The 63,669-nt window shown below is 35.9% G+C and overlaps 4 protein-coding genes across 7 annotated transcripts; 2 read left to right on the top strand and 2 right to left on the bottom strand.

The window, feature by feature from the left end:
• The first annotated feature begins 18,277 nt into the window (after positions 1–18,277).
• On the top strand, positions 18,278–22,645 carry LOC106086849 (dehydrodolichyl diphosphate synthase complex subunit nus1). 2 transcript variants are annotated; one of them, XM_013251660.2, is made up of 3 exons: positions 18,278–18,421; positions 18,488–19,182; positions 21,772–22,645. In XM_013251660.2, the coding sequence occupies exons 2-3, from the start codon at positions 18,625–18,627 to the stop codon at positions 22,108–22,110; spliced, it is 897 nt and encodes a 298-aa protein (XP_013107114.1). In that variant the 5' UTR covers positions 18,278–18,421; positions 18,488–18,624; the 3' UTR covers positions 22,111–22,645. The 2 variants fall into 2 exon arrangements, with proteins under 2 accessions (XP_013107114.1, XP_013107122.1); XM_013251668.2 differs by having other exon boundaries at positions 18,484–19,182.
• Positions 22,646–25,496: 2,851 nt separating this feature from the next.
• LOC106087475 (uncharacterized) lies at positions 25,497–46,223 on the bottom strand. Its single transcript, XM_013252530.2, has 5 exons — positions 45,961–46,223; positions 33,789–33,978; positions 28,515–28,734; positions 26,850–27,441; positions 25,497–26,784 (listed from the first exon to the last, which is right to left on the bottom strand). Exons 2-5 carry the CDS (start codon positions 33,869–33,871, stop codon positions 26,006–26,008), a joined length of 1,674 nt encoding a protein of 557 aa, XP_013107984.1. The 5' UTR covers positions 33,872–33,978; positions 45,961–46,223; the 3' UTR covers positions 25,497–26,005.
• Positions 46,224–52,868: 6,645 nt separating this feature from the next.
• LOC106087447 (DNA-directed RNA polymerase, mitochondrial) lies at positions 52,869–58,705 on the top strand. The gene is made up of 12 exons (XM_013252494.2): positions 52,869–53,253; positions 53,332–53,466; positions 54,097–54,508; positions 54,563–54,700; positions 54,778–55,534; positions 55,610–55,872; positions 55,934–56,308; positions 56,372–56,513; positions 56,574–56,681; positions 56,762–56,992; positions 57,053–58,272; positions 58,344–58,705. The coding sequence occupies exons 1-12, from the start codon at positions 52,995–52,997 to the stop codon at positions 58,471–58,473; spliced, it is 4,170 nt and encodes a 1,389-aa protein (XP_013107948.1). The 5' UTR covers positions 52,869–52,994; the 3' UTR covers positions 58,474–58,705.
• A 2,668-nt stretch (positions 58,706–61,373) lies between these two features.
• On the bottom strand, positions 61,374–62,848 carry LOC106086940 (brachyurin). 3 transcript variants are annotated; one of them, XM_013251767.2, is made up of 3 exons: positions 62,759–62,848; positions 62,311–62,717; positions 61,374–62,104 (listed from the first exon to the last, which is right to left on the bottom strand). In XM_013251767.2, the coding sequence occupies exons 2-3, from the start codon at positions 62,691–62,693 to the stop codon at positions 61,495–61,497; spliced, it is 993 nt and encodes a 330-aa protein (XP_013107221.1). In that variant the 5' UTR covers positions 62,694–62,717; positions 62,759–62,848; the 3' UTR covers positions 61,374–61,494. The 3 variants fall into 3 exon arrangements, with proteins under 3 accessions (XP_013107221.1, XP_013107247.1, XP_013107238.1); XM_013251793.2 differs by having other exon boundaries at positions 62,311–62,694; positions 62,759–62,843; XM_013251784.2 differs by having other exon boundaries at positions 62,311–62,707; positions 62,759–62,842.
• Between the last annotated feature and the right edge of the window lie 821 nt (positions 62,849–63,669).

Raw genomic sequence — 63,669 nt, 5'->3', positions numbered from 1 at the left:
CCCGTTCAAGAACTTAACCAGCGTGCCTCAAAAAGACGTATCTGTGCCAAATTTTAGCTCAATATCTCAATTTTTGAAGGCTTTAGAGTGATTATAACAGACGGACGGACATACACACGGACATCGTTAAATCGTCTTAGAATTTAACGACGATCCGAAATATATATACTTTGTAGGGTCCGAAATTGATATTTCGATGTGTTGCAAACGGAATGACTAAATGAATATACCCCCTATGCTACGGTGGTGGGTTTAAAAAAAAACAGATTTTTTTAATTAAGATTTAAGATCCAATTTGATATTATTGTATATAATTGGATCTTTTTATATCTGGGACAATTTCGAGATCCAATTGCGTCTAATTATATCCAATTAGATCTAATTTGATACAAGTAGATCTAATTTTATATAACCATTTTGCTGATCCAATTATTGCATCTGACCATACAAACTTTTTTTACTCAGGTATGCAAAATGTCATCAAAATCGGAAACGAATTGCCCCCCCCCCCCCCCCCCCCCCCCCAGAAGCTTAAGAACTCAAGATCCGAGATCGGCTTATATAGCAGCCATATCAAAAGATGGACCTATATGGTCCAATCGCAATCCCAACCGACCTACACTAAAATAAAGTATTTATGCAAAATTTCAAGCGCCTAGTTTTAATCCTTTGAATGTTAGCCTGCTTTCAACAGACAGTCAGACTTACATTGCTAAAACGACTTTGACAGTCAAGAATATATATTTTTTGTTGGGTCTCAGATAAGTATTACGATGTCCTATGGTGGATGGTACAACAAAAATTAAAAAATACGAAGATATAAAAAATACAAAGATAAAAAATTTAAAATAACACAAATTCCAAAAAATTAAAATAATTTTAAACAAAAACTTTATTTAATACTTTTAAGAAATATAAAAAAGAATAAAAAAATATAAAAAAAATATAAAAAATATAAAAAAAATATAAAAAAATAAAAATCAATAAAAAAATATAAAAACATAAAACAATGAAAAAAAAATCGTTTGCCTTAATCAACCTAAATACCAGAAAAGTCCCTGAAGTTGCGCTGCTTAAGACATGTGGTTAACGTAAGCTAGAGTAGTCCTGACAAGTAAAAATTTTGTTTTACTTTTTTGTTTAGAGCTTTAGTTGAAAAGTTTTAATTTATTCGGCTTTTACAAACAGTAATTGCCCCTACCGAACTGTAAACCAACCACACTTGCCCTTTTTTATAATCGAGTTCATTTTCTTTCTAAGCATGTATGAATGCATTGCAATGGGGTCAAAAGGCTCGGTTCGATGGTTCGCTTACAACTAGACATACATTCACCGACAGTTCATTCACACTCACATAAACACAAAAGGACAAGAACCCTCTCTTATACTCGGATCTCAAATACTGCCAAACACCTTGCTTGACAAGAGGAGTTAGTTATATGCTTTTAATACCCATAGACTTCTTGTGAAATGAATCCAAGTGTTGTTCTTGGCTACGAAAGTAGGTCAAGCCAGGCCAACAGTGCGAAAAGAAAAGTAAAACACCGGGTAGAAGAAGAAAAAACTTTCCAAGGCATAAACAAAAAAAAATTTTCTGTTATCAATGTAACATCTTTTTCACGTGGTTGGCTACACGCCCAATTATAAAATGGGAAACTGTTGGCTGTATGGAAGAGGAATAAAAAAAACACATTTTCAATTTCTTGTGGCTTTGTGCAACCTCGCCCAGAAAACTAATATCCAGCAATTGAATGCGTGGAGTGATATCATTTGGGTTTGCGATATCGTATTAGAAGAATTTTATTTCTTTTTTGCAATTTCCAGGCAGCCAGAAGCACCACTTTTGATATTTATTTCAATTGATATTTGCAAAGTCATAAATCCAGCAGGGGCGGTGCCTACTCGCTGGACTGGGGGTGATTGGATTATATCTAAACAAAATTAATTGAACTTTATTTCCTTAGGCAATAGCCGGTGGTCGGATAGCAGAACCTCAAAATGCTTCTTCATAGTAGGTGGGGTGTTGATGTTTGTATGTAATCTGTATATATACGAGTACATACCGACTTGTATATCTAAAAATTCTATATAAACACTATAATATCTTGACTAGAGGTACTTGAGCAACATATACACACACTGCTTGCTTTAGCAATACCACACTCTATGTTGAATGTAAAATTCTATTTTAAGAAAATATGAAAATTTGTATTTTCTCCTATCAAAATTCATAAACTAATGTTTTCCTCTTTTGGGAAAAAAGCACTCTGTATACACAAAAGTTTGGCCAATTTCAGCGCGATTTAGCGTAACACCCAGCATCAACAGGGCCCAGCAACATCTGGGTTGGTCCATAATCTACAACAAAGGATAGCTGTGTTTTGAAGACCAATTAATGCCCTTTTCCAAGTGACATCATGTATCATCACTTTTATTGGATTTTGCATTGAAAACAAACACACGCACACACACACACACAGGCACACAACACATTCGATAAAATTTTTCACTTTTTCTTTTAGAGAGTTTGTTGTATGGAGTCTTCTGGGATCGTTGGTTTGCGTTGTAGCGTTTTCTTGTACATTTTCCACGTATATGTTCATCGAATGAAACAATGGCAATGCGTTTAAAAAAAATTACTTTGGATTCGATTGTAAAGATAGATAGTAATGCGAAATATTACACGGCACGTTTGGATATTAAATTAAGCAAAACTTGTTTACTTGTTGTTACAAACGCCAAAGAGGTACTGGTGGAACGCAACCATTTAGGAAATTAGTGAAAAAGCATGTATTTTCGCCTCAAAGAGTACAACAAGATGATGATGCGGCGATGCTGCGTTTGCTGCTATATAGCGGCAATAGTTGCTGATAACGATAATGACTTGAGGTGATGATAATGATGACGATAAAGGTGGATGGTTGCTTGTTGTTGGGGGTTCATCGTTTTGGCAAAAAAAAAAAAAAAAAATACACACACACAAACAAATAACTCTGCTCTCCAAATTCACTGAGCTAGGCGGCTGCTGCAAATGTTTCACGCAAAGTGGGAAGAGTTGGGCGTTTCGTGAACATTTTCTTATTTTGAACTGAGAAGAGAAAGTGTTAAATAAAACTACTTTGTATTTCAACTAAGAGATGTTTTGCTTTTCAGCCAAACCATTGACTGTTTAATTGTAAACAAACAAATATGTTGGTAGTCCCTTTAAAAATTCTAACGTCCTATGTATACAAGTGTCCCCAACAAACTGAATGCATGGAATTTCCGAATCTCAAACTTAGGCGGCCTTTTAATATCATAGAACATTCACATAGTCCTTAGATCACATGCGCATGCTTTTGGCTCTTCTCTATTGCTTGCTTTTGCTCACGTTCTCATTTTCTCTCTCATCAATGTAAAGTCCCCATCACAAAATGTTAAATAGCATGGAGGATTTAAAGTAAAGTCCTGGCAATTCTCTTCTATCAACTGACCCTGCACAATCTAAATATGTGGCCCTTATAAAAACTTTTAACATTTTGGCTCCAGTGACACATATGAGATGGCCTCCACACGCCTAAAACCTCTGCTTTGGGTTTGTTATCGTTTCCCTTAATTTTCAAAGGAGATTTCTTTTCACACACAGACACACAATCTCTGAATTCCCAACAACCACACCTTAAGGCTTTTTTTTTATTATTTTTTATTATAAGTTAACGCACAAAACCGAAATGGCCAAAACAAGACCACACACATGGACGTTTAAAAAAATACTAAATAATTTCGAAATATCCAAATAGTAAAATGTTTATCATTTTGCGGAAAATGAAGACAAATCATCCACATAACGTAAAAAAATTAATTACACTATTCAACATGAAATTTGACCAAGAGCTACTTTTCAAGAGCTTCAAAGGGAAATCCATTAAAATTGGTAAAGATTTGGAAAAATATTCATCTGTAGGCCATGAGTGAGGAGGTTCGGGATTCGGCTACAAACAGGTATTGTTGGGTATGTCCAATGTCCAAGTCTATCGGCATATAGTCACTACACTTTAAGTTCTATAGATATATATTCTAAGCATAGTACCAAGTGGTATGTGGTCAAGTGTGCGATGTGTGGTCCAAAATTCAAATCTGTCTGAATCTATGTGACCTTGAACTTTTTTGTTTTCATTTCATTTTTATAAATGTATTGGGTTGCCTAAAAAGTAATTGCGAATTTTTTAAAAGAAAGTAAATGCATTTTTAATAATACTTAGAATGAACTTTAATCAAATATACTTTTTTTACACTTTTTTTCTAAAGCAAGCTAAAAGAACAGCTGATAACTGACAGAAGAAAGAAAGCAATTACAGAGTCACAAGCTGTGAAAAAATTTGTCAACGCCGACTATATGACAAATCCGCAATTACTTTTTGGGCAACCTAATAATAAAGAAGCCAATAAGGCTCATAATTAAATCTTGCATACATCAGCGGTATGGAGTGGAGACATTAAACATCAAACATTAAACAAAATTAAGTAACGACAAATTAAATTACAATTAGTTTATAAACTTAGCCTTAAAATAGTTTTATTTGACAGTCCTATAAAGGAAATCTGTCAAATAAATCAATTTCAAATCATTACGTTTTGCTGTTGTTATTATAGCCACGTTTGCAGTTGCAGTTGGAGATCCTCGTCAAGCTCTTATAGGCGAGCAGGATCGTTCCGGTCTATACGACCGATCGCCGCGGGAAAAAATTGGCCATTGGTTGAAGGCGTCAATTACTCGCTTTGTCGTATCGAGCATCATAGACACTCAGTATTTAAGGAAGAGCCGGTGCCACTCGTCCTCTCACTGACTCTCCACTCCATACCGCTGATTGTCCGCGACTGCAGTTGCAGCTACTCCGTATGGAACATGCCACTATCCGCAGCCTGTGGACGTGACCGGTAGCTCCCAGCTAAGCTTTGCCTGATAACGCTCAAAGTTCCGGCCTGCGTAATGCTCATAAGTTATTCCGTGCCGGGATTAAGTTTTGTGAATACCGGTGACAAAATTTAAAACCATTGTAAACAAAAGAGGCTCCCTAGCCAGGTAATTAAGTAAAAGTATTAGCAGCATGCAATATTTAAATTAACGCATTGAAATCAAACGTAAAATAATAAAAGTTGTCTTATATCCAATATATGCTCAACAAGCAATTCGATACGCTATGTATTCCAAATCTTTGCAACCCAAACTACAAAATATCATTCTGCATCACTTGCAGATATCCGAAGCAATAGGTTAGGTTAGGTAAGAGTGGCAGTCTTTTACAGACTCACTTAGACAATTTTAAGTCCATTGTGATACCACTGTAGCGACAGACAAAGGCTTCTGGCGGGAATCGAACCCACAACCGCTGCATTGGTAATCCAAATGTCATATTTTATAAAAAATATATAACACTTTAATATTCACAAAATCAGAAAACGGTACTTCCAAAAATTGTTTCGCCTAATCCGACACATGATCATCACTACGGAAATTATACACAAAACGAAGAATCATATGATATATTCTTATTGTCCTCGCAATAGACTTACCTATATATACTTATATAATGAGAATTGGTAATTAGATGCCCATGTTCGTTTTGCGACTAAGACTGGCTATATCGAGTGAGTGTTTCAATCAGAGACCATTAGCAGAAGAGATGGGGTGGGAGTGTCCAAGATATAAAAATAGCCAGGCCGACATTTGACACTTTTTTCCTTCAAAATCTAATTTTGATAAAATTTTATACAAAAATCAAATTTTGACTGAATTTTCTAAGAAAAGGCTGGTACTATATTCCTTTTTCACAGTTGAAAACACATATTTTTCACGGTTACTTTTTAGAAACACTACAAAAATCTCAATGAAAACAATACTTTCAAGGAAAAAATTTCATAAGTATTGAGGGAATGTCCTACTGAATGCAATCAGCAAGTTCATAAACAATTTTAGAACAACTATATTCCTTTTTATAGCCGAGTCCGAACGGCGTGCGACACCTCTTTGTAGAGAAGTGGTATATGGCATAGTACCTCACAAATGTTGCTAGCATTAGGAGGGGAAACCCACCGCTAAAAATTTTTTCTGATGGTCTCGCCGGGATTCGAACCCATTCGTTCAGCGTCATCGGCAGACATGCTAACCTCTGCGCTAGGGTGGAAAAGATTTCTATAAAAATTAAATTTTGAAAAAATTTTCTATAGAATTAAAATGTTACTTCGAAATACGCTATACCTCGGAGATAAAGCGTGTTTGTACACCTTACAACAAAAATGTTCTGTCTAAATTTGAGATGAATACCTGGAGGGTACCGCCCACGCCAAAATCGATCAACACAATATGGGACTCAAATGAAAGAGATTTACGAGAAGATAGCGAATGCGAACCACTTCTGGGGTCAAGTGGAACCGCCTATGCCCCAAAAACCACTTACATAGTACCTGTTTACCTACCATATGGGCATCAAATGACAGGGATTTAAGAATTGAGCACGAACCTGATATCTATTTTCAGAACCAAGTACCTGGTTACCCAGACGGAAGAGTTTGGCTCTTCGGTGAAACTAGAGAAAATGGGGTATTTAATTTTGTGATACCTGCAAGGAGGGCGGAACCTTCACCTAACCCCAATTTTTAAAAAACTTAAGATATCGGAGATGGTTGCATCCATTTAAGCGAAATTTTGTATGCCCCCTCATGGTAACCCAAAAACACAAAATTTTTATAAAACTTTGGGATCAAATAACCCTAAAATCCATCCAAACGGGTACCGATTGGCACAATATGTCCATCAAATGAAAGATATTTAAGAGTAGAGTACAAACTTGATATAACGATTTAACCCGAAAAGTCGGTGGGACGCCCCACCCCAAAAACGGCCCAAAAATTTTAGTATTTGCCGATCGGGCAATACGAAACTTATATAAAAATTTGAGCCAAGCCCCAAAGGGGCCGCCCGACCCTATAAACCATTGCCAAATGGACATGTATTCCGATCGGGACAACATGGGATTCAAACAAATGGTACTTGAGAGTAGAATTCGAAGAATCCGAAAATTATGCCACAAATGGACATGTACACCGAACGGGACAATATGGGACTCAAACGAAAGGTATTTGAGAGTAAAGTACGAAACTTATATAATAATTTGGGTCAATTCCCTGGGGTCGCCTCACCTAAAAATTAGGCCCCTAATGGACATGTACAGTTGTGTAAAAAAATAGCAGTACGCCCAACTAAAAAAGAAATATTGTTTTTTGTTTTATTCATGTGTTTGTGCGTAAGATTATTTACGTATCAATTCCCTAAATACAACAATAAATTATGTTATTAGGGCTACAATATTTTAAAATTTTTCAATGAATAAAATTTTTCCCAAAAATTTGCTGCTCAAACTAATAGGAATATTGATATATAACTCAAAAACAAATGACACAATATTTGAAATTTTATTAATAAAAACTTAATTACTTCTGTTTCTAGAGTAATAACATATTTTTTATTAAATCTGCACATCTACAGTGCATAATTGTAACATAACAATTGAAACAGATTTAAGGCATATTTTGTTGTTTAAAATTTAATACTGTTTACATATTTTTTAAAACAAATCAATCATACTCCTATTTTTTTGAACAAGGCCATGGAGTGACCAAATAAGAAAACAATCAATGGCATCAAAAATATAATATTTAAAATGAATTCATATTTGTTATTTTACTTCTTAAATACCCTTAGAATATCACTAAATTTGAATATTACAACAAATTTGACTTTTCAAAATATAAGGAGGTAGCACACCTATTATTTTGAACACAGCTGTATACCGGGACAATCCCATATTGTATAACGGGACAATATGGGAGGCATTTACTTTCTTTTAAAAAATCCGCAATTACTTTTGGGGCAACCCAATATTATTTTTGTTAATATTAATTTTTTTATTAATATTAAAACTTTAATAGAAATTTCTGTAAAATTAAATTTTGAAAAAATAAATATTAAATTTAGATTTTAAATATTTGCAACACAATTTTCAAGTTTTTTTGCCTGTTAGGGCGAAAATTTATTTTAATTTTACAATTTTCTTTTGTTTCTCTTTCGAAACGAGCTCAATTATCCGAGATTTTTTTCTGCAATGAGAAAGGAAATACAGGGATTACAGCACACACCAACCACTATGGGTCGCGTTTCGTCATATGGTTAGAATAACAGCACTCATTGTGTCGAGTGTGGGTAATGTTGTGTTTATATCATAGAGGCGTTTTCGCAATAAGTACGACATAAATATAACATTCACATTTAATATGACCGATGAGTTATTCTAACCAAATGACAAAACGCGTCTCTTAGTGGTTGGTGTGTGCGGTGATCTCTGGCTTTCGTTTTCCATTGCAGAAAAAAAATCTCCGATCATTGAGCTCGTCTCGAAAGAGAAACACACAAAAATAATTGAAATCATTTTTTTTTTAAATTTTTTGACAGAAATTTCTCTAAAGATCAAATTTGATAAATATTTTTTAATGAAAGATTTTTTTGACAAATTCTTTACAAAATTAAAAAAATACCATTTTTTAAAAAAATTTAAAAATTTTCTATAAAAATAAAAACTGCATTAACAATTCTTATTTCTATAACCTATAATTTCCTTACTCAGCAAAATCTCTCTTCCATTAAAGAATAACTAATAATTTTCCTGAAAAAATATAAATTTTCTTTTTTAAATTTAAGCTTTTACTTGGCTATTTATTTTGTAGCACAGTGTTGTACGATAAACTGAGGAGAATACTAAGCAAGGTACAACATACATGTTCGTAGATATGGAAAAATTGTACGCCAAACAGGAAAAGCCAAAAAATCCACAACATAATCCAAAGCAAACGACTTACATCTACGCACCATAATGGATGGCCACATGACTGCAGCCGTAACGTCGCACTCTTATGGACACAAGCACGCAAATTGGCCCGACCAAATAAGCAAAGACCAACCCCTCATCATACCTCTCCCAAAAATATGTTGGCCATAATACCATTAATACCGTAACAAATAAATACACACATGAATACAGATACTAAGACAATACGATTCCTTCCGTGGCACTTTTATGTTGCTACCGCTATGCTCCAAAAAAGTAAGGAGGAGGAGTTTTGGTTAGCAAAAAAAATTAGACATTAACCTTTACATATTTAATGATTATTTGACATAATAAGTTATGCTTTTTGTCGCTATCTACAACTATATTAAAAAAGGTGAGGTACCATTAACACTTTTATAAATGGTTGTGCTTTATTAGAATTTAACGGCGAAACGGGTTCCATAATAGGTCAATAGTTAGTTAAGTTACAAAGGGAAATAAATCATAGCTTTGCTTTTGGGACTAGATTTTGGGACGAAGAGAAAAATGTAATAAATGTATTAGTAGAAATATTGATTTCTACTAATGCAAATGCAAATTGACCTACCAACATACCATAAAGGAATAGAGACAAACTTCTCACTTATCAATGAGTGCTGTACGATTCAAGTTTAAGTTCAATGATAAGGGCTTCGTTTTTATAGCCAATTCTGAACGGCGTGCCGCAGTGCGACCTCTTTGAGAAGAAGTTTTTACATGGCAAAGTACCGCACAAATTGAAGCCAGCATTAGTAAGCCAGCATAACCACAGCTGAGATTTTGTTTCTGATGTTCTCTCCGGGTTTTCTACTAATTCCTTTATTAATAATGTATCGATATAAGGGGTAATGAAAGGAAGCATTTACTTTTCCCCAATTTACAAAAACCACAGATTTTTGAGATTTAAAGCGATGGTTTCCTTCAAAAACGATTCCGTTTCTAAAATTTCTGATGTTCTTGCAAAAATTCGAAACCCAGGCATTCAGCGTAATAGACGTATATTTTAACCTCTGCGCCATAATAGCCCCACAATTTCCCCTACTACAATGTTCAAAATCGCCTGAACTCGTAATTGAGTGTAGCGATTTAAGAGCATTTTTCGACTTTTATACTAACCCAAAACTACGAATCTAACAATCAATTTTGGCATCCTCATATGAATAGATAGGTCGATCATGGCAATGCAAATTTTTGCAAATTTTGCCCATGAACATTCCACTAAGGAACAGGGGCAAACTTGTCACATATCAATGAGTGCAGTCCGATTCAAGTTTAAGCTCAATGATAAGGGGCCTCCTTTTCATAGCCGAGTCCGAACGTCGTGCCGCAGTGCGACACCTCTTTGGAGAGAAGTTTTACATGGCATAGTACCTCACAAATGTTGCCAGCATTAGGAGAGGAAAACCATCGCTGATTTTTTTTTTCTTTTTTTTTTTTGTTTTTCTGATGGTCTCGCCAGGATTCGAACCCAGGCGTTCAGCGTCATAGCGGACATGCTAACCACTGCGCTACGGTGGCCTCCGTATCATGGCAATATGGTGCTTAAATGTCCGAAGTGGTTATTTAAACTGATCGGGTCAATATGGGACCCAATAAAGGGTATTTGCGAAAAAGAAGGATACATGTGTCTAAAGTAGCTGCCCTTCCGAGAAAAAAACACTCGTACGTGTAAACTGATCATGACTTAAATGTACGATATTTTCCCATATACATACATTTTGGCCCAAGCGTCTGAAGATAATTTCAAAAACTGACCCCCAATAAAGAATTGGACTTAAATGAAAAGTATATATATGTATGTATATGAATAGTAGGAATCTCTCATTGGATTTCCTCTCTTATTCCAAACAGTTCTTTAGTGAAAGCTTTGATGTTAGAAAAAACATGTTAAACAAAAATTTGTTTCCCACAGAAGGCAAGCGAGTTGGGTTCAGGTAGTTTTCAAAAATTTCGACAAAATTAAAGAAAACCAGTAAGGAGGGACAAAAGACGAGCGGTGCCGACTGTATTTAGCTTATCAGATATTGTGGTAGTCGTTGAGGAAAGCGATGTGCAAAATATTGGCAAGATTGGCCAATAAATGCGGTGCAGCGGCTTTTGAAGTGAATATCGGGCGATATACATATATGACAGATAAATCGGAACCGATTTCTATGAAATTCATCAGTGATATCGAGAGTCATAAGAAAATCCTTCCTGCAAAAATTCTAGCAAATCGATTATTAAATGAGCACTTTATTGCAATATTTCCCAAAATCGGACGGACATCTATATGGGAGCTATATCTAAATCTGAACCGATTTGAAGCAAAATTTTTAGAATTCGAATAGTTGATGAGGAAAGCGTTGTACAATGTTTTGGTAAGATTGGTTAATAAATGCGACTGCAGTGACCATAGAAGTGAAAATCGGGCGATTAATATATATATATCTGCTATATCTAAATCTAAACCGGTTTCTATGAAATTCACAAGAAATGTTGAGAGCTAAGAGAAAATTCTTCGTACCAAATTTCAAGAGAATCATTAGCCAATGACCATTTTATTGCATTATTACTGCAAATCGGTCGATATATATGGGAGCTATATATCTAAATCTGAACCGATTTCTATGAAATACACCAGTTATGTCGAAAGTCATAAGAAAATTTCTGCTGCCATATTTTGTGAGAATCGGTTAAAAAATTACCATTTTATTGCATTACTGCAAATCGGACGAACATATATATATGGGAGCTATATCCAAATCTGAACCTATTTTTTCCAATTTCAATAGGCTACGTCTTTAGACCGAAAAACATGTCTGTACCAAATATCGGATTAAAATTGCGACCTGTAGTTTGTACACACATAAACATGGACAGACGGACATAGCTAAATCGAATCAGAAAGTAATTCTGAGTCGATCTGTATAGTTATCAATGGGTCTATCTTTCTTCCTTCTTGGTGTTACAAACAAATGCACTATGTTATAATACCCTTTACCACGGTAGTGGTGTAGGGTATAAAAAAACTGACTTGACGAAATCTATATAAAAATCAGCCTATAAGTAATTTTACATGGGCTACTATAAGCTTTGAAGATTTAAGAAAAAACATGTTAATCCAAAATTTGTTTTCCATAAAAGGCGAGCGAGTTGGGTTCAGGTAGTTTTCAAAAATTTCGACAAAATAAAAAAACTGATTTTGACGAAATCTATATAAAAATTAACCTATAAATTTCATTTCTGCAAGACATATTTTTAAATCTCAAATAAATCCGATAACCTGACCGAATAATCGATAAAAGTACCAAATATGCAACTATTTTCAAGAAGTGTCCAAATTCATTTATTCGCAGTGCGCTTGGTGTAGAATAATCCTGTGGGTATACTGGAGTAATGCATTTTTTATATATTAAGAGGGGCGACATTTTTGTTCCACTTTTATAGTAACCTAAAACAAAGATCCTATATGATCTATATAAAGATATTTAGAAGTAACATACTGTTAATCAAGCCACATACATATGTATGTTACTTTGGCAGCATGGTATTTCACTAAAATCTTTTGAATCGTCGAAGATAATTATTCAAAGAAACATTTGTGAAATTAAATCAAAAATCTTTTTTTTTTAGGTTAATCTAACCTTATTCCCCAAAACTTAAATAAATGCTATCACGTGAAAACCATTTTTTGTTATTAATTAATAGCCATTGACCGCTAACGACGATTTAAATGACTTGTTTGATTTCTGTATAAGCACATCATAAGTAAAACCGAGCCGAATACATACAAACACACACATGTATTATATATTGGATAGTGTCACTTAATAAGGAAACCTGCAATGCAAGACGGAAAAGAAGACCACAAAAAACCAATGACCGTTCATGAGCACATGTGGCACGGAACCGGCATTTTCCATAGCAATTTTTCCTTAGATAACAAACGTTGCCATGCAATGATCGCACACCATTCAACATTTAACATTCAACAATTGCTTTGGCAACTACAAAAAAAAAAACATGAAAGTATGAAAGAAAACAATAACACTACAATAATTGTTGGCTTTTTTTATGCATGTTCGCTTCTATACATGTACTGGGATAATTAGTTGTTCGCATAGGCTAGAAGATGGTGTTTAGAAATCCTTAAGCATAACCGTTTGCAATTGGAGTGAAAATTCTGTTTTCATTTTTAGTTTTCTTTTATAACGAAAACGAATAGGTATATGGTATATCTTCTGATGGTGTCGTCCGATAGAAATGATGTTGAATGATTAAATGTTACATTTTCAATCAATTCCATTATATTCACAAAAAATGTTTGGCTGGCTTTTGCAAGATCCCTAACACACAAAGAACGACAGAGACGCAGTAAGACCGTTATTCAGGAGTTATGAAAGAAACTTAAATTTTTCTAATATTCCTTCTCTAGCCTACATATGGCGACTTATAATTTATAGCTATTTTGATAGTTGATAGTACGAATGTTCCACAAACATATGAGCACTATCTTAGTAGGTAGTAGTAGTTGGTAGGTTGGCTGGTTTTGTTCTTGTTAAGAACTAAAGTTTAAGCGTTCAAGCAGATAAATGGCAATTAATAATTTGGACATATGTATGTATGAACATAGCAGGTCTAACAAAACTGAATAATCATCTAAGGCGGCGTAACACGTGGCTAGGCTTAGTATTACTGAAATTTTAACTGAACTGTGCCCTGTGTGTCATGAAATCTTTGATTACAAGCCAGACACACATTTAGCACGTTGGCATCGCATCCTTTATTGGAATTGTGGGGGCTTAATCTGCCGTGAACTAATGCTGGTTTGACATTGGATGTTAATTTTATTTTGTGCAAAAGACGGCGGAGGCCACCGTGAATTTGAAGCTAGAACGTCCACCTATGACACAAAACGTCTGGATTCGAATTCTGGTGAGAACCTCACAAACAAATTTCTGCGGTGGTTACCCATGGTTTGTAAGGTATTCAGCGTGTAAAATTTCTCTGCTTAGTGGTGTCGTTCAGCGGCATGCCGTTCAAACTCGGCAATAAAATGTAGGTCCCTTATCATTGAGATTCAATTTGAATCAAAACAGCCATTAGAAACTAGGTCGACAAAGGTTGTTGTTGTAGCAGTCACATATTTGCTTGTGGACGTAGCGATATCCGTCAAGCCCCTGCGGGTAAGCTAGGAACGAATGATAGCTTAAACAACACACAGATCAGAGTTCAAAGTTCCAGCCCGATGTGGTGCTTAAAATTATCTAGTACCGTCAGCGGCAAATTGTTATGCTCGGAAACCAGACTAGGTCTAACTCATCTACGTTACGACGCAGCCGCCTCCATCCATATTGAACTAGGGATGATGCCAAAATGTACCCCGTTTGTAACTAGGGACAAAAGTACACACATAGAACCTTCAGGTGGTAACATACAAGAACAATTAGAAGCATCTATTAACGAGACAAATATCTTTTTTAAGGCATTTTCATTTGATGTTTTATATTTGATATACTTATTTTGCACGATTTAAAGAGGATGAGTCAGTGAACTGAGCAGCGGCTATTGCTTTGGTATTTTGCAATAAACCCTCGTCATACAAGACATACATATGTATGGATGTGTAGGGTTTGCAGGTTTTAAAAGATTTAAAAAAAAATTATACTTGATAGTGAGATAGGAACACCGATTAACAAAACTGAGCAATGGGATGAGTCATAGTTATATACTTGGACATACATATTTCAAGTGTCCCATGACAATGAACCCAAAAGAAACACTAGTAAATCAAACCATTCATATATACCTACATCATAAACATAAACAAATTTTAACTTTCCAAAGAAAACTTCTCATAATGATCTTTATCACCTCAAAATTATGAATAATGCAGTGCATCGTATGTACACACACTCGCATTAATGTACCAACAGAGATTTTCTCCCGTTTTAGTGCAAGTAAAAGAAGGGTTAATGAAGAAATTATCATCAAAAGAGAGGATCAAAAAAGTTGTATACCTATCATCGCAATTGCGAAACCAACAGCAATAGCATTGCTTTGCAAAAGTTCTTTTTTCTTCTATTATTCTAAAAGAAGCACAATAACAGCTGTCCCATATACACATAATGCAGACGGCAAACGTACATACGTAAGCACATACATTGATACTTATCTATGTATGCACATATTTACGTACGATGTTCACAGTTTGGGCTTTTGGAACCACCATGATTTTTCAATTTTTCATCGGAAAGGAACACGCCTACGTTTTTATCACTTTCAAATTTAGATCCTCTTCGTATGTATGTGTTTTTAAAAAATATGTAAATAATAAAAACGCAAATTAAAAATAATTTTCGTTTTTGTCATTATGAGATTTTCTTATTCGATCAAGTGAAGAAGATTTTTAGCCACCACCCATTAATAATTTCATGCAATATTATCCCCCACTGACCCCACTCCCCCATAAACCACAGCAGCAACTAACAACGCAACACCAACAACCGCATAATACAGCCGGACAGCCGGCTTTTCATTTTCTCCATATGTACACTTATTAATATATATTTTTAGACTTGGCCCATTTCTCTGTGGCTCTTGACACTTTTCACTCTGCACTTTTTCTGCCCACAAACTTTGTTTTCAAAAACAAACAATGATTAATGCATATTCTTATAATCAATTTGTGCAAGAAAAAAACTCACCCGAATTCACAAAAAATTAAAAACTATCACAATTGCTAAATAGCTTCCGAAAAAACAAACCAACACTGTGTGATGTGACTGTGAATGGCGAACCTTGCAAAAAATAAAATGAAGCAGTGCTGCCAATATATCTCCCTTACGTTGACCTAATAGACCAAGTCCATTACATTGAGACTGAATGAAATACAACGAATTTATACATTTACCCATTAATTTTTATGGTAATGTATCTGTATTATTTGAAGCTTAAAGTTATTATATTTATGTAATTATTTATAATTATCTTTTGTATTTGTTACCAACTAGTTTCAAAGCAAAAGACAAACCACTTTCAATACAACCGATATGGAGTAAATCCATTTACCGATTTGTATTCGCCGAAATACAGCTATGTATGGGTAACTTGTAAAATAAGCAGACCTAATTTGATGCGTTTTCAATGTAGGTAATGGAACGTTCATATGTAAAAATTAAAATGTCGATAAAGCCTAGTATGACTTCATTCACAGCGAAAATGCCTATTAAATAATTGCGAAATGCGACGGAACACAAACACAGATTTGATTCACCCCATTTCGTGAGCATTTAATGATATTTGTTATTTAAATTGTGCGAAATTTATTCTGATGCAGCGACATGTCGCTACTATTTTGTTCATAGAACTCAGCAACACTTTAACGGAATCATAAAATATTGTAATTTCTCTAATTTTCCAACTGCAAAATAATTTTTGAACTGCAAATACATATATATCATATGTTTTGTACCCTGAAACGCATTCAAAGATGAGAGTTGGTTAACTTATTCCCTCAGACGAGCGCGTCCATTTTTTGTGTAAAGCTGAGTATTTTGTTTAGCTTTTCAGGCGGAATGCTGTCAAACTCCATAAGAATATAAAAAAACGCCGGCGAAACCCCGGAGGAAAATAGCCAAAAAAGTAGTACTTTGTCTATAGTGAGGAAAATGGCAAAAAGTAATTTTGGTGGCAACCCTTGGCATCATTGTCGACATCATTTTTGTTTTATTGGTTTCAATGGTGTTTTTATTTTATTTATTTGCAAAAAATAATAATGAAATCATAAGTGCCGGTTAAAAACGTATTTGGTGTGAAAATAAAAACAAAACATAACTGTCAATTTCCGCTCGTGGAACAATTAAAGATTTCCGCAACTATTCCGAATGCAGAATAGAATACCAACCGTTACTCACACAATACAAACCAACCAATCTTGCCATCTAGCTGATCGACGTTTTGTCAACACACATAAAAATTTGTGTGCGTGTGTTCGTATACGTGTGCCCAAGATATATTCATCTGCAGGTAGAGGCAGTGATTAGTGCAACTCTGATGTTGAGTACGTTACTAGTTCGCATCATTTTTCGTTGTTTGCTTGTGTTCTGGTTCCTAAATAGAATGCATACACATAACAAAAACTCGTTGCCAGATAGTGCACTTCGCACTCAGCTGCTTATGGTACACTACCTGGTAATTGTGTCATGCGTGTGCCTACATTAGCTGAGAATATGCGAGAAAGAAGATAACAAAGAGAATGCAAACAAAAATCTGTCATCTCAATACCGTTAAAGCTGGCCGGTTGTTAGCAGTTGTTCGAGTGAGACCACCTTTTTAAATCCGCCTTGTGTGTGTGTTGACAAAACGTCGATCAGCTAGGTAACAAGATGGCGATTTTGACATATGGTTTTTATGTGGTTGTACAGATGAGACAATCTTTAAATAATTCAGCCATGCACATGTACCAACAATCATCAATCATGTCTAAAAACACGAAATGGTTATGAGCACCACACGGGTTGGAACTCGGAGCTCCGATTTGTGTGATGTTTATCGTCTAAAGCCTAGTACTGACTCCATTCACAGCTAAAACGCCTGTTAAATTATTGTGAAATCCGACGGACTCTTTTCTTTGTCGGAACACAAACAAAGGTCTAACAAAAACTCACAACAAAGAAAAGTATTGAAGCTGAGTTGATTCGGCCCATTTCGTGAGCAGTTAATTACATTTGCAACTAAAATTGTGCGAAATTTGTTCTGATGCAGCGACATGTCGCTACTATTTTTTTCGTAGAACTTAGTACCACTAGTACGGAATGTGTTCGCATTATCTTCGTCAACATTTTTTATAGTGTGTTTTGACAGTTGTTCGTGTGAAAAGTCGAAGTCAGCACTAGGCTTAAACGAGAAACTCAAGTAGCAACAACAAATATTCAGTACACTATTTGTCAGAATCGGTGATCAGTGCAATTCTGAATTAGAGTATTTTTCCATGTTTTGGTTGTGAGCATTGTACATTTATGGAAGGTAGCGTCAATTGCCCAACAACAACGAAATGTACGATACAACTCTCTGGGGGTTGAAATACCCACTCATCTGTCAAACTTCTGTACGCTGTCAAATTGACATTCTAGTTTTTATTTAAATTGCCATGTCCAGCAAACAAAATATTAAAGGATTTGTGATTTAAAACGTATAAATTATAGATTAAAGCATTAAAAATGCGAAAAAATAAATAAATCTTTTTTCTGTACATTATCTGGGTTAATATGTCTTGGCATTACCTTCTATAAGTATATCTTGAAATTGCATTCGACTGCTTGCCCATTTTTGCATTCTTGGCAAGTGTTTTCCAGCCCGAAAGGACATCGAGGTACCGTACCAAATTTCTTATTTTCCATCCCTGGTACGGTAACGTGTCTCAGCTGGCCTTAGCTGTCATTTACTTGTTGTCGCCGGGAATCTCTAATCTCACCTTAGAACAATGATTTTCTCGCAATTTATTAATTTATAAATGAAGAAATGAAGATATTTCTGAGGTATATAAAATTATCAAATTTAACATTATTATAATTTAACTAATTCACAACGGTCTTGCAAGTTAGGTTAATCTACCAAAAAAAGGCAAACTTCCAGTGAAGATAAGGAGAACACAGCCAAGAAAATTTAATGGACTACTACTAGATAATAACTACATTCCCTGATTTACCAAGTCTTTAATGTTTTACGAGTGTACCACGATATGATTGTGAACCAAATCTACCAGTGCTTGTGGCAATCGCTGCACTTTCTATTCTCCCTGTACAAAGTTTGTTTGTGGGTGCGTTTACGTATAATTGCTTTTACCTTGTGGTCATATGATCTATGTCAAACACAAGCAAAACGACAGCAAAAAGAGTTTGAACTACTGAAGAAATGCAAAAAGCAATTGAACAAAATTCCGAAACATCTCAATTTGATCATTGGACCGGAGGCTAATGATGTCAACGAAGAAGTATTCACACGACTATTCACCTATGCCCTCTACATGAACATAGAGTGTATCAGTTTCTTTGATACACGTTCCATATGCAAGAGTAAATCAAAAAGCATTTCATTAGATAAAGTGAAGTGTCCTGAAGGTTGGAGAAGTAAATGTCTAGCCGAAAGACGTGCACTTTGGTATGATTTGAGTAAAAATGTATGCAATGGCTCGAGTCAAACAAATGGTCATATACCAAACTCCTTAAATTCCTGTTCCAAATCTGCCAATGGCCATACTACTTTGAAATCATTGAATGGGGAAAGTAAGCCATTAGAGGTAAGTTATAAACATGTTGTTTGATTTCGTCATGCATTTTGATTGTTACACTAAAGTGACACATGGTGGCGGCAGTTATCAATAATTATGGTTTGCTCGCTGATAACAATCCCTCAATATGAAAGTGCGATATGTGTGTATACATTGTATCTGTATATGGTTTCGTTTTGTTTATAGTTTGAACAAGTAAAACATTTGAACAGGATTGCCTTCATCGTTTCTTTACCTTATCATCTTACATGAAGCAGTACTAAAACTTTTAATACATATCTATATACAATATATATGAACATTCCCTGCACGGGATGATTTTGAGAACCACACAGGCTGGAACCCTGAGCTGTAATTTGTGTGGTGTTCTTCGTTATTTCGAGAAGCTTAGATTGGAGCTACTGGGAGCGTACACAGGTTGCGGATAGTGAAATAGTCCATACGGAGTAGGTGCAACTGTAGTCGCGGACATTCGGCGGTATAGAGTGGAGGGACTCAGTGAGAGGGCGGATGGAGCTGTCTCTAGCTTAAATACTGAAGTGCTTTGATGCTCGATATGTTAAGGCGGGCTCTTGGCGCCTTTAAATAACCATTGGTCATCTTGAGGCCACCGTAGCACAGAAATAAGCAAGTCCGCCTATGACGCTGCCAGGCATCGAACACTGGCGAGAACATTAGAAAAAAATTTCCCGGAACCCGGATTTGATTTCTATGCGGCTGCATATAACAACTTATAGATCTATTTAGACGACACGAGCGTATTAGGGTAAATTTTTAATTGAAACTGATTATAAAATCAACCACCGTTTTTGAAAAAATTTCAATTAACAAATCGCATATTGAATTAAAAGAATAATAAAATTTTTTTGAAACTACTAATTAATTTTTAACTGATTGAAATTTTCAATTGAAAATGATTGAAAATTTCAACTAATATTTTTAATTGATCAAATTCAAAAATAATTGAAATTTCGAAATATCCAATTATTTTTTTAATTGAATAAATTAAAAATGTAATATGCAAGTGCTATATTAAAATTTTTGTGAAAAGCGCGTTGTAAAGGGCGCACCATCGATTTCGATGCAACATGGTTTACATATGTAAAACTCTTGGAACACGAATTTGAGGTTTATGTTTGGGTGCATGATCACTCCTTAGAAACAAAACACCTCCGGCGATTTCCCCAAAAATGCAACGGGAAATACTGTGGGGCTGGTTTATGTCTAGCTACCGACAAAGTAATTATTTTTTTATTATAGTAACTTTATAAATTACCGGAAAACCCCCAAAAAAAAAAAAAAATTTCTAGAATACGTTATAATTAGATCGATGCCAAAGAAGCCGTTATGCCATTAAAATGCATATTTTGATAAAAAAAAAATTTTTGTGAATTGCGTCTATAAATTTAAAAAAGTTGTCGAAAGGCTGTGTGTGGGAGAGTTTTATCTTCTATATATATTCTCTATATCTGGAATGTATTTATCAACATTTTGAGCGACTAGACTTTTTCAATAACGGACAGTCATAACAGTGCTGTTGGATCTAAAAAGTTTCCGATTAAATAAAACAATTATGGAAAAAACTAATTGCATAGCTAACTAATCACTCTATTTGTTCGCGAAATCAATGAAAACGGCTGTTTTGCCTTTGTAATTTTAGATGGTTTTCAAAAAATTGGCGAACGAATCGAATACGACGAGAAGAAATTGTTAATGTTTTAGGCCGGTGTTGTTTGATTGAAAAAGATAAAATTTTCAATCATATTTAATATATAAAATTGTTTAAGATTTATTAACAAAAATGACATTTAATAAAAAAATTAATAAATTAATGATCAAATCCAGGAACCCTGCGCCTAAGATGGGTGATCTGTGTCTGAGACGAGTGGGTCTGGCTGGGCAGTTAAACAGGTGACGTGTTTCGTGTGTTCCCTGGTCACAATGGGGACATACATCTTGCACGTTGGCATCAATCCTTGCTCTGTAGGAATTAAGGCGGCTACATCTCCCGGATCGTAATTGAGCCAGAACAACGCTGATTTGCCAGAGGTGGTCAATTTCTTCAGGTGCAATGGGACGCGCTCGTTCTCCAATGACCACATTTACCCGGTAGCTATTCACCGCATCTGCTACCGTGTCTGCATGAATGTTGTCTAGGCCCGCTTGATATGCCGCTTGTTCTAGAGGTTCTCTCCTGTAGCGCATCTATGGTATTTGTTGTACCATCCACCATAGGATGGTGGAAATATTCGAAATATTCCTCTAAGACCCCATAAAGTATATATATTCTTGATCGTCATGACATTTTATGTCGACCTATCCATATCCGTCCGTCCGTCCTTCTTGTGCCACTAGAGCGCGCAATTCTTATCCGATTTGGCTGAAATTTAGCATGAGGTGTTTTGTCATGATTTTCAACAAATGTAAAAATTTTGGTTCAAATTAGTCTATAACCTAATATAGCTGCCATATAAATCGATCTTGAACTCCAACATACAATTTAATTATGGTTCGAATCGGACCATAACATGTTTTTTTATTTAAAATGTTGTGTATTTATACTCATTTATTTAACCATATCACATAATTTCATTTCAGATTTATCAAATTGCAGCTAAAGATAATCGGCCATTAATAGCTCAAGCCTGCCGCAATCTTTTTCGCCATAAAAATACTAAGGAGGTGCAAGAACTTATTCAGAAGAGAAGTGAACTGACAGATCGTCTAGACAAAGAACTGGCTGAGGAGTTACAAAACTTAAGTGAACCAGAATTGAGTATAGTATTTAGTGAAACTTTTAGTACTTTTGGTACATTACCATGGCATACAAGATTTACGGAATTCCAATGCTTTCCACCGGGTCAAAGAATCGATGCAGAATCTTTCGCATACATACTTTACAAATACTCACGTTGTGAACAAAGATGGGGCAAATAGAGTTTGTATTTGGGTATGATGCCGTCGGGCAATGGGGTTGAACAAATAGTTGGAGTTTAAGGCATACTATAAATATTGAATGTAATTCTTGTAATTTATGCAACACACCGATCACACATTACACACCCACATACATAACCATAAGATATATGCATGTTAACATTTTTGAATTATTTTAAATAACATTTATTTATCGGCCAATACTTGGACACAATGTGAGTGGATGTGTAAATATATACATATTTAGATGACATTTAAGAGTGTAATTATTAGAACTACACCTAAAATGTAGGACATTCTTTGTAAGTGCATGGTAACTTGTATTTAATAAACAACTCTAGCCAATTGTAATTTAAAGTATAAGTTATGTTGTGTTAATGCAAAAGCAAGTTATAAAGGTTTTTAAAAATAAGGTCATCCAAAATGGAACAATTGTGTACTCTACCATTACAAAAAATATAGAGTTATGAATAAGAACTATTTATGGAAATTTACAAATAAAGAGTTTTGCTGATGAGGAATTTTATTAATTAAACTGTCCTGGAAAATATGCAATTTAATAGAAAATTTGTTCTTGACTAAACTCAATCTTGAATGCCCATTATGAATGAATTGACCAATATTTTAAATGTAATCATGACTTTTTTTGGTTTTTAAAGTTATATTCCCTGTATATCCTTGAGGAAAACCATCTCGTCTGTGAAAAAAGTGTTTTCAAAGATGTGATTCGCAACCGCATTTGAACCGAAATGTCTTCAATACAATGGCAACAGTCCTCTGCCTCCTTGGCTAAACTCCTTCACAAACATCACGTCAGCAATTCTTATTTAGAATTAAAATACTCATGTAAGTCCCGATTGATACGCCCCATCTCGCTGACTCTTTTTTGTTTTGTGGTAATCCCATACTTTCTATGTTTCACCGAGATTCATCCTTTTTTGGGGACTTAAGTCCTCCGTCTTATATCGAAGCCCTATTTTCAGCAATAGGAGCTGAAATATCCGGTTAACCTGCTCCGAATTTTACAAACTTGAGATCCATCCCGGATAGAGCGGGCAAACCGTCGATAATCGCAACATTCGATATTTTCGATAGTTTTAATAATAAATATTGATAGTATCGATACTATCGTTAATTTCGCATCAACTATATTTCAAACGAAAATGAGAAGTAAACATTTGGAGATCGATTTATATAGAAACTATATCAATACACAGTCCAAATAAAAACAAGGTTAATAAAGTCAATATGAAGTCATAAGAGAAATCATTGTACACAATGTCAGCCTAATCGGATGAAAATTGCGCCCTACACATGCAAATGTGGTTACAACAACAACAAACTCTTATAATTCACCAGTCAGTGCAATGCAGGGCGGTCAAACCTGGCTAGAGGTTACAGGATGACTATATATAATAACAGGCCATCGATGTCAAATCAGACAACACCCAATGCCAGCTATTTAACGCATACCAATGCCCATCTACGACTCCGGGCATCGCCCTTACATTGGAGTATTACACATAGGAGAAAACCGCATAGACATGGAAGACATTAGCGTTTATCAATTACTCTAACCTTATGGAAGACTAGAGTGGCACGGCGCTGGCTAAACAAATAGACATCTCCCCGTTTATCGGCATAAACCAATCCAATCATGGCAGCCGGTTGTACGTACCGGATTGACCCGATGAAGTCCTTCATCCGCAAGGGCTGCCGCCTCAGTGTACAACACACTGCTACCACAACAACAACGAGGATTACCACAACCTTGATCCAGTTCGCCATGCATAACGATAGTCTGCGGGGGTCTAAAGGTGCTTTCACTTTCGTCTCAAAGCACGTTCCAATAACCATAGAGCTTCATCGGTCGTATGACTTCATAGTCTCTGATCGACGAACGTATGTAAACCAGAAAAAGGTCAGAGGCCATACATAACCAGAAACTATACTGGGAACGTATTCATATGAAGTCTGATCTCTTATAGTTGATGCTTGATAAGTGTGGGCGAAAAAAAAAAAACAAGTAAAAAGGTGTTAAGTTCGGCCGTCCGAACTTTGGATACCCACCACCTCTGGTATATATGTAAACCACCTTTCGTCATAATCCGCTGAAAAATGCATAATTTATGTCCCCATAGCAGCTTTATCGAAATATGAACCGGATTGGACCAAATTCGACACGGATATTGAGTGGTCTAATAAGTACAAGTCATTGTTCAAATTTGTACTGGTCGTTTTGGTAGCCATATCCAAACATCGACCGATCTAAACCATATACGACACGGATGTCGAAAAGCCTAACATAAGTCACTGTGTCAAATTTCAACGAAATCGGACATTTATATGTGCATTTTATGGGGCCAAGACTTAAAATCGAGAGATCGGTCTATATGGCAGCTATAACCAAATCTGGACCGATCTGGGCCAAATTGAAGAGGGCTGTCGAAGGGCCTAACACAACTCACAGTCCCAAATTTCGGTGAAATCGGACAATAAATGCGCCTTTTATGGGCCTTAGACCTTAAATTGAGAGATCGGTCTATATGGCAGCTGTATACAAATCTAGACCGATCTGGGCCAAATTGCAGAAATATGTCGAAGAGCCTATAGCCACTCACTGTCCCAAAACCTTATGTCGAGAGATCGGTCTATATGGTAGCTATATCCAAATATGAACCGATCTGGGCCAAATTGTTGAGAGATGTCGAGCCTAAAGCAACCCACTGTCGCGAATTTTGGCGAAATCGGACAATAAATTCGCCTTTTATGGGCTTAAGACCTTAAATCGAGAAACCTAAATTAACCCACTGTCCCAAATTTCGGCGACATCGGACAATAAATGCGCCTTTTATGGGCCCAAAATCTTAAATCGAGAGATCAGTCGATATGGCAGCTATATCCAAATCTGAACCGATCTGGGCCAAATTGATGAAGGATGTCGACTAGCCCAACACAACTCACTGTACCAAATTTTATCAAAATCTAATAATAAATGTGGCTTTTATAGGCCTAAGACCCTAAATCGGCAGATCGGTCTATATGGGGACTATATCAAGATATAATCCGATATAGCCCAACTTTGAACTTAATCTGCCTATGGACAAAAAAAGAACATGTGCAAAGTTTCAGCTCAATATCTCTATTTTTAAAGACTGTAGCGTGATTTTAACAGACAGACGGACGGACATGGCTAGATCGCCTTAGATTTTTACGTATTCTATAGGATCGGAAATGGATATTTCAATGTGTTGGAAACGGAATGATAAAATGAATATACCTCCATCCTTCGGTGGTGGGTATAAAAATAAATTTGTCGAACATTTCATTTTGAAAACTTGGCTTTGTGATTAAGAGTTTCCTATTTTCTTTTAATAACCTTGAAATTTACCAATTTTTTTATTTTATTTTATTAGTTTTTTTTTTTAATATTTGGGCACAAAAATAGAAAAGGTTTATTAAAATCTTTGGTCAGAAGTACAGTTACACTTAAAAGCTATTACAAATGAGTTTTCTGGGCTGTTCACATTTGAAGACAGATCTTGCATGAATGAATGATGGGAGTATTATAGATGCCATAAATAAAAAAAAATAATTTTGTCTGACCCAATAGGCCATAGGCGCTCATAATCTGTTGATTTATAAGTTGTAATTGTATTATTTTTATATATACCTTGGAAAATTAAGACCCTGATTTTTTTAAATCATATTTCAAATCTGAACATCCCTGGCGATAATGCTGCAGTTACAGATTTATGTTGTCACAAATCTTCAATTGCTAACGGCTGTTTTAGTGTTGGTTTTATGCTACTACATCAACTACTACAGTAAATTTTACAATACATTTAACTTTATTTAATTTCAATCACTTTTATTGCATGGTTGCCCTCTCTTCTTATGTCAGAGCAGCATTGCGCTTCGGTAGCAGTTTCAATTCAGTTTCATAGTTTCCCAAATTGGAATTTATGCCTGTAATTTCTGGGATTTTGCCCTGTATCGCATCAAAAGTCTTGCGCAAATCTTCCAAAGATTCACCTAAACCTAATTTAATGTTATTGAATTCCTGGGAAATGATTGATAATTTGCCCAAGAGGAAATTCAAGTTTGAGTCCATGTCCAGCATGCGATTTTTAATATCCTCCACTTTAAGGCCCATGGTGTTGACGCTGGTATATGTATTATTGACCGAGGCCTCATTGCGAGCATCTACAGCCTTGAGTATGTCTTTGGTATCCATAATTTCCTCATGCATTATGGAAATTTGATGCCATACTTGGGTTATTTCCGATTCGATAAGGGATGAGAAATTTTGCATGGACTCTATCTGATTGGTAATCAACATTTCATCGACGTTATCGAAGCGTTCTTTGAGTGTTTCAAAAATGGCATCGCGTTGTTTCTCCAAATGATCCGAGATTTTTTGCACAATTTGCACTGTGCCAAATTCCACCTTTCTTTGTGTGTCCAAGACATATTCGGAATTGGTCATTAGGATATTGTTGAATTTGTCGAATATTTCAAGGCCTTCATTGAATTTAGTATAGCTGTGATTCATCTCCTTGTAGAATTTCTCCAGAAGACTGGCAGAGTCCAAAACATTTGTTTGAACCTTATCAAACTTAACACCCAAAAAGTCTTGGGTATTTTTGATGTTCTCCGAGGTTTTGCTTATAACTGATATTAGAAGAAAAAAAATTAATCAAAAACACTCCAGCCCTTGTTGTATACCATTGACTTACTTTGATTGCTAGCCTCAACATGGTCGGCCCTGATATGTTCCAAAGCTGTTAATGTTTCATTGTTCAAGGCCTGTATGAAATCTTTATCGGTCACAGACAGACCTTGTTGAGATTTGGGTGCTTCTTTAAGCTCTGTCAGGCTACTGTGCACATTTTGCAGCATGCCAACGATTTTATTTTCAAATACGGTGTTATTGGCTGGTTGCACTATGACGGCTGGTGGTGGTGGGGCTGGTGTAACTACACTATAGCTTACTAGATGGTCCTCAATTTTCGATAGCATATCTTGAGTGGCAGGACTACTCTTAAATACCACCTCCGTTTGTTCCATAACATTTTGCGAAAGGTCTAATAGCTTGGCAACATTTATTGTAAGTTTATCCAAATCTGTGGTCATTTTTCGATTAAATTCTTCTTGGGATTTAACAAATGTTGGAGCCAATGAGAGTTCGGATTTTTCAGTTGTCATTTCGGGATCTCTTAATGCCACTGGGGGTCTTCTGTAGCACTCATCGTTTTCTTGCATCCATTTGAAAATACGAGCCAAGGCTTCACCCATTTTTTCAGTTTGAATGTTATATTTTTCTTCTTGCTGTGACAAGAGATGAGAAGGAAATATTAACGACCTTTTTCACAAAAGTTTAAGTTTAATGAAAGAAAATTAGAATCATAATAAAGAAAAATTATGACTAAATTGTATTATCGTAATAACATAGCAAGTTAATTCAGCACCTTGCCTAGGGGGTGTGTATAAATATTTAAAGTATATGGATATATGGCATTTGTATAATCGACGTCCTTGCTCCCGAGACTACTACAATTAATAGAAAAATCCTAATCTAGGGTTTGAACTTAAAGCTAAAATAATAAAATTAATAATAAAATAATAAAACTTAGTGTAGATTTGTGTATAAGGCTGTTATTGCTGAAACATAATACGTTAATTTAGTGAATGTAAGGGAAACGGTGTCATTTGGCTTCATGTAATGGAGACATTCAGTTTAACTATAAATTTCATTTCATTTCATTTCATTTCATTTATTAACCAAATATGTAATATAAAGCCAATAAGGCCCATAAAATAATTACATACAAACATTTCAGTAACCTGAGTATAACAGATAATTAAATTCATTTCTTAACATAATGAGGTACTTTATTATATTTACCTAATATTTGGCTCCCCAGCCATTAAAAATAAAGAATATAAAAGAAATCCAAATGGAAGAGAGCGATAAATAGAAAGTGGTCCAACAAAGTGCACAAGAATTAAAAAAAGCGCAGCTATATTTAAAAATAGTGCAGCTTTGAAAATCCGAAATCTACATACTTTTAGGCTGTTGTTAGCCGAACAGTGCACAAATCAAAACGTAGAAAGGTCCCATGAATATTTCAGGCTTAATAATAGAGCATACTTTCAGGCATTCATTATATTAATCTGAAGAACAAATTTTTGCCTTGCAACATAGGGCGGGGGGTGAGCCAAAGAACCTTTACGAACAATTCCATACCAAACAAGGCATACGGCAGCATGTTCGTGGGCAAATTTACCCGAACCCGTAATTTTTTTACATTTAAAGTAACCAGTAGACAAAGTAGTCATTTACGACAAAATTCAACTTAGGCCCTTTTTCATTTAATCAAAAGCATTTTATGCATACTTACCGCTATTAATAAGGTCTCAATTTGACTAACACGCTCATCCAGCCTGGAAAATATTCCATTAATAGGTTCCAGATTTTTTTGACCCTTTTGTAGGGACATTATACCCTTTTTCATAAGTTCACCCAAGGCTCTCTCCCGATGTTCGTGTCTTTCGAGTTTGTTATCCAGTTGGTTGTATGAATATATAAGCGATTGCAATGTTCCTCGTATATCACCCAGACTGTAAAGAGTTGAAAAGTGGAAATGAATAAAGCTAAAGATGTTTTAAAGAGAAAAACAAGTAAAGAAGAGTTAAGTTCGGACGTCGCTTATCATATATACCCTCCACTATGGGTCGCATTGGACAAGTTTTTTGAATTAATAAGAATCTGCCGCCAAAGCGGGTAATAAATGTGCCTTCTAGAAATTCAAGAAGACAACTCGGGGGATCGGTTTATAAGGTGGCCATAAGCAGAACCGATTTGGAGCATGCTTGACACAGTTAATAGATAACATATCACAGTTAATAGATCCTGTGCCAGATAACTGTGAGCACCACACATGCTGGAACATTGAGCTCCAATTTGTGTGGTGTTCATTGCTGTCATGAAAAGCTTAGCTGCGTGCTACCGGCACGTTCACTGGTTGAGGATAGTTGAATGCTCCATACGGAGTAGCTGCAACAGCAATCACGGACAATCAGCTTACATACGGAGTGCCTATGATACTCCATATGACAAGGCGAGTTATTCGCGCCTCTAAATAACCAATGGCCATCCTGTTCCCGCGGCAATAGGTTCTTTGGACCGGAACGAGCTTGCTCACTACAGGAGCTTGACGACGATCGACACCTCCACATGAAAATGTGGCTACAACATCACAATAAAACACAACATGCAAAACCGATTGAAAATTGCAGTAACTACGCTCATATAAGTGAAAAATGGCGTTATTTATGCACATGACCTTGAGTTTCAATCAAAGTAATCTGATCCATGGGAGTTATATCTAAATCTAAAACAATTATCAAATGCAAATTTGCCCATGCACATTCCATTAAGAAACAGGGGTAAACATCTCACATATCATTGAGTGCTGTCGGATTCAAGTCCTCCTTTTTATAGCCGAGTGCGAACGGCGTGCCGAAGAGCGACACTTTTTTAGGGAGAAGTTTTTACATGGCATAGCACCTCACAAATGTTCGCCAGCATAAAGAGGGGATAACCACCGTTGAGGTTCCTGGGTTCGAACCCAGGCATTTAGTGTCATAAACGGGCATGCTAACCTCTGCGCCATGTATTCACCAACATATATAGCATTGGTACTTGCCCATAAAGTTGATGTGAAAAAGTTTGTAATGATTAGGTAACAAATGCGATATCCACCTTGATTACAAAAAAATGGTACAGGGCCATAAGGCACAAAAAGTATACTTAGACACGAATAAGCCCTATCAAGATGAATTTCTGAGTGCAACAATACATGTTATCACAGTGGGCAAGGTACATTTCATATAACCAAGAATGTCACATTGTTGTGTTAAAATTTCATGCAAGGACCAAAAAAACCTCAATTGGATCCCTTAAAAAAATACTACATACAACATTGAACGTCGTGTCGCCACGGGATAACGTTAGCCGATGGCCCAAATATTTTGTGTTTTCCTTATTGGGATCTAAAGAAAAAAAAATGGAGGATATGAGTTTCCCTATTGGGGAAAAAATTTTCTCTTTTATGGAACAGTCTGATGTGTATGGTATATTTGTTGTACAATGAACGTATGATTAACAAATGGCTCTGCAAAAAATCAAAAACACTCATACGTCACAAGGAACGCAAAGCCAGAAATTAACATGTCACCGGTTCCATGCTTCAAATTTGAAGTATGAAACTTTTGAGTAAGCATCCAGTGGATGTCAGATGAAATGATTGAATTCCAAGGCAAAGCGTCATTTGTTAATTACCGATATAAAGCGCAGTTTATAATCAACACACAATTATTATAAATTTTTCCTATTTTTTATGTTTCAATTAGTGGGTGCACCCTATTAACAATTATTATACGACTCCAATACATAGCATTTCCAAAACATCTCATTTTCAGTTTCAACATAAATCAATTAGAAATGTTCATAATTCTTAAGAACACATTAATTTTCTTGGACATTATTCTCTAACAACGACAAAATCAATTTGCATGTCAACACTCCACACAAAAAGAACTGTGAGAAGTGCTAGCAAAAATGAGTGATTGTGTGTGCATTTAAAGTCTTACTAAGAATAAATGACAAAACGACATGGACCCCTCTACACCACACAGAGTGCAACATATGCAAAGAGTAGTTTTTGTGCGTACTCTCGTCCCAGCAAAGTATAAGGGAATGTTGATGATGACATTTGATGCATGCCATAACTTCACACAGTAATAACGATTATAGATTTCGAGAAAAGAAATCAGCTTACACTTAGCGGGCGATTATTGGTTTGAAGAATTATGGTAAAGAGGCTGACACTCTAAGAAGAAGTAATATTCTACACAACATTGGATGGAATGGAAGCAAAAAAAACTATTTCCGCACTAATAAAAATTGTACTTTTTCCTTCGATTATATTTGCTTTTCTTTCCACAGCTTGGCCTTAGATCAAAGATGACCGTCTTTTTTTAAATAAAACAAAGGCATAGCCTATCATAATCCCACTGCAATGTGTGGTGATCTCTTGTGACGGTGCCCTTCTACATTGGATCTGCTTGTCTTCATATGGAAATGAAAACGAAAATTCTGTGCATACAAATATAGATTTATGTGAGTAAATAATAAATACTATATCAATGGCATGCCATGGGCCAGTAAACATACACGCAAGCTGAAGGCACACATTGTAAACATGGCGCATGGAAAGTGCATGACGACGGCGCTATGATGTAATGTAATGAATGAAGAAGTCTTAACAGCCACCATGTCATCTTGCGCCTGATGCACTGTTGAGTAGAATATGTATGCATGTGTGTTTGTACGTGTATGCATTAAGTACTTGCTGGCTCTACATTATTCATTAAGAATTGCCTGCATAACAAAAAATGTTATTTTTATTTTATCGCTATCCAATCATTAAAGCATTTTCCCCTATTCATATACTTTCTTCTATCTAGGGGCATTGCAATGGGAATTTGAAATGGTTTTTAAGTTTTTGACATAAAAATGTCATAATTTTGTGCTGGATTGGTACATGAGACATAGTAAAAAACATTTTGCCTTATTTCATTGAATAATTTAATATTCTAAATTCTATTAATTTATTCCTTTTTAGGGGTATTGCAAATTTGCGCCAATTTAGTTTATTTATCATATACGCCTCACAAATGCTAACCCCATCTCCCACTCACATAACTGTATATATGTTCATAACCATCTTTCCACATTAATGTTATCTGTGATTGGTTCTTTTAAATGCATTCTCAAAGGTAACTTTGCCAACTTCAACCTTATTTGCTAAAACTCCCACTCACACACGGCAAAGGTAGTAATTGTAAGTCATTGCCAAGGTTGCCAAATTAGTGCTTTGTTGTTATTTGCAATAGATTTGTTGTTTTTTAGGTCACAGAAAACACAAAAAAGTTTCTCCTAGTGCAAAGCCGACTCGTTTTGCATTTCTTGTTAGCATTTTTCACTTGCTATTTTTTATGCTAATTTGAGTTGATTTTTTTTTTTATCGAGGGAGCATTTAACATAAATTTTGATTACAAAAATAATATTAATAATAATAATAATAACTATTAATAATAAACTATGAATGTTAAATTATTCAAAAAAAGTTTTGACCAATTTTTACTACGAGCCATCTATGTTAAGCTTAAATTATGCCGCTAATTTCTCCTCCGCACTTTATTAAATTCGATCGAAAATCCATCGATACATCCAATATATTCCTATAATTTGGATAATGTCTTTATAAGTCCTAAAGTTTTCCTAATTTTTTGGAGATAAAATAAAAAATGGTGGTAAATCTAGATATCAGAAATACGAGGAGATTTTTGCGTTATTGCAGTTGTAAACTTTTTTCTTTCTTTGCCCACTAATTTTTACTCGGTAGATGAAATAAATAAATAATTGATGTCAAATGACCTAGCGACAATTGTAGGTTTAATATAAAACTTGCTCCCATAGATAAAAGTCTGCCGTCTAATATTATTTTAAAACATTTCTTTATTTAAGATATTTTTATCGTAATCTTTTCCTTGTAAAAATAATTTTTTGAAAGAAAATCAATAATTCAAATAATAAATTTTTAAAAAAATTTTAAAAATATTTCACTGTGTCCAAACCCGCGTTCATAGCCTACAGAACTACTAAATTTCTACTAGAATCAACGCTGCTTGCTATTGACTGATAGATTTCGATTCTAACTCACTATGAGCTCCGTATCAACCACCTTAAATATTGTATCGTGAATTATGAAATTACAAACAAAAAATGGAATTTTTTCATTTCAAATAATTATTTTAAAATGTTAAGTAGTTAATCTGGGTGATTCGGTCTTTAAAGAAATGGCATTAACCTATTCCATACGAATGGGTAGAAAAATACCCAGGAATGGAGCTGTCTTAGAAAAATTTCAGCTCGAGCTAGAAATGAGGTATCCTTATGAAGGTCATGTTTTGGCAATTTTTACATTCAAAAATATCCAACAAAAAATTTTCTCAAAATTCTTAGGAGTGAGACTTCTGGAATCCATTTTAGTACCTTGTTGCATTTGATGGTTTTTATATTAAAAAATAAATTTATGCTCTGAATTATGAATTAATGGAATTTCATCCAAATTGGATAAGGGAATAATCGAGGGCCAAGCGTTATAGATTTAAATTTGTTCAAAAATGTACAGAATGGCAGTTCAGTTTATAGAGGTGTTAGAAGCAAATCTTACTTTAAGCCATAAAATATTACTTTTCGAAAATATCTTCCAAATCTTATGTTTGCCTGTTATGGCCCGTCCTTTCACCACAAGTATTGTTTTCCTGCTGTGACTGACAATTGCAGTCTTACAATTGGAATACTGTGCATCATATCTTGGTCTTTCGATAAGACATTTATGTATGTAAATAGCTGCATCCACTTTAAAAGAGACTATTAAATTAGATGGCATTGACTTCATTCAAATCGAATTGGCGTCAATGCGGAGTATGTAGATGATGATGAAGAACTATAAAAAAGCATAAGTTCATTGCACTTAGTCTAAATACTAAACACTAATAATTAAAACAAAAAGGAACACAAATTTGTATGTCCTATAACTTACGTAACTTCCGCTGGTGTCTCTACCACAAGCATAAAGGCAATAAAGGCCAATAGCATCATTCGTAAGACTTGCTGCCGCCGCATTATTATTGATGATGTTGCGTTGATCGCGTTCTGATTTTCTTTATTTCTTTTATTGGGATGTGGTGGGTTGTGCACAATTATGTTCGGCTTAAGTTCCACACTTCAGGCTGCAAATAAAAGAAATACACACATACACGTGCACATATGAATGAGACTCTCCATCAAGACAATTAAAAAGCAATTGATATTATGATGCATCTTTGTTTTATAAATATATGTATGAATATGTTCTAGTTATTTATTATTTTTTTTCTTTAGCTTTGTTATGCTTTGTGAATATAGCCAAAAGAAATGCAATTGAAATCTAGGACGCATTGCATCAATGTTTTAAAATAGCTGGTCTGCATTTGTCGATCAATATATGAAAAAAATTAATGGTTTATTCTAAGTAAATGTACAGAGCTCTTGTCCAAATGTACGTGTACATTAAGGCATCCATGAAATATTGTAAGTGACTGCTTGCTGGTTGGGGATCTTATGTGTGGTCGGTCATCTTGTGCAAAATTTCATTGTTTTTAGCATTTAATAATAAACACTCTCTATGAATGATATGCCATTGTTTGGACGTGCACTTCTTTCTGTTTTGTGTAAAATTTTATTGTTTATTATTAATAAACAAATATATATATATATTATATACAAATAAGTAGAAAAGATATGGGAGCCGTAGAGCGTTGTATATTTCATATTATCAATTACATTTTCAATTAAAATTTTTTTAAATATATTTCTCTGAGTGTATTTTGTATTTACCTGACTATTAACATATTGATAAAATAAATAAGAAATCCTGCTTTTAATGGTTGTCGTCTTCTAGATGAATACCATCTGACCCCTGAGATAAACAGTTTATTGTTTACATCATATCAGTGTTCTTTGGCACAGAAATTGAAAGGAATTTTAAGGGAATTCCCATGCGGATATTTGTGTAAATCATTTAAATGGCCACCATACAAACATGCAAACACAGAACACATTTAACAAGGTGGTATAAAGCCATGTTGCCTTATTCTATTTCATTTCTTATTTTTGTTGTCAGATCCATTGTTTACACAACTTTCGAAATGAAACAATAGAAATGGTGTTAAAATTATGTTAAATCAGGAAATTCGAAAAAACGTCCAGATGTGTTTATAACAATAAAATTTAAAAAATTGTTGTAAGTTTTAAAGTATATCAAAAATAAATGACTTGTAGTTAACCGGGATCTTTGGCTAATAATCCCTAAAGCCCAGTACTGACTACGATTGTGCGGAAAAAAATTGCTAAACATCAATTAATTTTGTGAAATCTGACAATGTTGCCAACAGTGTTGCTAATTTGTTGAGTTGTAATTAAACTTTTTTATTTGGCGTTAAAAGCGCTGTTTTGGTAGTATATAGTTGTAATTTGATATCACTGTATTTGATACGACTGTCAACCAAAATAAAAACAAATTGGCATTTTTTAACTACAAGGCGTCCAATTCGTTTTTAGGAAAATTTAAACGGTAAGAAAGAAATGGATTTAGAAACAGAAGCTGCTGTATGTTTGGCAGTACAACATGAAATTAACAATATAAAGAAGCGTATCGACCTTAAACTTGAATCGGACAGCACTCATTGATATGTGAGAAGTTTGCCCCTGTTCCTTAGTGGAATGTTCATGGACAAAATTTACATCAAGCGGGGCTAGACAACATCCGTGCCGACACGGTGGCATTTGCGGTGGACAGCTACCAGGTGAATTTAATCCTTGTATAAAGACCGCCACCCATTGCATATAAAGAAATATAACCCGATCTCCCGATTATAGTACTTGAACCTCCGATATGGCTGAAATTTTCTACATGGACCGATTTCCCGATTTCATTTCTTAAGCCTCTGTAGGGCTCAATTTTTTTCTGATTCGGCTGAAAATTTCATAACGACTTCTAGTATTGTCTTCAACATTACAACCAATAATGGCTCGAATCAGTTCATAACCTGATATAGCTCCAATAGCATAGCAATTCATATCCTTTATGATTCCTCAATTCACGGAATTCTATGAAGACTCCTGCTCCGAAGCGCCTAATGGTGTATACTGAAGCTCTCAGGCAGGATTACCATCCCCGAATCATGCTCAACGTCAGCAAGAAAGGACTTCCATGATATGTAATAAGTCGCGCCGCATATTGCATGGGCGAGAACTGAATGCAATACTCTGAGACCTTTGCACTTGCACGCGGAGGGCATGTCGTTGAGGTTTGCCTTCTGACTGATGTAGTCAGGAACAGGGACGTTTGTTCTGCGAAAGACCAATGGTGTGGGACAAAGACGTGGCATTGGCGACGCGACGGACGGTGAACCGGGCGGGTCTTTTTTCAATGGCGAATTGGAGTTTATTTTCCCGGAGAAGTAGCTTTGAGCTGGGGGCATCCCGAGCTTCTTTTGTCCCTACTTTTACAGGGATTGGTCCAAGTTGAACGAGGGAACTGAAGCAGAGATTTTGTTAAATTCCTTGGGATTAGGAAGTCACATAGAATTCTGAACGGATGTAGTGTCTATCATTATCCAGAATATCTCTACCAAAAAAAAAAAATTACGCTGTAATTAATATACATGTACATTTAAAATCTACGAAATTTGACAATGTTGCTAGCAATATGTTGAAATCATTTCGTAAAAAGAACATAGTACAACTTATTTGAATAAATTCCGTATACATTTCACAAAATTTTTTTATACCACGTTTTGAAAGTTGCTCGAACGAAAACTCGAAGTCAGTACTAGGCATAAGCCATAAAAATGTTCTCACATTTCTGAAACATTATGCGGACAAAAAGGGAAAAATTTTAAGCTTTATAAAGGTTTACCGCTAGAACTTCATTTTTGAAAAAAACATTTTGTTTATGCAGACGATGTTGTGCCGCAGGCGAATGTGATGTCATGAAAATTTCACAGAGGCGACAGTGTTGTAGGTCCAAACCGCAAGCTGGTTTGATATATGTACATTCGGTAATGTACGCTATTTCCAAAGAAATAGTTTGAGGACCAAACGATCGACCTTAAAGGTGTTCTCATTGCTTTAAATATCGACAATATAAGGCAGGACAGTTCACAGCGTGTTTTACGCAGACTCTTCTGGCCACAGTGGCGCATAAGCTAGAATGTCCGCCTATGATCTCCAACCTTAGCGGAAGATTTTGGTATTTTAATTTGGTTTTTTTCTGCCTGCATCATTTGGTGTTGTAAATTTTGTATGACAAGCAATGACAAATTTAAAATTTCAATAGGACCCTGTGGGAATGAACCTCACGCTCTAGATCATATAGATCCAGCCTGCTATCTTTGGGTGGTGAATGCCTATCCACAAGAACGTAGTTGAAATGGTCTCTCCCATAGCAGCCACACTTGAGAACTTAGGAGACAGCCCCTAGCAGTACGTAGCTGAGCTTTCTGACAGATCTGCATGTTATTCCACTGCGTGTCGCTTAGTTGGGGAGTCCATGCTTTGTATGCCGTCAACAAGGTTTCTTTATCAGAGTCCCAAGTTCTGCAGGCCAGCGAAAGAGAACGGCACTTTGCCAATACCGGCTCGTATTATATTATTCGCGTTATTGGCAAATATTTTTAATACCATTTGGTATCAATTTAATACCAGACGAAGGAGGCTAGTAGGAATTGATGGTGTCAAATTTATATCCTTGTTATAGCGGCCAAAGGGTTGTGTAGCTTTGTACCTAAAATATTGTTGCCAGTATAAAATATTTGTTTTAATTAAAAAAAAACATTTTAATGCTATTTGTGTGCATAAAAACCTGTTCGAGTAATTGAAAGTGGTGAATACTCGTATGAAAATAGTACAAACTCTAAGGATGTTATCTGTATCAAAAACATGATAAAGTTTATTATGTGGTAAACAATGCAATCGGAGATCTCCGATCATTAAGCTCGTCTCGAAAGAGAAACAAACAAAAATTTTTTTTTGTAATTATTAACAAACATAATGGAAATAAAATACAATTACAACTATTTTCAATGGTTTTGGATTTGGTCCATTAGGGGGTAGAATTGGTATTAAAACAATAACGATTTGGTGCGAACACCAATAAAAATTTGGTATTAAAAACATTACCATTTCAATAATAAGGCTGCTACCAAATGTTACTAATCATTAAATGTTTCATCCATACTATGTGGTATTGCTTACCATATGGTAGGCAGCACCACATTATCAATACTGTATGGCACTGAAATGAGCACGTTTCGTCACAAATCGCAGTGGCGTATGTGCAAGATTTATAATAGCTGTCAAATGTGACACGAATTATTTTGGTATAGCTGATGGTTGGAATTCTTATGCCTTCGGCTATCACATTCAAACCTTATTCATCTCCGATGACGATGGAGTAAATAGTGTGGCGACCATTCAGGTAGTTAGAAATCTAATTTTTAAAGCCCGGCTAGACGGTCGTGTCAGCGATGGCCTCAAAAGCGTGGCTTGACTGACCAGAGGACCGTTCTTGTAGGGGCTGTTCCGCTTAGACAACATCCTAAGTGGTTCACCACAATTTGATTTCCTGTAGTCTTCGGAGAAATTAAAAAAACGAACAAGAGAAACCGAATCATTATTCACCATGACAATGCGATGTTTGGCACATAGGAAGAAACTAGCGCCTTTTGGACTGGCCATAAGGTCGAGTTGATGCTTCATCCGCTGTGCAGCCCTTTTCACCCTAATACGCACACTAAGGAAATAATTCGTGGTCAAAGATTTTTGTTTTCGGAAAATGCTGTTGAAGCGTTCCATAGCCATGTTTTGGAGGTGTCTCAATCGGAGTGTAATAAGTGCAAGGATTGGATGCATAAACCTTGTTATCGTGCTTCCGAGTTAGTTACCAGGGGCTATGTGTGCAGCAAATTTGTTAAAAATTTTTTACATGCAATGAGTGATTGATATAAATGAAAACCAATTACAATACCGTGGGCCGTATGAGTGATATTAGATTTGTTTTATTTACCCAAAAGAGGATTTTCTCACTTATTTTGTATGGAGAAAAATGCTTACTAAAACGCGATAAGACTTATCATGCAATTTCAAAAATAGCAACTCTGAAAGTTTTAGGAAACAATTCTGGAACTTTTGAACGGATAGAGTTTGTGCACTAATAAGGTGAAGTCATGTGAGCAGCTGAGTACAATTTTTTTATTTTTGTTTTGATTTTGCAGTACATCTAAATGTCAAAGGATTGATATCACAGTTGTGATATATTTCTAAAATCTTAAAAACATGTTCAATTTGATTCGATATTCCACACATAAGCAAAAAAACAGTGTTCTTATGATGAAAATACAAATATAAAACACATTTTTAGAAGATAAGTTGTAAAAAAAAGCTTATTTCTAGAACCACTTTGACATTTCAATTTACGGCAATTGCCACTCATTTGTACTAATGACCCTACCTCTTTATTGTACCATGGTTTAAACTTTGCTAAAATGAGCCTTTTTATTAAATGGAAATGTTAGATTCAAAAGAATAACTTTTAATAAGAAAGGACAATTTGCACAATTTTTTTTAATATTAGTAGAATTTTATAACCTTTCCAACGATGTAAAACCTGTTTTCAAACGGTACAAAAATAGTCCAACAGTTTCAGATATATCGACGATACGTTGACGAAATTTTTCAAAAAAAAAATTTTTGTAAGTCCCGTAACTCATACGGGACAAGTCTTATGAGTACAGAAAGTAACAGCTTATATGACAAGTCTTATCGTGTAATATCAGCTTAAGCGGCTTGCCTTATTCCCGCCCGTATATTTATTGCCATGACATAAATACCAGGTAATGTACCGTAAACAGCTGAATACAATTTTTTCTCACGAAGTGAACTATCTGTCAACGAGTTTTGGTTGTGTGTGTATTATAGTTAAGAACCATAGCACAGCCAAGCAACGGAAAATGGCGCGAACTAGTAACATACGCGAAATCGGAGTTGCATTAATCACTGATTTTGACAGAAAGTGCACTTAATTATTTGTTGTTGGGCAACTAACACTACCTGTAAATGAATATATTTTGTTTATTGCCTCTTATAAATGACATCTGCTGTATTTTATTTACCATTCTAGCGAATTTGATAGCTTAAGCTGAGTATTCTGTTCAGCTTTTCAGGTGGAATGCTGGCAAACTTCAAATAAAAAGAAAGTCGGCGAAATGTTGGAGAAAAATAGACGAAAAAGTAGTATTCTTTTTATAGTGAGGAAAATAGCAAAAATAAATTTTAGTGACAACGCTTGAAACCTTTGTCGGCATAATTTCTGTTTGTTTTATTGGGTTCGTTTTTTCTGTTATTTTATTTATTTGCGAAAAAAATATATCATAAGTGCAGATTAAAAGTCTTTTGGTACGGAAATAAAAACAAATAATAGTTGCCAAATTCCGCTCGTGAAACAATTAAGCATTTCAGCGACTAACAAAATAAGAAATTTTAATTTTAAATACATATTTCTCGGTGATTTGTGATTGTGATTTTATTAAAATCCTAGTCAATTTTGTCATTCCAGAACTTTTAATCAATTAAATAAACATGATGCGTTCTTCCTCTTTTAATTTTGTCATTCAAATTGCATGATGACACCATATCGTTTAATAAACGGCGATAGTAACAACGATGAAATTAGCCGCTTAGCTAATCGGAGATAGCATTTTTCTCCATATGAACTAAAGGCTGGTACTACATTCGTTTTTCGCGGTATTGTGCCGGATTACATTTTTTTTAGATAATAGATTTTAAAGATTTTAATAGATTTGGTAAAGGCTCTATTACACGGCATGTAGTTGTCTTATGACATGTCAAATTTAGCACATGTTGAGTGGTACATGTTATTATCTCACCACCGAAGGATGGGGGTATATTCATTTTGTCATTCCGTTTGCAACACATCGAAATATCCATTTCCGGCCCTATATATGTATAGATATTCTAGATCAGCGTAAAAATCTAAGATCTAGCCATGTCCGTCAGTCTGTCCGTCTGTTCATTGAAATCACGCTGCAGTCTTTAAAAATTGAGATATTGAGCTCAAACTTTGCACAGATTCTTTTTTTGTCCATAAGCATGTTAAGTTCGAAGATGGGCTATATCGGACTATATATTGATACAGCACCCATATAGATCGATCCGCCGATTTAGGGTCTTAGGCCCATAAAAGCCACATTTATCATCCGATTTTCCTGAAACTTGGGACAGTGAGTTGTGTTGGGCCACTCTTCATCTTTCTTCAATTTGGTCCAGATTTGGATGTAGCTGTCATATAGACCGATCTCTCGATTTAAGGTCTTGCTCCCATAAAAGGCCCATTTACTGTTCGATTTTGCCAAAATTTCGGGCGGTGAGTTGCGTTAGGACCTTCGATTTGCCTCAGATCGGTCCAGATTTGGATATAGTTGCCATATAGACAGACCTCTTGGTTTATGTCTTTGCGCCCACAAAAGGCCTATTTATTGTCCGATGTCGCCGAAATTTGAAACAGTGAGTTAAATTAAGCCCCTCGATATACTTTTGCAATATGGCACAGATCAGTCCAGATTTGGATATAGCTGCCATATAGACCGATCTCTCTATTTAAGGGTTTGAGCCCATAAAAGGCGCATTTATTGTCCGATGTCGCCGAAATTCGGGACATTGAGTTGTGTTAGGACCTTCGACATCCTTCTTCAATTTGGCCCAGATCGGTCCAGATAAGAATATAGCTGTCATATCGACCGATCTCTTGATTTACGGTTTTAAGCCCATAAAGGCTCATTTATTGTCCGAGTTCGGGACAGTGAGTTGTGTTAGGCTCTTCGACATTTTTCTGCAACTTGGCCCAAATCGGTCCAGATTTGGATACAGCTACCATATAGACCAATATCTCAATTTAAAGTTTTGGCTCCAAAAAAGGCTCATTTGTATTTTACTGAAATTCGACACAGTGACTTGTGTTAGGTTTTTCGACATCCGTGTCGTATATGGTTCAGATCGATTTATTTTTAGATATAGCTACTAAAAAGATCAATATTTTGTTATACGCAATTGAGAAATGACTTGTATTTATTTGTATTTGGTCCAACACATTTCGATATAGCTGCTATGGTTCATAAGGTATGCACTTTTCACCGGATTTTGACGAAAGGTAGTTTACGTATACACCCTTTACTTGTTTGTAATTTTTTTTTTTTTTTTTTGATATTACACTTGAAATCGGACCCAATTACATAAAAGTTGAGTGTTTTATTGAAAATCGAAAATAGGTCAACTTTAAAAGGTAATTCTTTTATGGGAGCATTTTTGAAATCGTTGAAAGGTTGTTGAGATTTTAATTATCGTATATGTGTACATCAAGCCATATTCGCATTATCAGCTTGTTTTCTTGAAGTCTTAAATAGCTTAGCTAGCTATCCATCGACCACTTCTCTCTTCCGTGCTACTACAATTTTGACTTCCTTTTTGCTAGACGGTTTATCCCGACTCTGGAAAGTTGTTATCATACGCATACACTAATGGGTGCTACATGTACCAATCATGGAGTATTTCACGTGATAAATGCCCTGGATTGGTCGATACAAAGTGCTTCAACCTGGCAACACAATAAACAGTTTGCCTCTTGGAGCAACTGTCATTTTTATTGGATTTGGTGACAAACCTTTTGCCGGGTCTAATAACAAATTTCTGTGAGAGCACATTAGTCTACTCAGTTGAAAACATGATTTTTATTTCCACATGAGTTTTGCATTCGCTGTAATACATTCCGTCATATATGTATTACTTTGAGAAATATTATTTCAAACTATAACACTTTGTTGAGAAAAATCACTTTTTTTTTCAATTCAAGTGAAATAAAACAATTTATCAACCTTATGACCTATTTTATAATTTGCACAAATATAAGTATATGTACACGTATAGACATTTCGTATATAAGCCTTACAAATGTACGTACTCAGAATTTTAGTGATAAGTTTCTTAATAGGGTTAGGTATTACTATTCATTTGTTATTTTTTCTTCACAAATGCCTTACGTTTGGACTTATTTAGGATAAGATTTGAATTGCACAGAACTATGGAAATCTAGAAAATACCTAAAAAAGCTCAGATTTATTTGTCATCTTGTTTATGTTTTGCCGATAAGAAATGTTTGCCTATGGAATAGGATGAAACAAAAAATTGCATAAACTGTTTTAACAAGTGTAGGATCTCAAATAATACAACAGCATAAGGAGAATGATATTGACTAATAGCTTTACTCCAGTAAAGACACATCTCGAGAGACATAATTATATATCCTCTTAGAGCCGGTTTCTCGTTCTCCAGTTACAATTTATCGCGTCTTGTAAACGGAATTCGTTTTTTGTTTGTTTGCCAGTTAGTGACCTATCGACCCCATAAATTGAAACAGATATTAATGGTTAGGTTAGGTTGAAAGGAGGGTGGATGTATTAATTCGTCCCATGCCACTATAGCAATAACCTCGAAAAAGAAAATTAAAGTCAGGAGTTCTGTGCTACTAAAAAAATCCCTAATGGGATGGTAATATACAATCAGCCGTCTTTTGTTAACCGATTGCTGCGTAATATTTGGTGTTTTCGTGGGCTTACCCAAGTGGTAGGGATGATCCCGACTTTCTTTGGCGGTCTCGACTCCTGACTATTTGAAAAATTATGGGAAAATCCCGAATTTTGAAGCTAACACAAACATTGAACGAATCGGATATATAAATACGAGGTACCATTTTTGTGCTATCACTTACTTTCGGACCGAAACGAGGTACAGTTATTTTTTTGGGACTATTTTATTTTATTTTGTTTAGTCGCATTTTTCATCCGTTTTCTTTTAAGGTTATAATGACGAGATGTTCTAGCCCCCTCCAAATCAGTGCCAATTTTCCGCCCAGCCCCCATATAGACCGTTTTCCCGATGTTGCCCCTTGAAAGCATAAAAAGTTTACTAATTATCCGATTTCCTGTGCGTCCTACTAACGAAATCACCATATGGTTTGTATGAATCATGTGATTTGCTGGAGATTTTTAATGGACTATATGGGTTCAGTTTGGGATAAAGCTCCTACATAAAATGGACCTTGAATCTCTAGAAGCCTTAATTTTATTCGATTTAGTTGAAATTCGGTAAGTAAAGAATCTTTATGCCGTTCAATGCCCACACCGAACACCACCTAGATAGGTCCATACAGGGATATAACCGCTATATAAACCGATAACCTGGTATAATTGCCTAAACCCATAGACGTTTTAGTTTGAAACGATTTGACTGAAATTTGTTACGTACAGTACACTTTACACACTCACACCAAATCCCAATGACATAGATCCATAAATTGGTATAGCCACCTCATAAACTGATTTCCATATTTGATTTTGGACCCTTTAGAAGCCCCAATTTTCATCCAATTTGGATGCAATTTCGTAGATAAATTACCCTTAAACGTTGGAATAAAATTAACGAATCCGAATAGAGTACCAACCCTTACTAGCAAACGAACGTCTATCAGTAAAGTTGTTGAGTACGCGAACACTCTTATTGCGGATTACCGTGTAATACTGCTATATCTTCTAAATTACCTTTAAAGTAAGGTATATTAAGACCCTTAAGCCTTGCTTTTGAGCCTTGCGTTGCAAAAATGCTACTCTGCACACAAATTCCATAAAAGCAACGCGGAAAGGTTAAAAATGTTCAACATCTGTGTGGAGAAGTTTTATAGCATTCCAAAGGTGATAGATTAGGTTAGAGTGGTAGTCTATTGTCTAAATAGCCTCCATTATATACCACAGCTGCGACAGACCAGGTCTCTGGTGGGAATGGAACCCACACAGTCAAGCCCAACATGCTACCAACTCAAGTACCTGACCAAAGGAAACGACAAACCCACAGTTAGAAAAAAAATTTCAATGTTCTTTCCAGATTTTGAAACCATGCATTCAGCGTCATAAGCGGACATACTAACCTCGGAGCCTCCTTATTTTAATTGGTCTCCCTAATTTCCATTTAATGATAAGTAGAAGTTGAACTTGTTTTTACAAAATTTCTATATTCACAGTTTGAACCATTCATTGCACTTTTAGGACATGCCGACCTTTCAAGATTGGATTATGGCGTGGCAACAGTACAAAGAACAACAATGACGAATCCCAATTGTACGTACCGGATTGACCCAATGAAGTCCTTCATCGACAAAGGCTGCCGCTTCAGCTAGAATTCAAACGAAAATTTTGCCCATGAACATTCCACTAAGGAACAGGGGCAAACTTCTCACATATCAATGAGTGCAGTCCGATCTAAGTTTAAGCTCAATGACAAGGGGCCTCCTTTTTATAGCCGAGCCCGAACGGCCTGCCGCGGTGCGAGGCATAGTGCCTCACAAATGTTGGCAGCATTAGGAGGGGAAAACCAACGCTGAAAATTTTTTCTAATGGTGTCGTCAGGATTCGAACCCAGGCAGACATGCTAATCTCTGCGCTACGGTGGCCTCAAACACTGCTACAATAACAACAACAAAAGATAGAATGTTTCAGCTGTAACAACAAACTTTTTTGTCTGTGCTCCAATTTCTTTTAGCACGATTATATAGAATTTAAAGCTATCCCCCAAAGTCGTCATGGAAAACGTTTAACTTACATCAGAAAAACAACAACAGCAGACAGTTCTATCGCTATATATATGAGGCTGTTTTTGCTATAAATGCTTGCGTCATGTTGCAACTTATACTTTTTTCCTTCATTTAAAAGTAGACTATTTAAAAACGTTCAAAAGACATAGATTACAAAGTATCACTGCAGCACAGATTCCACAGAAATTGTGTTCAATAATTGAAATTGAAAGGATTTTAGATCTTCCACAAAAAAAATATTACAGTTCAAAGTAGGTGCCATTAATTTTTTTTATTTTATATATTGTTTCGATTATTTTAGCTTTTGTCACTAAATAAAAATTTACCAAAATCCCCACTTATTTTGTTAATTTTGCAAATTGGGTTTATTTCACATGTTCACTGATTTTTTTTCTCGTTTCATTGTTTTTTGTTTGTTCTTTATTGTTTTTGAAAAAAAAAATTAAAAAAATCTTACTTGATTTCTTCTTCACACTATTTTAGCAACAAGACTTTTCTTATCAACAATTTCTAGTCCATTTGAATATGTATTACTCGTTTCGACCTAACAGCACCAAATCTCAAATAGGAATAAAATCATTTTCGGAGTGCTGTTCGCTTTTAAATGATCGTTTGCAAAGTAAAGCTGGAGAAGGAGGAGGAGCAGCACATACGAATGTGAGTACGCCGTGTATCCCTTCATAGATTTCGATTCTACATAGAGAAAATGATGATGTTATTACGTTTGACACATGGTGGTGCAATAGGGGAGCAAAAGCAAACAAACTATTAGCCTAGCCGCGCGGGATTTATCACTTTGAAATATGTAATGCAACTCAGTAATACTCACATCTCACATCGCAGTGCATCATTTGTGTTGATCACTCAGACATACACTAACACGATGTCAATGCGGCACACACAGAGACACGCAGATGTTTGTGTTCTACAAAAATGTGGGAGTTTGTTCATTTGTTTCTACCAACCAACCAAGAGAAATGACAATTCTTCGCTACCATGTCATGCTAAAAATAAAGAAAACAAAGACATAAACGCACTTTTCTACAGTATCAAAGGAAAGTACTGCAACCAAATACCATTCGTAAGTTAATGCTGTGCTCAACAAGTATGATTTTATTTTTTTATTAAAATTCTTTCCCATGAACAAAGTGAATGTATGACGAGCAAAAATTACCCACACTATTGCACACCCAATGGCAATCAACAAATTGCCAATTTTGATATGGCATCACTGGCAACGCCAAATCAAATGATTGATTGAAATGCATAACGAAATTAAAAAAAGCAATGATAGTTGGCGTCTTATTATACCACTAAAATAAATATTGGGTTGCCCAAAAAGTAATTGCGGATTTTTTAAAAGAAAGTAAATGCATTTTTAATAAAACTTAAAATGAACTTTAATCAAATATACTTTTTTACACTTTTTTTTCTAAAGCAAGCTAAAAATAACAGCTGATAACTGACAGAAGAAAGAATGCAATTACAGAGTCACAAGACGTTGAAAAAATTTGTCAACGCCGACTATATGAAAAATCCGCAATTACTTTTTGGGCAAACCAATATATTAAGATAATGATATCAATATAAATGTAACTACTTTGTACATTGTTCAACGCTGTTAATTATAATAGATACGGCATTAATTAATAAATAGAAACAGAGTTATGGACTTCATACCATTGGCAGCTATGGATAAGCCATGACATAATTACCAGGTAGTGTACCGTAAACAGCTGAGTGCAATTTTTCTCGCTGATAACACTATCTGCCAACGAGATTTGGTTGTGTGCGTGTCTATTATAGTTAAGAACCATAGCACACACTAACAAAGAAAGTGGCGCCAACTAGTTACATACACAAAATCAGAGTTGCACTTATGACTGATTTTGACAGATAGTGCACTTTATATTTTGTTGTTGTGTAACTGCCACTACCTGTAAATGAAAAAATCTTGGGATAAGATTTCATCTTATTCAAGAACTTTTTTTTATATTTTGTACTGTTCTAGGATAAATAAGTCAACGTGTGTGTTTATCACTTTTGTTTGCCACTGTATACATTTACAAATATATCTTACCCCAATATATGGCTATCTGTCATCATCAAGTGCGATTGAATTTGACAAAAATAATTATTCATTTTTTCAATTTTGTTTTATACCATGTTCCGACCATAAGCAAACGACTCGTTTTCCCTTTATAGTGCTCTGAAAACGACTCGTTTTTCCTGTACAATTTATAAGGGTAAAACGACTCGTTTGCCACAAAAACGAGTCATTCAACGCATTTGAGCTCAAATAAATGCCTAAATTGCGCCAAATAAACACAGCCCTGAATAATGTCAAAAAGTAAAACTTTAATTTTTCAAAAAAAAACTATATATAAATAAACAACATTTGACAGAAAAAGCAAGAAAAAAATGTTAAACAATAGTGCTTCATAACTTTCACGTTGGAGTGTAAAAAAGTTGCAATTTTCAAAACATCTCAACTGCACTGAAAAAATTAAAAACTTTGTTCAATTAAGAAATTTGTATATTCAATTAAAAAAATTGCTGAAATCGGACCTATAAAGGAATTTGTATTATTATTTAACAATTTTGCAATTTGAATTTACTATTAATTCAATGAACCATTTATTTCAAATTTGTCATTTCTTTCAAATAACGTTTTTACTGTTTTAATAAAAATAAATAATTGATGTTTTTCACATAAATAAAAAACTTTTTATTTCATTAGATTGAATTGTTAAAAAAACATAAAGTATATTGCTTAAAAATGTTTATATTTTTCATTAATGGTCCCAGTGTTCTAAAACACGAAAAATTTTCGATTCCTCTCTTCGTTGTGACGACACCATCTGTAAAGAGTATTATCTTATATATGATTAAATTTGTGTTTGTTTGTCGGTTTGTTCCTTGAAATTTTCACACATTGTGTAGGTTGGTCTGGAAGGAAACATAGGCTATATAATTTTTTGATATCGGAGGAGGGCGGACCCTCCCCTTTACCCCAAAAGTACTACCCAAAAATAAAAGTGAACCGATCGGGACAATATGGGATTCAAATGAAAGGTATTCAAGTATATAGTATACGAATTTCATAATAAAAGTAGGGTCCAAGTACTTGGGGGGCGGCCCCAGCCCCAAAACCCCTTGAAATAGGTTTATTTGGCGATCATGACAATATGGGACTCAAATGAAAGGTATTCGGGAGTAGATTACGAATTTGGTCAGGAAGTAGGAATAGGCTTTACAATTTATTGGTGACGGAAGGGGGCGGACCCTCCACCGTTACCCCAAAATCAAAAGTGGACCGATAAGGATAATATGGGTATCAAATGAAAAGTTTGCGGAAGTAGATAACGAATCTGGCATACAAATTCATGTCGAAGAGTAGGGGGTCACCCCTACCCCATAAAAACGCCCGAAATGGGAACATTAGCCAATCACGGATATATGGGACTCGGTTTGTTTGTTCCGTATAGACTGAAAAACGGCAGAACCGATTTTCTTGAAATTTTCGCATATTGTGTAGGATGGTCTGGAAGGAAACGTAGGCTATATAATTTTTCGGCATCGGAAGGGGACTGACTCTCCACCTTATGCCAAAAATACAACCCGAACTCAAAAGTTGACCGATCGGGACAATGAGGGTACCAAATGAAAGTTATTGGAGAGTAGTATACGAATTAAAATGAGTGCCTTAGTACCCATCGGGTCGCCCAACCTTGTTTGAGGGTTGGCATGACCACCCTCAAAAACGCCATTAGACCCGGATATGGTATTAAAATTTGAGTTCAAGTACCCAGCGGGGCCCCCAACCCCAAAACTCCTCTAAACAGATTTATTTGAAGTTCATGTCAATATGGGACTCAAATGAAAAGTATTAGGCAGTAGTTTACAAATATGATATAAAAGATTAGGTTCAAGTAATGGGAGGTCACCCATCACCAAATACGCCCAAATGGGCATATTAGCTGACCATGGTTATATGGGACTCAAATTAAAGGTATTAGGGAGTAGATTGCGAATATGACATTAAAATTTGCGTTCAAGTCTAAGTGCAGCTTTTCCTCCTAAAGATACGTCAAATGGGTTATTTGACCCATTACGACAATATGGGACTCAAATGAAAGGTATTTGAGAGTAGAAAACGAATTTGATATCCAATTTTGGATGCAAGTGTTTTGGGGTACCCCCTAAAGCACCCCCTAAACTGAAGTTCATTTCTGTTGGAAATAAAGAACGAATTTGATATATATTTTCAGTAAAAAGTGCCGGTGGCCGCCCTAGCCCCAAAACACCCTCTAAACGGTTCATATTTACCGGCCATGGAAATATGGGGCTCAAATTAAAGGGATTAAGAAGTGCAGCACGAATTTGAGTCGAAATATCTGAGGTGCCATCTCTCCCCTAATGAGAACATTACCCTAAGGAAGAAAATTACCACCAGGAACCGAGAAGGGGCAAATTCGCACACATCAATGAGTGCTTTCCGATTCAAGTTTAAACTCAATGATAAGGGACCTTTTTTATAGCCGATTCCGAACGGCGTCCCGCAGTGTGACACCTCTTTGGGGAAAATGTTTTAAATGACCATGCATGGCATTGTATCTCGCAAATGTCGCCAACATTAAGAGGGGATAAACACCGCTTTGTACGATATTCTCGCCAGGGTTCGAACGCGTTCAGCGTCATAGGCTACGATGGCACGAATTCGATATCCGCATTCAGGGCGAAGTATTCCCACCCTTAAACGATATTAGAGAGTTTAAGAAGGCGCAGCGGAGAGGGCCCGGTTCGGCTAGTAAACAATATAATTTATATTCATACATATTTAAAATGAATTGTAATAAATATCAATTTTAGAACTTTGCATGCAATACCACGAAATTAAGATTCACATATGTTATCTTCCATCCTCAGCGCCCAAGACAATATAATCTATATATGAACAATAACATATTAAAATAAGATGATACTAATAATTATGTCTATATAAATGTAGAGATAGCAGGTCAATACTATGTTTAATCGGTCAAATTTAGGTCTATATTTTTTCTGTGTAGGGTGAACGGTAGAGATGTTTTTTAAAACGACATTAGCAAAACGAGTCAATTTAGACATGGCATTAGCTCTATATTAAGAGAAGAGAGAAATTAAGATGATCTCTTTACAATTTTAACTGGGCCAAACTAAAACCAGTAAGGAAGGGCAAAAGGAGTCGATTTGGAATCTATTTCCAACCCGTATGGTGCGGGCCGGGACTAATTCGTTGATGCCAAAGATTAAATTAAATAATCGGGGAAAACGTTGGATACGACCAATCTTTCAAAACTTAAAAAAAAATGAGAAATAACTATTAGGGCTTTGAAGAACAAGTGGAACAACGTCCAGAAATGTCGACAATACATGGTAAAGTACGATTTGGATGGTAGGCCTTGCTTAATCAAGGGACGACGCTAACCAAACGAGTCCGTAGATTAATGGAGAAGGAAAGAGGAAAGCATGGCGGTGCCGATTTTGGGGGCGAAGAGGAGTGTTTCGAGAGAGGCCCTGAATGCTATATATGATCTAAGACCTCTGGGGCATTTGATTCGTGTTGATTTGTTCTGCAGACGCTGGCGTGGAGCGACTAAGTTGCATAGGCGACCCGACGCTCTACGTTCTGGAGGTATTTTACTTCGATGACGCCGAGGTTGTCATACCAGAGAGGAAGTTTTGCGCTGAAGGCTTGCTACCCTACTCGGGTTCTTCTGTTTGCACAGACGGGTCCAAGTTGAATTGCTGGCAGAGGTGTTTAATGACTTCCTAAGAGTTAGGGAGTCACTTAGACTTCTGGACGGGTGCAGCGTCTTTTAAGCTGAGATTCATGTCATTCCTGGGCCTTGAGTGCGATGCTTTGTCAGACTGTAGCAATATATGTGGACAGTCCGACGGCACTGAAGGCGCCGGCTGTGGGTCATGTCGGGAGTTGCAAGGTGCGTAAGAAGGACTGGGTCGCGGAAAAATTTTGCGAGTGTCACAGTCGAAGAGGTTTTTCAGTTTCTATTCCATGTGCACTGGCATTTCCTTTCTCGCTCTCTTGCTCTCATTTCCTTACGCTTTGTCCATATGTCAAAGTACTCTTCTTACTTTCGTTTTACTCTCTCTTATTTCATATCTATCTAGGATGAACACAATACTCCAAAGGTCTTCAACGGCTGGCAACTAAGGTGTCTGGTGGTAACCTGACCTAATCCATTCATAAATACAGGAAAAATTCTGAACTTTTCGTACTAAAAACACGGCGTAGATAAGATCAGCCATCTTTAGTGTCGTTTGGATGTATCCAAACCTTCAAAAGCTCCGTTGTATAGAAAACTAGGTCAATGCAGCCAAATGCTCGTAAACAGATAATTGGTATTATGGGTGCTATGTTACAAACAGGGCAGAGATCAGGAATGGATAACCAGGAGAAATTATATAAAAAGAATCTCCCAATGGACCTTAACTTTAAAGATTTTGGTTTCCTCTTGTAGATGGTTGATGTTGCCAATTGGAGCCAGCCTGTAATTTTCGTTAAAGGCTGGTACTACGATTTTTTGTGGAAAATTTTCAGAAAATCGTTCTCTCGGTGGTTTGACAAGGTTACCACATCTGATTTTTTTTTGTCATTTACACATAAAAATTAATATGGCATTAAACAATTTATCAGCTGTTTACGTACGTGTGTTATTTCAACCAAAACCAACAACTTCGTAATTAATAAATAATGAAACACAAAACAATTTAAAAAAGAGACAAATGCGACATTTTTTTGTAAAAATAATTAGATTTTTTTTGTATTTTCACAGTTAAAAGTTAAATAAACACAATTTTCCAAAAGCCTTTGTCAGCATCTTCGACTTTTATCCAAATATTTTGTTGTAATTGAAAGACCAAAAGTTCAACATATTCTTTCAAAAACCTAATTATTTCGTACAGATTGATTGAGTAGCTTGTTGTGAAAGAAATATTTGTTTTTCTTTCGAGTATATTTATATAATTTTCTTTCTTTCTTATTAATGCATCCACAAACACTATGTTACAATTAGAAGTTTGGCGATCGCGTTTGTTTGTTACTTGTTGCACAGCGACCGTGGTTGTGCTCTCAACGGCCGTCGTGAAATGTAAATTTTCCCTAGATAAAAAAAAACAAGTTATGACGGAACAAACACATTTCGGCACATTTTCCCGTTTGTTTTTCTTATATGGAATCAACGTAAAAACCGAATATAGTACCGGCCTTAAATCGATAACTTTATTTCACATTCGATTATTCGATAACTTTTTCATAGTTTTTTAGAATAATCGACTAGTCGAAAATTCCATATGTTTTTGTTTAGTTTTCCATCGTTTCTTAGTTCATCAGTGTTATGCAAGCAATAAAATTAAAGTTTTATTGAATTAATGGCTTCATAAAGTTATTAAATTTAAATTCAGACCGGATAGTTATTCGTGTAAAAAATGTATCGATTATTGACGGTCAACCGAATTGCTTTGGAAAATTGTAGATTAGCACTGAGCGGTAAAAAACATGCGGTCGGGCGTAACTTCGTGAGCCTATCAGGAAGGTGTGATGCATACAATTGTTTGACACCGGCTCGGTATCATCTAACAAAGCATGACAACCAAAGGGTAGTGTATTCTCAAATGCAAAACAACGTTGTCACGAGCTCAGCCTTATTGACTCCAAATGGTTTGGCATCCAGAAAAGTTGGGAATAGTAAGTAGCTGCTAACGACGCAAAAATGTGCGTCACAAACATGTGGAGATATGATGATTGAATTATTGCGTTTTACAGCGAAGTTACAGCTCAAGATAACTTCTGGGACAATACGCGAACAGTCAACAACTACAACCAATGCAGAAGCTTTAGAACCAAAGAAACGAAAGAAACGTAGACCAAGATTTGCCAAATATGTTGAACTACTTGAAGGTAATGTATTAATTAGCACTGTTGTTATGGCTTTAACCGAGCTTTTTGTTGAAATAGGATTGATTTTTAAACCTGAATTTGTAAATGGTCCTATATAAAAGATTCTCACAGTTTCAACAATTCCATACTAAGGAAGCCACCTGCAATGTATATTTTAGGTTTGAAGCGAACATGAAACAATTTTCAAACGTTATTAACGCCCTCAAATTCTGGCGATATTTGTTCGTTCCGCCACCTGCATTCGACTCATTGAGCTAAACTTGGATAGGCAAGACTCAAATCCTTAACGGGATGTTGGTGATGCAAACTAAACCAGTATGTCCAGTTTTATCACACATACCATTGCAGTTGTTCCTTTATATGGTTTGGTTTAATTTTAAACCTATCCTATTGCCAATATTCTCTCCAGGGATCGGGTTAAGGCACCGCAACGACCTTGCTCCCCAAAAGGAGTTTCTCAAGGATTGTTACCCCATACTTGCATGTGGTATGTGGTTACAAAAACCACAAATAAACGGACTCTCACACTTTATATGTATAATGATTTTATATGGGCCATTGATTTTAATAAAGTTGGCTCAGCCCCACATTATTCCGTCCTTTCTTGTTTACTTATCAATTTTTTTTTAGTGATGGATGGTTCGGCAAATGTTCGCAAGTCCAAGGTTCAACGTTTGAAGGCAAAAAAACTACAAGATTTTGTGACCAGAACCCAACAAGAAATCATAAAGAAAATTACAAACAAAAAACTAAAAAGTTCAGCCTCCAATGAAAGAAGTTGTGCAAAATCTAAAGGCAAATCAGCTCTTGTACAGCCAGTCGAATATCAAAAAATTAACTTGGAGGCTTTGGACAGCTCCGTTTTAGAATCTGGAAGTTATGATGACAAACCATTGATCTTTTTTGGCAAAGATGAAGAAATAATTTACAGTAGGATGCTGACAAACCCCGAAAAAGTTGATCAAATAATAAAAAGTTTTCAAAACTTTAGAGATATAATCGAGGGCATGGAACAAGAGAGAAACGATATAGAAAACTTTGGGTAGGTAAAGTCAAAATTACAAAAAAAAACTTATCAAAAAAACCTTATCTATAGTCCCATATCCAAGGAAGTAATACCAGAAGAAATAGTTGGTACATTAGAATCAGCAGAGCCCTACGTTTTTCCAGATGTCATAGAAGGTACCGATAAAAACTCCATATCTTCAGTTACCACAGAAAAGTCAAAGCCAAGGTATATGACATTTTATGGAAATTGAATCAAAAATCAATCAATCGTGGTAACATTTTTTTATGTTTTCTCTTTCTTAGATTCAAATCAAAAGTGCATCATAGTGAGATGCATGAACGCTTATCCAAAGAAAGAGCATTGCGACTTAATCTAACAACCTACTTAAATGTTTGCGTATCGGTGGGACTTTTAAATCGTGGGCTTTCTACCATATTAAACTACCGTCAAAGAGCCCTAAAGCATAATTCAGAAAATAAGCTAATAACCATTGATTTGTACAACATCTTGCTGCATGGCTATGCGGAAAAAGGCAACTTCGAGCGTTTTGCCGATATATTTCGTCTAATCGAAGAAGATGGCTTGGCATTCAATGCCCAAACTTTTGCAGCAATTTTCGAGTGTTTAGGTCGTTTGGAGCCATCTGAAGATAACACCTTAAAAATTCAAAAGGCCATTAACAAGGCTAAGCGAATGGGCCTTTCCTTGCATGATGTCATGGATAAATCCTATTTTTTAGCCGATCAACGCGATATTGCCCTAGATGCTATACAAAGAGTTATTCCCGATTTCCAGCCCAGCTACACTCCCCCTGTCTTAACTTACAGCAATGAACTAGTAAATGAGTTTAACAATAAAGTGCTGCCACCCGATGATTTAACTGCAAATTTGGAATCTGAGAGTAAAGTTGAAGGTTCAGAAATTATGAATTCCAAATTGGGTTATGATAAACTGCAGCTCACAGAAATGGCACGGGAACAATTGACAAATGAACTTGAAGGTAGCATAACAATAAAATCCATAGAAAAAGCCAAGGAATTTGATAATACGGAATTCTGTGTAAGTAGATGATAATGATTTCTGTTTATTTATAAAAAAAAATCCTATTTGTTATTTTTATTTCTTGAATGATAGCGTGAGAAACTCAAAGAAATGGAAACACTTTGGCGTGCCCAAATATGCAATGCTATGACCAGAGACCTAAACACACTAAAAGCCCAAGTTCGTTATAAACCCAATGGCTATATGAACTATTACACCTATTTAAATACGTTAGACAAGTCACAGTATGCCGATATTCTGATAAGAGAAATTTACAAACTAGCAGAAGGATCTGAAACATTTAGTCCTACAATTGGCCAACTTTATAAAGAGTTGGGTCAAAAAGTACAACAACGGTAAGGCAAACAAGATGTGAGAAGTAAAGACAACTTTTATAAATTTTATATTCTTTTGTAGCTATCAAGTTGAAGAAAAGAAGAAGAATGGCATACTGGAGAAAATTGGGGATATTTATAGTTCGTATTGTGATATATGGTGTCATGCCAACAGTAGTGATAACACCAGACAAATGTGGCAGCGTTTAGTTCACCAAGAGCGCTCATCCGGGCCCAGCATGGATATTCGAGAGGTGGCCTGGCCTTCAAATGTTTTAACGGGAGTTGGCCGATTTCTGTACAATATTCTAATGAGAGATATTAAGATAGATGCAAATATAATGCGTCAAAATCAAAAAAACAATCAACAAAATTTGCTGCCAGCCTTTTATACACTCTTCCGCAATCAAGGTCGTTTGGTCAAAGAAGAGGTTAAACCACATCCTGTTTTGGCAAGGTACATTTCAAAAGGAAATACATTCTATGAAATTCTGTGAAAATATTTTATGTATCTATTTAGGTTACTACGTGCTTCGCGTCAGCAAACATTAACGTTTGACTCAAATTTGGTGCCAATGTTGTGTCCCCCACAGCCTTGGAGTACTCCACATAATGGTGGTTATTTACTAAATAAATCTGATTTGATACGCCTACCACTCCAAGTAAGTAGTCGGTTCTACGAATGAGAAAACTTTAGATAATTCCTATATTCATAATTTAAGGCCGTACAACAATGGGAACGCATAAATTCCATGAACCCCCAGAATATATACCCTGCCTTAGACTCATTGAACCAGTTGGCCTCTATACCTTGGCGTGTTAATACAGATGTATGTTCATCACTCTCGCTCTCTCTCTCCATCTAAAGTTAAATTTTATTTAATATCCACTCATTGTTAAATGTCTTCAGGTGTTAGATGTCATCATTGAGGTTTTCCAAAATGGTGGTGATGATAAACTCGATGTCCCTCAACCCCCCAGTTCTTTGCCTGCACTGCCTTCCTTACCTAAATATGATGCTTCCATATCTAATGCTGATAGAGCCAAACTTTTCAAGGACAAAATGTCACACAGGCGCAAACAAGCCGAAATGTATAGTTTATGGTGTGATACTCTATATAGATTATCCCTAGCCAACCATGTAAGTTTTAGAACTTTTTAGCCTTCCAAGTATATCACTTATATTTTTTCGCTTAAATAGTACCGAGAAAAAGTGTTTTGGTTGCCACACAACATGGACTTCAGGGGTCGTGTTTATCCTGTACCTCCCCATCTCAATCATTTAGGATCTGATTTAGCACGTTCTATGCTTATATTCGATCAACCGCAACCTTTGGGCGTGGATGGTTTTAGTTGGCTAAAATTACATTGTATTAACCTTACCGGCCTTAAGAAACGAGATTCCGTTAGAGAGCGTTTACTTTACGCCGAAGAAGTAATGCCAGAAATTTTAGATTCTGCTGATAATCCCCTGACTGGACGTCGTTGGTGGGCAAACTCGGACGAACCCTGGCAGACGCTAGCATGTTGCATAGAAATCGCTAAAGTGCATCGCTCTCCCAATCCTGCAGAGTATTTAAGCCGTTTTCCCATACACCAGGATGGTTCCTGCAATGGTTTGCAACATTATGCTGCCTTGGGTCGTGATAAGGCAGGAGCCTTTAGCGTGAATCTGGCTCCCTCCGAAACACCACAGGATGTTTACAGTTCTGTAGCAGTGTTAGTGGAGAAAGCCCGTAAACGAGATGCTGAAAATGGTCTGCATGTAGCTGAAGCTCTTAAAGGCTTCGTTCGTCGCAAGGTCATAAAACAAACAGTTATGACTACCGTCTATGGTGTCACCAGATACGGGGCACGTTTACAAATTGCCAGACAGCTCAAAGATATCGATGATTTTCCCAAAGACTGGGTATGGCCTGCCTCCACCTACTTGACTACAAAGACATTCGAAAGTATACGAGAAATGTTTACGTCGACTCGTGAAATCCAGGATTGGTTTACCGAGTGTGCACGACTGATATCGGGGGTATGTGGTAGAAATGTAGAGTGGATAACACCCTTGGGACTGCCGGTAGTGCAACCCTATAATCGTCAAGAATTCAAACATAATAAAACAAATATGCACGTATCAGAGACAATGGTCACAGATATGTATGAAAAGCCTAATGTTATGAAACAAAAGAATGCCTTCCCACCAAACTTTATACACTCACTGGATTCATCACACATGATGTTGACTTCATTGCATTGTGAACGTGCCGGCCTTACATTCGTATCTGTTCACGACTGCTTTTGGACACATGCCTGCACAGTACCCGAATTAAATCGAATCTGTCGAGAACAATTTGTTGCCTTACATTCTCAGCCCATTCTGGAGGATTTGTCACAGTACCTGAAGGACAGATTTAGTTTTAGAAAAGGGTAAGTAGAAAAGAAGTGGGTAAAATAGGAACAGCAGTACATCTTTTTATTAATTTTCAATAATCTTTTAGCGATTTCTACAATGATGACTCCGCCGAAGACATGTCAAAACGTAACCTTAATCGTGTGCTTTGTCAAATGCCCAAAAAAGGAGATTTCGATTTAGACAATGTTTTGGACTCTGTATACTTTTTCAGTTAGATGATGATAACAGTACGAATATACCCACATAGATATATACCTACATACAATTGCTATTGCTAGTGCTATCCAAGAGAAAAGATAACGATCTTTTCTCCTCTTCTCTTCTAAATAATAGGCTTTAACCCAAAATTGGCTTAAAAAGTATTTGAAGGTTTTATGAATGTTCTTTGTAAGAATTTAAAAAAACGTTTACGAAAATAAAATGAAAATTTTACAAAAACTAAACAAATTTGTGAACGCTGCTTACGCGTATATGCATGTATGTATATCGAAAAAATGTTGCAAATAGCAAATTTACCCATGCACATACCATTAAGGAACAAGCGAGATATTGTCCAAATCGGATTTAATATCAATGATAAGGTATCACCATTTTATGAGCTAGTACGTACGGAGTGCCCCAAAGCGAAACTACAATTCCAAGGCAACCGGTGAAGTCCTTCATCGGCTGCCGCCTCAGTGTACAATGTTAACACGGCTGAACACCTCACAAATGTATTTACCATTAGTGGGAGATAACCACCGCTAAAAATTATTTTTTGATGTTCTCGCCAGCATACATATGAATGTCCCCATATGTTTAGTGTCATATGCGGACATGCTAACGTCTCAAGAGTCAATGTCAATGACACTAACCTCCTGAAGAAGAAAAAATACGAATTTAGCCCTAAAGTGTGTTTTTAATTTTTACTGATTTCCGGCCTTTAATTTTATTTTTGAAGTTTTATAGCATTTGGAGAACGATAATGAAAATATATGTAATGTCCCATATGGCCACTCCGTATGGGACATTCCACTATCCGCAACCTGTGGACGTGCCCGGTAGCTCTCAGGTGAGCTTCTCATGATAACGATGAACCTCACACGAAGCTCAATATCTGTGTGTTTTTGTCCTCTTCTCTCCCATTCTCACACTATCAAAACGTTTGGTAGAACGACAGTATATTGGAATGTTTATTACACACGGCTCAAGGAATACCATAAGATAATCAGAGCGGCAAAACAAAGCTTCGCGTAAACGTAAGGAGCTTTTACCATTTATGTCACCAGGACCTAATGGAATATTTTCGGCTTTACAAAAGATAAAGAGTCGAAGTACTTGTCGCCCCATCTGGCCGCTATATACTTGATAACTAAACTTCTTCTCTGAATTTGACACAATTCGAATGGTTTATTTTCCGAACCTTAGTTGAGTAAATTTGCAGCAAATTTGTAGAATTCGAAACCTTTCGGAACGACGCAGTCCAAGTTGTGGGTTTCAAATTCTATGGGGACATCCGAGAAGACGAGGCGAAAAAAAACCAGTATAGCTTTCGGTATCATTACGGGACACTTAGGACTTGGGGTGCATTTATACAGAATAGACGGGTTAAGTGTTAGCGTGTGTAGAGCAAGTTGGGAATATGATAAGACGTTGGAGCATTTGCTATTTGCAAATTGAAGAACAGTTAGGGATTTTGTGGTTAGCACGGAATTACTGACTTTTTTGAGGTTACTTTTTAACAACAAATCGATCTCTGACTTAGGTGTACGTCCATAAGAGCATGGGTCGGATTAATATCCTCACCCTCTTTTCAACTTTACCTTACCACCCATCCTGTGCCATGGTCAGTTTAGTGTTCTTTGTAACTGTTTTTGTGTTCCACGGAGTAGTTTGTGAATTTTGGAATATCTCAACAAAATCTTGAGTATTTCCAAAAATTTTATATATTTATTAAAATTAATTTGTTTTTGTTTATTTTTTTATTTTTCTGTTCAGACTCAAAAACGGCTGTAATTTAAACAGATAGTGAAAATAGGGTACTTCATTCGACTCGTAACACTCAAATTATAATTCCCAGAATAATAAAGTGCTATTGGAGCTATAACAAGTTATGGCTGTTGGAGACCACAGTGGAAGTCATTGTGCAAAATTTCAGCAAAATCGGATAAGAACTGCGCTCTCAAGAAGTATAGTCGTGAAATCGATTTATATGGGAGCTATATCAGGTTATGAACCGATTTGGATCATACATTGCACAGCTGTTGGAAGTTATAATAAAACACCCCATGCAAAAATTTACCCAAATAAGATAAAAATTGCGCCCTCTAGTGGCTCAAGAAGTCAAGATCCAAGATCGGTTTATATGGCAGTTTATAGCCCATTTACAATTCCAACCGACCTACACAAATAAGAAGTATTTGTGTAAAGTTTCAAGCGCCTGGCTTTACTCCTTCGAAAGTTATCATGCTTTCGACAGACAGACGAATGGAAGGGCATGGCTAGATGGACTTAAAATGTCATGACGATCAAGAATATATACACTTTATGGGGTTTTAGACGAATATTTCTAGGTATTACAAACGGAATGACGAAATTAGTATACCCCCATCTTAGGGTGTAGGGTACAAAAACGAATCTGATATCCTGTTTAAGGGTCAAGTGTTTGGGGCGACATCACACCCCGAAATTCCGCGTAAACCGGAAATATTCACCTATGAAAATGGGTCTCAATTGAAAGGGATTTGGGAGTAGTGCACGGAATTGATTTCCATTTTTGGGACTAAGAGTCTGGGAGACAGCTCCATCTCCAAAACACCCCTAAACAGTACTTATTTCATGGAAATCTCTGACGAAAATATCAAATAACTACTGTCCATGGGAAAATTAGGCTCAAATTAAAGGTATCCGAGAGTGAAAGATGCCGGTTCATCTAGTCTCCTACAAGGGAGAGTCATCCTATCATCTCCCTTTGAGGTTACCCCATAATGCAAACTTTGAAAACACCAATTCACGAATCTTGTATTATTGCCTGTTCCCCTGTAATCTAATTATTTTTTTTTCTATTTTTGAAGATTTCACGGAGTAGTATGGTACAGTAGGAATATCTCAAAAAAAATTATAAATCATAAGTACATACGAATGTATAAATACAATTTATTTTTTTTTTAATACAATACACTTCTCATTTTTAATGTAATAAAATTAAATTAAACATCTTTTTTAACTTTATTCAAAATTAATGACAATACAGAAATTTAATTTAACCCTCTTGCCCTATAAGTTTCCATGCCAGTTTTTTTGTATATCCAATGCAAGTAGTTAGTAATACGAGTATACACTGTTGGGTGACCAATCTCACAACCTCCTGCACTACCAAAAGATGTTACACCCACCAGGTAGTCCTTACCTCTGTGGGTGTATACAAGCGGACCACCAGAATCACCATCACAGCCACCACGTCCACCAGTACCATCGGCACATAAATGCTTGCGTCTATTAACCAGGCCAGGCAGATAGAAACACATGCATTTGTCAAATGTAAGAACCGGTGTAGCTACATAAAACAGTTTCGTATTAAATTCGCTGCTATTGTCTGCGGTTCTGCCCCAACCGGCAGCTGTTACAATTTCACTTTTTAGATATTTCTCTGTCATAAAACTAGGCGCCAATGCTATGATTTGTACTCGAGGAGATAATGTCACGGGCTGCTTTAGATGTATCAAAGCAATATCATCCAAAAATCCATTGAGTCCATTGTAACGTTCATTGATGATGAAATCGCTATTTGTTACATTGTACACAAACTCAGAAGATGCAACATTGGCATATACGTAAGAGCCCACAAATACACGTCCTGCGGTAGATCTTAGTTTTTTTACAAATTAAAATTGATTGATTGAAACACAAAAACGAACGAAAAAAAATTTGAAAGGGTGGTCCAACCAATTGTCATAGATATTTTCATCTCAACAAAAAAATATTAAAAAAATTCTCCGACATTTTTATTTTTTAATAAAATACAGCATTATGTTTGAACCACCCTATACTTGGGACCATCTTGGAATAATTACCTTAACAAACAGTGACCCGCCGTTAGGACATAGTTTTTCGATATTAACGAACCACCACATTGAAAAATTCTTGGCTGAGCAATCAGCAACAGTCCCACCAAAAACGGAAATTTGTCCATATCAGCTAACATGCCACCAGCTATAAAACTACGAATTTTGAAACTCGAATTGCCAGATTGGATGCTTGAACACTTTCGACGCCAATTGGATACAAGGTAGTCCTCTTCATGCCATTGCCAGTTGGCAACATCTTCGACTTCAAAGAATTCCGATGCATACGCCCCATTGGGCCTTTGGTACAGTAAATTTCTGTTGCGTTTAGGTTCCACAGATGATTGTTTTGCAACAAAAATGACGAAAGCAAATAATTTCCAATGCTTCATGCTTCCCAAACAAACTTCAGAGCACTGCTTATATTATAAGTATATCCATTTGAATTTATACCTACCTTTAATTGATTATCAGATTGTTTTGAGGTGCATATTAAAAAAAAGTTATTGAATTCAATACCACATAACACAATTTGCTATGTGGTTTTAGTCGTTTGGATTTTAATGCTTTAAAAAGAAAAAAATATATAGTAACAAGGGAACAAATAATTGTATGTCAAGTATTTCAAACACACTTGTTACAAAGATGTGTTGATGATGTTGTTATATCTGCAGACAGCTGTAGGAATTCAAGTATATATTGGGTTGCCCAAAAAGTAATTGCGGATTTTTCATATAGTCGGCGTTGACAAATTTTTCGCAGCTTGTGACTCTGTAATTGCATTCTTTCTCAGCTGTCAGTTATCAGCTGTAACTTTTAGCTTGCTTTAGAAAAAAAGTGTAAAAAAAGTATATTTGATTAAAGTTCATTCTAAGTTTTATTAAAAATGCATTTACTTTCTTTAAAAAATCCGCAATTACTTTTTGGGATTTTTTAAAGAAAGTAAATGGGCAACCAATACATCTTACACATCGGCATCAATCCTTGCTCTGTAGAAGTTGAGGCGGCTTCATCTGCCGGAACGTAATTGAGCCAGAACTACTCTGGTTTGCCGGGGGAGATCAATTTCTTCAGGTGCAATGGGAGTCGGTCGATCTCCAAGGACTAAATTCACCCGGTAGCCATTTATCGCATCTGCTACCGTGTCTGCATGAATGTTGTTCGGACCCGCTTGATCTAGAGGTTCTCTCTTGTAGCGCAGAACCTCACGCTCTAGATCGTGTAGATCTACCTTAAGGCTTCTGGGAGGTGGATATCTATCCATAAGATGATGGATTGGATGGTCTCTGCGATAACGGCCCAAAAGCTATTGCTTACACAGCATGTAGTTATGTCTTTGTACTGGGAGGATCTTTGTCTCCTGATGGA

Source organism: Stomoxys calcitrans, chromosome 3, assembly GCF_963082655.1.
Source record: "Stomoxys calcitrans chromosome 3, idStoCalc2.1, whole genome shotgun sequence".
Taxonomy (NCBI): Eukaryota; Metazoa; Arthropoda; class Insecta; order Diptera; family Muscidae; genus Stomoxys; species Stomoxys calcitrans.
This window is presented reverse-complemented; position numbering and strand designations above follow the sequence as displayed.

What these genes read in the sequence shown, in the direction of transcription:
- LOC106086849 (XM_013251660.2), top strand. Translation starts at nt 18,625, where the DNA reads ATGATTGTGAACCAAATCTACCAGTGCTTGTGGCAATCGCTGCACTTT. An exon ending in GGGAAAGTAAGCCATTAGAG is followed by an intron (nt 19,183 to 21,771) that starts GTAAGTTATAAA and finishes ATTTCATTTCAG; the next exon opens with ATTTATCAAATTGCAGCTAA.
- LOC106087475 (XM_013252530.2), bottom strand. Translation starts at nt 33,871, where the DNA reads ATGCGGCGGCAGCAAGTCTTACGAATGATGCTATTGGCCTTTATTGCC. An exon ending in GAGACACCAGCGGAAGTTAC is followed by an intron (nt 28,735 to 33,788) that starts GTAAGTTATAGG and finishes AACTCTTTACAG; the next exon opens with TCTGGGTGATATACGAGGAA. An exon ending in TGTTGAGGCTAGCAATCAAA is followed by an intron (nt 26,785 to 26,849) that starts GTAAGTCAATGG and finishes TTCTAATATCAG; the next exon opens with TTATAAGCAAAACCTCGGAG.
- LOC106086940 (XM_013251767.2), bottom strand. Translation starts at nt 62,693, where the DNA reads ATGAAGCATTGGAAATTATTTGCTTTCGTCATTTTTGTTGCAAAACAA. An exon ending in GCGGGTCACTGTTTGTTAAG is followed by an intron (nt 62,105 to 62,310) that starts GTAATTATTCCA and finishes AAAAAAACTAAG; the next exon opens with ATCTACCGCAGGACGTGTAT.
- LOC106087447 (XM_013252494.2), top strand. Translation starts at nt 52,995, where the DNA reads ATGTATCGATTATTGACGGTCAACCGAATTGCTTTGGAAAATTGTAGA. An exon ending in ATCCAGAAAAGTTGGGAATA is followed by an intron (nt 53,254 to 53,331) that starts GTAAGTAGCTGC and finishes TGCGTTTTACAG; the next exon opens with CGAAGTTACAGCTCAAGATA. An exon ending in AGATTTAGTTTTAGAAAAGG is followed by an intron (nt 58,273 to 58,343) that starts GTAAGTAGAAAA and finishes ATAATCTTTTAG; the next exon opens with CGATTTCTACAATGATGACT.